Source organism: Rhynchophorus ferrugineus, unplaced genomic scaffold (genome assembly GCF_030347505.1).
Source record: "Rhynchophorus ferrugineus isolate W39M unplaced genomic scaffold, kcgeb_rfMv2 rfM7, whole genome shotgun sequence".
Classification (NCBI taxonomy): domain Eukaryota; kingdom Metazoa; phylum Arthropoda; class Insecta; order Coleoptera; family Curculionidae; genus Rhynchophorus; species Rhynchophorus ferrugineus.
This window is the reverse complement of record NW_027472586.1, coordinates 25,198,107-25,262,919: the sequence shown is the minus strand read 5'-3', so window position 1 is coordinate 25,262,919 and position 64,813 is coordinate 25,198,107. Positions and strand designations below refer to the sequence as shown.

General features: G+C 33.5%; 3 protein-coding genes across 3 annotated transcripts; 1 reads left to right on the top strand and 2 right to left on the bottom strand.

The window, feature by feature from the left end:
• Positions 1-4,386: 4,386 nt before the first annotated feature.
• Positions 4,387-23,967, bottom strand: LOC143199712 (uncharacterized). Its single transcript, XM_076409705.1, has 9 exons — positions 23,731-23,967; positions 23,305-23,512; positions 11,814-11,949; positions 11,606-11,751; positions 11,219-11,542; positions 5,110-5,332; positions 4,906-5,055; positions 4,683-4,853; positions 4,387-4,624 (listed from the first exon to the last, which is right to left on the bottom strand). The coding sequence occupies exons 1-9, from the start codon at positions 23,834-23,836 to the stop codon at positions 4,406-4,408; spliced, it is 1,683 nt and encodes a 560-aa protein (XP_076265820.1). The 5' UTR covers positions 23,837-23,967; the 3' UTR covers positions 4,387-4,405.
• Positions 23,968-36,683: 12,716 nt separating this feature from the next.
• On the bottom strand, positions 36,684-46,874 carry LOC143199724 (5-taurinomethyluridine-[tRNA] synthase subunit MTO1, mitochondrial). The gene is made up of 12 exons (XM_076409727.1): positions 46,559-46,874; positions 46,389-46,507; positions 46,079-46,280; positions 45,653-45,775; positions 45,341-45,507; positions 45,066-45,282; positions 44,748-44,998; positions 44,037-44,161; positions 43,769-43,978; positions 42,911-43,079; positions 42,557-42,667; positions 36,684-36,920 (listed from the first exon to the last, which is right to left on the bottom strand). Exons 1-12 carry the CDS (start codon positions 46,755-46,757, stop codon positions 36,801-36,803), a joined length of 2,013 nt encoding a protein of 670 aa, XP_076265842.1. The 5' UTR covers positions 46,758-46,874; the 3' UTR covers positions 36,684-36,800.
• A 570-nt stretch (positions 46,875-47,444) lies between these two features.
• On the top strand, positions 47,445-50,009 carry LOC143200208 (uncharacterized). Its single transcript, XM_076410607.1, has 3 exons — positions 47,445-47,456; positions 49,215-49,325; positions 49,389-50,009. Exons 1-3 carry the CDS (start codon positions 47,445-47,447, stop codon positions 50,007-50,009), a joined length of 744 nt encoding a protein of 247 aa, XP_076266722.1.
• The last annotated feature ends 14,804 nt before the right edge of the window (positions 50,010-64,813 follow it).

Genomic DNA, 64,813 nt, shown 5'->3' with positions numbered 1-64,813 from the left:
ATCCGTTGTAGGTAAACCGACGGTTTCATGTCATCCATGGGTAGCCCGCGTAGTAATTTCTTAATTCGCACGTCTTCGGAGTCCGAATGGAGGCTGATCAGTCTATCTTTCAGGGCCTCGTATTTCCCGGTCTTGGGTGGGTCATCCAGAATATCTCCCATGAGGTCCACCAAATCAGGTTCTAAATTTGATAGCACGTATCGGTATTTTGCAATATCGGAACTGATGTGATGTAACGCAAACATGTTCTCGGCCATATTGAAATACCTGACGGGGTTATACTTTCCGAATGGGTGCAACGTTATTTTCGTCAACGCTTGGATCTCCAAACGTTCTCGTTCTGCCATTCCGCTGGACAACGGTGCGGATGTTGCTACTTCTTTCTCCATGTTCTCTTCTTAGGCTGTTGTGGCTTTTCTTGTGTAATAATGTAGCCGGTTGGCGTCGTGTCGGTAATCACGTGGACTAGCACAGTGCTCAGAAAAACAGAAAATATTTTCTACCTAAATTTCTAAATATTTTCTAAATATTTTGCTACCTTGCTTTCCAATCACGTCGGGGTCACCAATTTGTGGGTTCTATGCGATGCAACCCACACAATAACTTAGTAAAAACAAGGACCACGTGGAATTCTTTGTTTACAGACAATGGTCCGGCACGACACAAGAGGCACTTGTTCTGACAGCGAAAAAATGAGAAAGAGGGTTTTTCGAGGGTTGCAATTTGGATTTATACCTGGCCGAATGCGATGGTGCCAATTACACCAGTTGGCAATCGGCCAGTGTAAAGTATAAGAAGAAGAAATACCCTTCACTGTTGTCGGTTTTATTTTTGGGCTTTGCGCGTTGTGCAGTATGTCTGGTTGTCTAAGCCGCCACATTTTGCTTTGCCCAACATCCAGAGATCGCATAATTGGCCATTCAAGTCATTTGGTTAATTTAAATCTCCATTATAGGCACCTGTACGAAAAATATTTTAATGTGAAGACATTTGACTGGCTCATTAGTAATGTTTGGCACTTGACATCCTTGAGGTTATGTTAAATTGACCAGTGAAATTAAAATAAAAAACAATTTTTTTCTGAAATTTATTAAATAATTTTATTAAATAAAATTCAATTAAATATAAATGTATTTAAAAGTAAATAAATATAAATAATAATTGATAACAATAAATATATAATGTAAATTTATATATGTGTAAATATATATGTATATATATATGTATATCCCTAGTGGCAGTATAATGAAACAATATTCTGGGGTATAAGATATTGCCTTAGCTCGTCTATTCATATATGAATATCTGCAATTTATAGAAGCAAAGAGCCCTCATGTTCTTCTTCTTCACAATTTCCTAAATGCCAATGATGTGAAAAAAATTAACTTATGTTAAACGATTCAAATGACTTCTAAAACATACTAGCCGAGGATGTGCATTCCTGAACCGATTGGCTGGATCCAAAAAAAACTATCTTGGTTAAATAGCCTTAACGAATATTTATACGAATAATTAAACTTTTTTTATTTAATGAAAAGAACTCCTCAAGGTGGTTATTAAATTGATGTCACTTTAACAAATTTATTCTTACTTGAGCAATACATTTTACAGCAATATTCCTCGTGTATTGAATATCGGTTTACCTACTCTTAATAGATTTGCATTGAGCTACTATTTATTTTATTAGAGCTGCAACTATTGATCCAAGAAGAAAGGTATATACCGGTTTGCATAGCTTCTTTCGGAAGGGGATTAATTTCTAAAATTAAAAAAATCAATATTTGATGTTTGAGTATATATGAATCAACTTACTCCAACAAAACATGATGTAACGATCGTAATTTTCTTTGATACTTAATTCATTCAGTTTGGGATTTTTAACATTATCAACCATTGTTTAATAACATCCAAATACTCCTTTGAATGAAAAGGATTCTGCATTTCTTTACCATCTGTTTATCCGGATTCACAACACTTCCTAGATCAATAATTCACTTTACTTTTTGTACTACCGACTTATATATACTAATGAACTAACAATTTAATCTCTAAACGTACTATTCCTTATGACAGCCATACTGAAAATGGCGCTCAAAATAAATAAATAACAAACGTACCATAGAAACTAAGTGAGCCAATCAGATTCCTTCGCGGCTTATAGCATAGCGATTAAAGCAAGTAATAAGTTAAAAGTAGCAACATCTACATGTTGGACGTTGCGAAATAATTCTCCAAAATTTCCTATTAGGTTAAATCTCTATTTCTCTATGGCTACATGGCTACAGCGCTTGCTTGATGCATTCTCTGTTGTGTCTTTAAACGAGTTGTGTGTACAGTATAAATACAGAGCGAATGAGTGAATCCATTACTTTAATTGCCTACCACTTTCACCAAATATACCCTTCAACATCGGTTCTAACAATAACTAACTTATGAAATAGAGCAGACTAACTATCTACTAACTGCACTCGTCGTTAGCGACATCTGAGTGATCAAATAGTGTTTATGTACAATGAAAGGTCGCAGTTAACTTATATATCTATGTAATTTTGGAACATATCTGTCTATCTTTTTCTTGCGTAGAAGATTAGAATTATCAAACCTGCCTGGGTGCAGCGGAAACAATTTAAAATAAGCTATATAAAATATCAAAATAGTACTTCTGTCGAAGCCACCGCGACTGAATTTCATCAAATACTTTGTAATAGTGAAATTGTAATTATAGTGTAGAAAATATCAGCTTTTATAAAATGGCATGCCACAAGCTTAGGTCCTATAGAATATGCATGAAACTTCTCAAAAGGAAATCCCTATCACAGTCGCCATATTCAGCAAATATTGCTTCTTCCTTCTTGCGGAAGTCTAGTTCTTCTTATGGTAAGATATCTTAGGATACCCAAAATTTAGATGAATATCGAATTGCATTAAAAGACAGGGAACAACAATTCTGAAGTCATATTTTCTGTAACAGTCCACTTAGAGCTGCGATAGTCGCGAGTTTGAATCCCACCCTGAATATAGTTTATTAATTTATAGTTATTATAGTGATTATTAAGACGCAAAAATTTAAAATCCGATAAGGAAAACCTTAAGGTAACCAGGCTAGGTAAGACTAAATGCATTATGGCATGGTTTCCAAGTTGCTTACTGGCGTTTCGGTAAACTGGTCCAGGTAAACTCTAATTGGTAAAAATGAGAGTCTAACATATGTTAGATTTGATATTGTTGAACTGATTTGGTGAAGGTGGTGGGCAATTAAAATACTAGATTCAACTGCGTCGTTTTGTATTTACACTTTACAAACAACTCGGTTAAAGTCACAACACCGAATGCATTAAGATGGTGGAATCTTCATCCGGTGGCTTTAGCACGTGCATGCGCCGTTGCGTTCATACAATTTTATATTTTAAGGCAACTCCTCTAACATTTTTTTATGCAACCATATATACATATGCCGTCACTATATAGGCGCTGCCACATACTTCTTTATATGTCTAACACACATTAGAAGATTTTTTAAATAATTTTGATGTTTGAACACTGCTTTTTTTTCTATTAAATGCACTTCACTACACTACTCTATACAAGATCAAGTTGTTTGCGTGTTTTGAGTCTGCGTCCTGTTTTGGTGTTAGAGCTATAATATTTCGATATAGACACTGATTCGAATGGAGCATCTCCTCATATCTCCTTGCAGTTCTCTTGATTTCCGGAATAACAGTCGGTATTTGAAGATCTCGGTGTATGTAATCAATCCTGCAGAATCTGGGCGCCCTTGCAGTACTTCTCAGGACTTTACTCTGGAAAACTTGTATTTTATATTACTTTTCGTGGGACATCCCCATAATTGAAATCCATTTGTGTCCATATAGGTTCCAAGGCTTGCTTGAATAATAATAATTTATTATATACTGGTAATTGTGATTTTCGTCGAATTAACGAAAACAATTTCCTATATTTTAACTCCCGTTATTTTCTTTTCTTTTTACACGTTCTTTTTCTTGCAGCGAAATTTTGCATCAAGATTCATTTCGAGATACTTAGCGTTGTTGCTATTTGTTATGTTGACCATCATGTTGTACCTTATCGATGGCTTATGCTGCATTTAAGAATATAGCTGAACGTTCATAGGTTTTTTCAATTATGCTTCATCTGTTATTCTATGCACCTGGCCAATTGTTGAATGTTTGTTAATAAACCCAATCTGGTGGGTAGGTAATATGTTTTTTCCCTCCATAATTGGTTTCATTCGTTTTAACATAAATTGCAAAGAAGAAAGAAATAAGTCTATAGGCTTTTAATATATCTGGTGATTTTCCATATTTTGCAAACCATGATAATTTCATAATATTAAAATAATCATAAACCAATAAATAAAATAGCCAGTTTGTTTCAGGTTGTTCGTTTATTTAAATATACCGTGTGGGAGAGATTGAGTCTTGTTCACTGTCTCCAAGCCATTCAAGCTCTTCAAAAAGTTTTTAAAAGCAATAGAACTACTAACTAAACGTTTCGGTTCTCTCTCGTCCGACTGGCTGCTCTCTTCGGCGCTGCTGTCTCCGCTTTGTTTGATTCCACTAAGGACTTTCGCTTTTTGTTGCATTTGGTTGGCTAAGACTTGAATCTAGAAAAGAATCTTTGTTATCTGAAACATCAAAGTACTATTTAGGTTTCTTCGAGACCTTCGCAAATTGATTTCGATTTTTTCCAATCAGCTCTGCAACTCTTTGCGTCCAAATATTCGGTCGTGGGCTATTGTTGCTGGAATATCCACTGAAAGTCGTCAACGAGCCATTAGCATGGCGTTGTTGGGAATCGGTGGTGATTTCAGCCACAGACAGGCTCAAATCAGACTGAAACCATTTGGAATTAATCAAACTCATTGAGAGCATGACGAGTGTTTACTTCAAACTGCTCCACTGGTTTGTAGCACTCGAGTCCATCGCCGCTTATGTTTAGATTCTCGAGATTTTTCTCTAATTGTTTGATTTTCTCTTGGATCATTTTCATGTCAACCTCCGTCTGCGACACCGACGCTAAAACACTCGCTGTCTTCTACGAAGGGCGAACCCAGCGATTTATTTCACTAAATATTTAACTGATACTAACCTGAAGTGCGGATTCGTTTGAGAAATGTAAGTTTTCTACCGCCAGATTTGGGAATTTCTGACTATTCTCGTCCCTTTCTGGCAAGTTATCGTCTTGGTTTCTAGCAATTGACATTTGTTGCGCAGCGATATATCGATCATGTAGCTTGTTATATTCGACCTCCAGGAGCTTCAACTTCTTCTCCAAGATCTCCTTGTCTCGTGTCACTTGCTCCAATTGCTGCCTGTAGCGATAGAGCGGTGAAATAGTGTAAATCTTAACACAGAAAAAAACTTGTTCTAATTAACAAATTTTTTTTAGATATTACTGCAACTAATATTGTTGTATGTAACAAAACGATTCAAAGTTTAAGTCATTAAACAGATATAGCTTTTCGCGTCCTCTCTTTAACGACATAGTTTTTATATATTTTTCAACGACAAATCAAGTTTCATATTTTTCAAGTTTTTGTTTAAATCTACAGTTATCCAGCTTTAAAATGAATATCTTCAATTTCAACATAAATTAAATAAATAAGTTTCCTTTTGGTTTTTCACGTTAAGGCACTACATACGTTGATATATAGGTTGTTGTTGTAATTTTGCAGTCATTATGAATAATACGTTTACGGTTTAGTTATGATTTGATTGGAAGAACTTTTATAGCCTTATACTAATATCAATATCGAAGTTTATGCCTTATAAACTACACGTTTCTGAAACAGGAAACAAATTATTGAACTACATGAGAACTGAAGCACTGAACGAAAATTTATGGTCACCCCAATTATTGGTAGTTAATCAATTAATATTAAGACGTGGTTATGTGTTATGCAACTATTTCTTGTTTTGATCATCCAAAATAACAGCGTTATAGATTTCATATTTCTAGAATTTGTCGAGTTTCCTACCTGAAAACGAACATTTGCGTCACGCATTACTTTTATTGCTCATCAAAAGAAAAAAGCCACCCAAAGCTATCGTTTGCTGACTGAGCGGTTTGTTGACTGAAATTAAGTTCAGAGGCGAAGAATATTCTGGTGGAACAAATACGTGCGAAAAGAAAACGAAAAAATGCGAAACTGCTGGAGTCATTGGATGAAGACCAAACACAAACTCAAACAAATTAGCAGAAGTGTTGAATTTGAGTTGATTGCAGTTGGTAAACGATTACAGGCACTGGGAAGTTTCCAAAGATATGACGATGGGCGACCTATGAACTGAATGACCTAATTGAAAATTCCAAGTGAAAAAATCATGATTTGATATGGCAAAGCCAAATTGGTTTTGTCGCAAGACCATGCTCTATATCTGCTGAGACTACGTTGGTGTTATACATTATGAAACGTTGAAATATGAAGAAGCAATTAATACTGATTGCTATCGACAAAAAATGATCAATTTGAACTGAAAATACGTCTCAAATATATAATAAGGTGATTTGTTGTAATGACAACGCGCTCATACAGAAAAATCAGTAATCGCCGTACTTTCTACCGAATCTGGCTCCACCCGGTTACTGCGCCGATTCCGAATAAATTAAAGAATAACTCGACTAATGATTTAGCTAGAAGAGAAACTGTTCTTTTGAAATTGCATCCGAAATTTTCATGAAATGTGAGCATCATGTATATGTAACCACCTTGAGGCATGTCGAATTTTACATCGTGGAATAATGGTCTACAAAATACCCAGAAATATAATCCCAGATGTTGAACACGGGCGGGGTGCCAGCAGCGCCAACTAGAACCCGATAACGAATAGCTGGCGGCAACCCCGAGACGTTTATCTGGGATGTTATTGAAGGGTAGTGCGATTCATTCAGTGCTCAATCCTCGTTTGGTTTAGACGTGCCACCATCGACTGCCCAAGCCTCGTCTCCACGTAACACCGCTGCCATCCGTTTTATTTAAATAACGGTCACATAATGTAAACACCACTGTTTCATTTCGTTTTACCTCCATTCACTGAGCCACATCATTTACCTTAAATTGGTGACCCCGACGTGATCTTTCGCAAAATTGGGCTTGGACTCATGAATGGAGGGTACGTGCAACATGGTGTATTTTACGTGGCCGTTATATTTTCTGTTTCAAAATTTTAAATATTTTTAATTCGATTCGTTTTCGATTTTACCTTCAACATTCCTTTTCATTTTATTCCTATTCATTTCATTATTTCCAATTAATTTTTAAAAAATTTTTTGTCAAAATTTTCTTTCACAATCTTTCGAATTCATAGATATTTTTACATCACTGTTTAATCATCAGCGACTCGGCTAAACATTTCTTTCGGTGCTGTTTAAATCATAATGTCTTCCTTCGCCCGCCGTCTCCGTCATAATGGCAGACATTTTGATTTGAAAGGCTTTGGGCAGCTTCGGTCGGATACCGTCGTTATTTGTCTTTTCTGAATTACTGTAACGTATGTGACTACGGATTAGTCACAGAGCAGCTCCAGAAGCTAGGTACCAATTGCAGTCACCGTAGACTCGTCATGTCTTCGCCGAGGTACCAGAATTGCTAACGTCTCGTCGTCGAAGAAAATAAGCTACCACGTCGTCGAACAGTCGATCCTCCCACAGCGTCGATTATGGGAGCCCTGTCCGAAAAATAGCTTGTTTTCAACGTCGTCGATGGACCACATTCAAGTGCCAAAGCAACGATGAAGCAACGGTATCTGTAGGGCCGGAAGATATTAACAGCCGTACCGGATCGCGACCGTACCAACTACAACCGTTTCGATTTACCATATTTTTCAAAGTCCTTTTCACACAGCACATTTTGTTTGGTATATATATTTTTTTTGTATTTGATATTTTTTCATACATTTTTGTATTTTTGTTGCTTGGAGTAATTTTATATAAAATTCTGGCAGGGGAGTATTGTAGCGACCTTGAGGCATGTCGAATTTTACATCGTGGAATAACGGTCTACAAAATACCCAGAAATATAATCCTAGATCTTAAACACGTGCGGGGTGCCAGCAGCGCCAACTAGAACCCGATAATGAATAGCTGGCGACAACCCTGAGACGTTTATCTGGGTTGTTATTGAAGGTTATTTCGATCATTCAGTAGCCGACCATCATTTGGTTTAGATGTGCCACCACCGACTGCTCAAGCCTCGTCCCCAGGTAACACCGCTGCCAATAAATAACGGTCACATAATGTAAACACCACTGTTTCATTTCGTTTTACCTCCATTCACCGAGCCACATCATTTACCCTAAATATCTAATTAAATGGTCTATGTAATACACTATCCATTATAAATAATGTTTTTTCGCGAGCGCAAAAATGCCGGACAGGGATTACCGAAATACCTGAATAGTGATAATCAAATAACTTGCATTTCTAATGTCCACATAACACCTTGATATAAGGCGTTCCAGTACTTTTTGGAGTATAAACACAAGATGTTAAACAATCTCAGCAGACCATTTTGTAACTAATTTTCCTCTAAAGATCATTGAATAAAATGCATTACACTCATTTCTCTCGACAAAACTTCAAAGTTACAAAATCCAAATTCTCCATTTTTTAAAATATTCATTTTTCGATTACAAACATGTCAACAATAGGTTTTGGCAACAAATCGAACTTTTGATAAAATTATTTATTTTAACATAGTATCTTCGTCCCGAAAACATATTTTATTAAGCAGTCCTCGATTACCGTAAATAAATGCACTTAAACATCAAACACGTTGATAATAAAATATATTTTCCAAATATATTTAAAATATATAGGCTAAAAATATGCTGTTAATCGATTCAATTGCCTAAATTAAATAAACAATTTACCTAGCCTACCTGAATCTCAACCATAAATTATTGGAAGGACAGCGGATTTTTTCTAGTTTACCACACGTACCATAGAATAAAATATTGAATATTGTCTTGTGTGCTTTTAAAAGTAAAGTAACGGGTAAATAATGAAATGGCTTCATAGCGAGTCAAACATTTGTTGCAAACATTCCGCGAAAGGGAGCAATGGTATCAACTGAGAGTGTTGGCCACCGAAAAAAGTACCAATATATCGATATATCGATATTTTTAAAAATAGACCAAACCTTTAAAATTGACTACCAATGTTCAAGGTTTATTATAATTGATATTTAAGTTATTCTGAAGAAATATCGAGAAATATCGACTAAAAAAATATCGATATATCGATATATGAGGCAAAAAAATATCGGCCAAAAATATTGATATTTTTTCCAGAAAATATCGATATTTTTTCTGCATCCCTAGTATCAACTATGCATCACCACGATGAGATTAATCCATAGACCGCCTATAAATGCAAACCTGTGATTATAACAGCATACAGTGACAACAAAGAAGCCCACAACTTTTGAAATTGTGTCTGCTGGATATGGTGGGGAGAGACCGAAATGAGGGACAGGCAAATGTCACAAGTGGTAGATGCTTCTATTGGGACTATAAAAAACATGGACACGTGGTTTTGTAAGTGTAGCATATTTGTGTTTGGAGCATATTACTGCAATATGTACAGCATGCAAGGAGAATATTTTCGAAAATGCATAGCTTTACCATTTTTGTTCAGAAATGTTCTTACAAGCGCCTTGAATACAAGAATATTATTTGCTATGTCAAAAGAAAGTCAACTATTTAAGAATCCCGTGTACCCAAAATATTTTTCTTTATCTTAATTAAATTTCATAGTCCCCGGCCTGACAAATAGATGGCGCTAATAGAATTAAATCCATATGTTTTTTAGTTAGCCCTAACTCTCAAAAGATATATAAATTTGTATAAATTTGACAGCTGTCATATTATTATTTTATGAATTATAGCATTTTGAGTGAAGCACCTTTTGTTATTGTGAAAAAAATGGATAAAAAAGAATTTCGCGTGTTGATAAAATATAGCTTTTTGAAGGGAAAAAATACAGTTGAAACAAAAACTTGACTTATTGCTGAGTTTCTGAACACTGCCCCAGGAAAATCAACCATCAAGAAATGGTATGCTAAGTTTAGACATGGTGAAATGAGCACTGAAGACGGTGAACGCAGTGGACGCCCAAAAGAGGTTGTTACCAATGAAAACATTTAAAAAGTCCACAAAATAATATTGAATAACCGTATATTGAAATTGAATTAAATAGCAGACACTCTAAAGATAATAACCGAAAGTCTGCATCATATCATTCACGAATATTTGGGTGTGAGAAAGCACTGTGCAAAGTGCGGGAGCTCACACCAAAAGCAATGACGAGTTGATGATTCGGAGCAGTGTTTGAAGATGTTCAAGCGTAATAAACCCGAGTTTTGCATCTATATGTGACTACGGATGAACATGGCTCTTTCATTTCACTCCGAAGTTCAATTCATCCGAGTGGAGTGCACACGATGAACCCGTTCCAAAGGGTGGGAAAACACAACAGTCGGTTGGCAAGATTATGGCGTATATATTTTAGGATGCGCATGGAATAATTTTCATTAACTACGTTGGAAAAGAAGGACCATCAACAGCGACAATTACATAGCGTTATTGGACCCTTTGAAGGACGAAATCACCGGGCCGCATTTGAACAAAAAGAATGTGCGGCTTCACCCAGACAATGCACCATGTCACAAGTCAGTGAAAACGATGGAAAAAATCCATGAATTGGGCTTCGAATTGCTTCCTCATCTACCGTATTTTTCTGATGTGGCCCCCAGCGACTATTTCCTGTTCTCAGATCTCAAAAGAAAGCTCGCTGGTAAGAGATTTTCGTCGAATGCAGAGGTGATCGCCGAAACTGAGGCCTATTTTGAAGCAAAGGACAAATCGTACTACAAAATAGTATCGAAAAGTCGGGGGGTCGCTATAATCAGTGTATCACCCTTGAAGGGAATTATGTTGAATAAAAAACTAATTTTGCCAAAAAATGCGTTTTACTATGATAGACCGGGGACTTTTCAATTGACCTGTTATATTGGTTAAAGCAAATTTCGTTTATAGATGTTTTAGAATCTCGTAATAAAAAAGTCAGAAATTTAAAGCTTTTCCACATGGTCTCAGAGACTGGGGCGACCAAACTTGTCTGAAATATTTGCTCGACAAATGCAAGGTTTTGATGAAAATTATTACGAAACTATTGCGTTATTACTACTAAGTTTTACCTTAATTCTTCTACATTGGTAGTAACCTCTTCAAGCTTAGCAAGAGCAAATTTCTTCGACCGTGTGTTTGATTTGAATTCTTTCGTAGCGTTTTCGAGCTTCTTTAAAAGCGCGGCCTTTTCCTGAACCATTTCCTCCAATTGTTGTTTGGCTGCGCGATTCTCCTTCTGCATCACTGTCAATTGCTTCTCTATCTCTCTCTTGGCTTTGGTTACGTTTTCAACTTTCCTGGATAAAGCTGCATGGTCTTTCAAAGATGTAGTCTGGTGTCGATGAAGTTCATCCTTCAACTGTTGATATCTAATCTCCAATTGGTCAATAGAGCTAGACGTAATAGTATTAAATATTATTGAAATCATTTAAATTTAGTAACATTGCCCCGTTAACCTTATGCCAGGATGTTTAATCAGATCTTGTCTAAATAGTGTCCTGCAAGCTCTTCCATTAAACTCGGTTAAGCAAGACAAATTGCTTCCGCTTCTTTTCATGAGAAGATTTGGACAACTTTTTTCAATAGTTTTCTTTCCTAATGTCTAATAAAAACAAATAAAATAAATTTAAACCACTATAAAATAGCTCTCAAATTTTAACTTACCTCAAAATTTGTCAGGATGGTATCTGATGCTCTCATTAATGGATTTTTCACTATGACAGGGATACGACTGGATGCATTGACCGTTTTGGTATATATTGAGTGGGCTTGTTGATGTTGCAATAAAGAATACTTGTTCCTAATATATATAAAATATTAATTTGATTGTAAAGAAAACTAAAAAAGTAATCCGGGATATTTCTGGAAGAATCGCCTACCATCGGGTAAAATTTGTTTAATGTGGAGTAAAATATTATATAATATGAGGCCTGTAAATTAATTTTAAAGTATTTACAATAGATACTGTGATGTTAATCGGATCGGGTAGGTTTTTAACCAACTCCATGTTGAAACTTCACGCGCAGGCTTCACTTTTCAGTATGTGTCAATTCGTCGAATTTGTGCCAAGTATATTGCATGCGCGGGAAGTATTTCTTTTTACTTCAATTTGGAGAAAAAGCTCACCTAATTCCGTGTGAAGCTTACAAAAACCATTCTCCATCGATTTTAACATGTGAACAATGGTTTCGACGTTTTGAAAGTGTTAATTTTGACACGGAAGTCAAAGTGTGTTCTGAGCAGCCAAAAATGTAAGACGAAGATTTGAGGGTATTACTTGATGAAACCTTCAATATATATAGCTAACGACTAAAATTAATGCGTTTAAGCTGAGCGCTCTTCGTGTTCTCCAGACCTTTCCCCTTCTGATTACTACTTGAGCAAAAATATGAGACATGACTTGTCTGAGCGGCGCTTCATTTTTTATGATGATACCAAAAGAACTGGTCGATATTGCCTAAAAGACGGAAAAATATAGTGGCTATGGATTACATAGTTTAATAAAATCATTATCCGATTTTTCACAAAAATTAATAAAAAATCCTTTGAATCTAATATATAGGGCTAATAAATAAACAAAATATATACATAATTTAAAGGTAATCATTAATAAGTTCCTTCTTAAAAAACTTAGTTTAACATTGTTATTACATAAAACTTTTGATTACATCAAAGGTAATATTTAACATATAATTACTGTGATGAGAGTAGTTTTTACACTTTTAACAGTTTATTTACTCTTAGATTTTCGCTCTATTTATCACTTTATTTATGGCTGAGTTCTTGAGAGAAGTCTTAAATTATTCATCTAACTAAACAAATATTTTGTCTCGTCATCAAGATTGATATCATAATCCTACCGAGAAAATACAGTACTTTATGGTTATTATTACCTTCTATATCATAAACAGACACAAACAGAATGGATTACAGTCATTAATAAAAAAGGATTGAAAAGCCCAGAAGAAGAAATCGCGAGGAAACAAAGAAGAATCAGTGACTATTGGTTACAGAAACCAATAGAGACAAAAAACAGCTTTAGCAACCTGTAGAAAGAAACTGAATGGAATATACAACCAAGCCCTGAAAAGTTGTTCCTAAACCACCACCAATAACAGTCTATAAGGTAGGAGTAATAAAACACATCCAGGACCTACTAAAAACCCATTACTAAGAACTATATAATTAAAACAGTGAGCTATGAAACAATAAAAATACAATTGTTCAAAGCGGAACGCTTTAAATTTCTAGTAAAAGAATTAGATGAAAGAAACGCCCAATACCATATATTCAGGCCATCACGGGACGGACTTTAACATTATCAAGGTAGCACTAGCTGAAAAAGGCCACGAGGTCGTAAATGTTCACAATATACGATATCGCAGGACAAAAAAACCTCTGTCTATGTTTTATGTTGATTTAAAACCTAATGGAAATAATAAGGCGGTGTATGAAATCACCAAATTGGAAAATAATATTATTAAATGCGAACCATCACATACAAAAACCATCATACCGCAATGCACGAGGTGTTAAGCCCACGGGCACCCAAAGACTTACTGTCGCAAATCACATAGATGCAATATGCGTAAAATGTGCAGGAGAACACAAAACAGGAGACTTTACTCGTAAAGTTCGCGGTGAAAAAGTGAAATGTGCTAACTGTAACGGAAACCATCCTGCGAACTAAAGGGGTTGCGCAGTTCACAAGCAGCTACAGCAGAAACTCTATCCTGCCTTAAAAGAAAAAAGGCATCAACAGCAACAAAAACAATCCACACCTACCAGTGTACCCACCAGAATAACTCAACCAGACATAACTTCTGCCCAAATGGTTGAAAATGGTTCAGCACAAAATCGAGAAACCACATCACAACCTACTGAAACTAGCAGCAATATTTCTAGATTAGAAAACATGATGGCAAAACTAATGGATCAAATGAGTACGACGCTTGGTCTACTCACAACCGTCGTCAGCAAACTTGCCTAATGCCTGAAACCATTAGCTACAAAATCGTCGTCTGGAATGCCGATGGGCTCCAACAAAAAGCCAGGAAACTAAAAATATTCGTAACTGAAAAAATATTGACGTTATGATGGTTTCCGAAACACATTTTGCGGACAAATATTATTTGAAAATTCCCAACTATAAACTTTATCATACAAATCACCCTGATGATAAAGTACATGTAGGTACAGCCATAATCATTCGAGATGATATAAAGCATTTCGAAAAAGGCAAATTCCACAAAGACTATCTATAAGTCGCCAGTATAACCATAGAGGAAGTCCATGAACCATTAACAATGTCTGCGATTTATTGCCCACCCAAACATAACAACAAGGCAGAACACTTTCAAGAATTCTTCAGTACGCTAGGTAATAGATTTATAGCTGGAGAAGATTACAATGCAAAACATTTAATATGGGGTTCAAGAATAATAACCTCAAAAGGTAGAGAACTACCAAAAGCAATAAAGACAGATAATTTACAACATATCTCTACTGGTGAACCAACATATTGGCCTTCAGAGAGATATAAAAAACCAGATACTATAGATAACTGTATTACAAAAAATATTGATACAAACAAGTGTCCTGCAGAATCATGTTTCAACATGTCTTCTGATGATTCGTCAATAATAGTAACAATTTCTTCAAAAATTACCATCAAAGAAAAACTCCCTTCTCTGTGTAATAGTAGAACTAACTGGCCGTCATTTAGAGAAAACTTAGAACAAAACATATCTCTAAACTTACCATTACAAACTTAAATGGATATAGAAATAGTAGCAATAAACCTTATAAAAAATATACAGGAGGCAGCATATTCTGCGACTCCTAACAGTGAAACATTTCTAAGAAAAAATACAGATATATCATGTGTAATAGAGAAAAAGATAGCAGAAAAAGTTACGACGGAATTGGCAACAGTAAAGGACTGCAATAAAGAGTAGGCCGACATTTTCTCAAAACAATTAAAATTTTTTTTTAAACCTTTCTAGTCTCAGCTACATAAAGATGAAGAAAAAAAATTACTAGCTTTCTAGATTCGAATGGACTTACCACACGGGAAATTAACGGTCAAAAAAGTTAAACAAACAATAATGAAGGAGACAAATATTGAAAAAGCTCCTGGTTATAACATAATTACTGGTAAAATTTTAAAAGAACTATCAGAAAAGGATATGAAACCATTAACACTTATATTTAATGCTATGCTACTATTTAATGCTATACTTCCGTAGTATATGGAAAGTAGCTAAAATATTAATGAATCTTAAACCAGGAAAAATACCAGAAGATGTGACCTCCTACCGACCTATAAGTTTATTACCGATAATTTGGAAAGTTTTCGAGAAATTATGCATAAAGAAGCTAAATTATATAATAGAAAAAAGAAAAATTATTCCAGAACATCAGTTTGGATTTCGCAATAAGCATGGGGCTAACAAGTGTTAGAACAAGTGTATAGACTTGTAAACAAAATTAACACTGACCTAAATGCCAAAAGATATTGTTCGGCTGCTTTCCTAGACATATCTAAGGCTCTTGACAAAGTATGGCATACGGGCTTGCAGCTTAAACTAAATAAACTTCTCCCTCATCCGGACTATCAGTTACTAAAATCGTATCCCACTGATAGAAATTTTATTGTAAATCAAGGCGATGAACATATCGAATTAAATTCCATATATTCAGGAGTTCCGCAAGGTAGTGTACTGGGTCCAGTACTGTATCCTCTGTATACGGCCTATCTGCCCACCACAAAAATAACTACTGTGGCAACATACGCAGACGACACAGTAATCTTAGCATCCCATGGAGATCCAGTCACAGTATCAATAAACCTACAAAGACACCTGGAGCAAATACAATTATGGTTGAAGACATGGCGCATTAAAGCCAATGAAACAAAATCCACGCATGTAACGTTTACCTTGCGTAGAAGAACATGTCCACCAGTAAATTTCAATCATCGTCAACTCCCCCAAGCAGAACATGTTAAATATCTTGGTATGCATTTAGATCGACGCCTAACCTGGAAGAAGCATATACTCTCTAAACGGAAACAACTTAATTTATATCAAGTGTATTGGCTCATTGGGCGTAAATCCAAGTTATTATTAGATAACAAGGTATTGCTGTATGAATCTATACTTAAGCCTATTTGATCATATGGAATCCAACTATGGGGTATCGCTAGCAAATATAATATATCCATCATTCAACGGTTTCAAAATAAGGTGTTGCGTGCCATTCTTGATGATCTGTGCTATATTTCAAATAAACTGATAGAAGGCGATATTCCTATAGAACCTATAACGAGTGTAATTCAATGTGTCGAATGTGTGAAATACTTCGAAAGAGTGTCAGTGCATCCCAATGTAGTCGCTAATCAGCTCAATATGCGACGTAATAGTGAAGTGCGTATTTTAAAACGTTTGACACCACCTGATCTGATCACTGGACATATGTAGACTTTAGAATTAGCTGTAGAATAAGATTAATTAATTAAGAGAATATGTTATTCAGAAGATTGCTTAATGAAGTGATTTTCTACATGATATGCATACATAATATAGACATAAGATATACTTATTGCCAATAGGGCAGATTGTAGAATCAGGAAGAATAATAAACAAAATTATTACTTTGATTGAAAATACCGAAACCCCAGAGAAGAGATTACGTCTCTAGTCGGTTACTTCGAACAGGAACGACATAATGGTGGCCTTATTTTGCCTGTAATATTCGTTAGAGAAGTAATCATTTTTACTGTTAAATATTAATTTACTGCGGTTATTATTGAAAATGTATTTTAGCGTATTGCAGCTGCACTGAATATTATTGACAGAGTACAGATAATATTTATTACAGTTACAATTAATTATAGTTTTAAGTCATTCGAAAATATATGCATTAATTGTAGTGTAATGTAAAAATAAATTATATTTGATAACAGTATTTTTGTTTAATTATTTAATTTAGATTAGATTTCTGTTATATGTCAAAGCCAAAACGAACTACAACTCACAGTTGATGCGGCAACATTGCGACGTTATAACGTCATCAATTCAGATCACGTGAGTTCACTCTTTTATTGAGCGCACTATATATATTAACTACTTACACTACTATGCTAGCCAGCTGACGGAAATTTATTATTTACTCTTTTGCAATTTGGGTAGCATTTGAACTTCGTGTCGAGAAATGTCTTTCAAGGGTATACGTGAATGGGTTAGTTTTCGGATATTTTCATGAATTGTTGCTGAGTAACTCTACGTAGGATCAATTGCAACAAGTAACTTTGCCAAATAAAATTAAGGATTACCCGTACGTAAAATAAGTTTGGCACATTTTTGCTTTTATAATACCATTTTTTGTTAAATTCAGCTCAAATGCGTCAATTCCAATTGATAGTGATACGATATCATCAAGCTTAACATATCTTGCCCGGTTACGGTTTTCTCTTTCAATTTTATCGAAATCACCGCTTCTTCGAAGTCTTTGTAAGTTTTCAGCTACACTTATGCCTATTTGAGAATATCAATAGGACATTTCACGACTTCAAACAAACAAGGACTAATGCATGGAATTTTATTGCCTCATATAAAAGTCCTATCGTTGAGAGATAACAAGCTATTTTAACTTCAACATTGTCTTAAGAGAATGGATTGGATTACAGGATCAATATATTTATGTTAGATAAATTAAAGATCCTTTGTTTTGCTACGGTTAAAACAAGCGATCGGTGAAATATGTGATCCCTGAGACTTCGAAAAAGAATAAATGGTTGGTGCTTGCTTAGAAGTAGCCTCTGTGACAAAAACATCTGAATTGGTTAACATTTAACGAGCGATAATATCTGATATGATATAGGAATACTAGGCAAAGCCCAAAGTTAGCTGACAAATACATTGTGAGATTGTGGCCAGACAACATAATACTACCGCGGTAAAAGTATCCACAGAACACAATACTCACTTGAGTAATACTGTTTCGACAAAAAGAGTGTGGCGGGAGCTCCAGAAACTTATCATTCATGGAAAGGCTGCGATTGCGAGCCCCTCATAACGGAAGCAATCGTTAAATTACGAAAGAAATGCTGTAATGATCATAAAATCTGACTACATCAGTGGCTAGATTACTGTGAATTAATATCTCGACCTCTCAATGATGAAGTTCTTACTATGACTAGCATATAGCTGCTAAAAATTGCCATATTCCAAGATGACAATGCGCCCATACGCACAATCAAAAAAGTTTGCTTTTAGTCGCGGTTTAACGAGCATCAGAATATCATCAAATATCTTCCCTGGCCGGCGCAATCGCTAGACCTTAACATAATTAAACCATTATGGGAGGTTTTAGAGGAAGGACTAAAGAGTAGAATTCCATTTCTAATTAGCTTATGTTTTTTTACTTTACTCCGTTTGAAACTATTCAGGTACTCTACAAATATATTTCTATTTTAATAACTAAATATTGTGTACATGTAAGGTATTCAAATTATTTTGTCCACCCCCTGTATGTAAATAGAGTAAGAAATACAGTTCAACATCCTGTAGAATCCATACATAGAATCTAATATTCTTTATCTAAAGATCGGTACGCCAATAATGTTGTATAATAATTATATGTTTTTTTACTTTACTCCGTTTGAAACTATTCAGGTACTCTACAAATATATTTCTATTTTAATAACTAAATATTGTGTACATGTATGGTATTCAAATTATTTTGTCCATCCCCTCTATGTAAATAGAGTAAGAAATACAGTTCAACATCCTGTAGAATCCAGACATAGAATCTAATATTCTTTATCTAAAGATCGGTGCGCCAGTAGTATTGTATAATATAATTATTATTCCTTCCGCTCCATTTCTTGAAAAAAAAACGCTAAATGAATGAATTCAAAAGAGAACCCCCTTATTATATTACCGAAATTACTGAGCCAATTGTATGCTGTTAACACAAATCTTCTAATTCACTGTAATACTATTTTTATTTTAATGGAAATAATAGTTGGTTGTTATATCAACGAAATCCATAAATCGAACAGTTAGATGTACACAGACCATGTATGCTAACTCACTCTGGTTTAAACAAAACCTACAACAGAATAAGACATTCTTCCCTAAAAATTTTGATCAGTCAGTTCATAAATATAGAGCACCATATCATCGGTTCTGGGAAATTAACAGGTCAATTGAAAAGTCCCCGGCCTACCATAGTAAAACATATTTTTTTGGCCAAATTATTTTTTTTTATTCAACAGAATTCCTTTCAAGGATGATAAACTGTTATAACAACCCTCCAACTTTGTGATACCATTTTTGTAGTACGATTGGCCTTCGCTTTAAAATAGGCCTCAGTTTTGGCGATCACCTCGTCATTCTACGAAAATTTCTTTCCAGCTAGTATTCTTTTGAGGTATGAGAACAGGAAATAGTCACCGGTGGTCAGATCTGGAGAATACGGTGAATGAGCTATTGCTATTGTTGAGTTTTGCTATTGTTTGCACTGATTTGTGATACGGTGCATTGTCTTGGTGAAGCAGCACTTCCTTTTTCTTCAAATGCGGCCGTTTTTTGGCGATTTCGTCTTTCAAACGGGCCAATAACGCTATGTGATAGTCCCTGTTGATTGTTGAGCTTCTTTCAAGGTAGTCAATGAAAATTATTCCATGCGTAACCCAAAATACAGACGTCATAACTTTACTAGTCGATTGTTGCGTTTTCCCACGATTTGGAGCGGGTTCATCGTGTGCAGTCCACTCTGATGACTGTCGATTGGACTTCGGAGTGAAATGATGGGGCCATGTTTCATCTATTTTCACATATCGACGCAAAAACTCGGGTATATTACGCTTGATCATCTTCAAACACTGCTCCGAATCATCAACTCGTCGTTGTGTTTGGTCAAAAGCGAGCTCGCGCGGCACCCACTTTGCACAGAGCTTTCTCATACCCAAATAATCATGAATGATATGATTTACACGGTCAGTTGATATTTTTAGAGTGTCTGCTATTTCATTTAATTTCAATTTACAATCATTCAAAATCATTTTGTGGATTTTTGATATGATCTCGTCGATAACAACCTCTTTTGGGCGTCCATTTTCTCACGTTTAAACTTAGCATAGCATTCTTTGATGGTTGATTTTCTTGTGGCAGTATCCGAAAACTTGGCATCAAGCCAAGTTTTTGCTTCAATTGTATTTTTTCCCTTTAAAAACATTATTTTATTAACAAGCGAAATTCATTTTAAGCATTTATTTCACAATAACAGAAGTTGCTTCGCTCAAAATGCTATAATTCACAAACTAATGATCCGACAGCTGCCAAATTTATACAAATTTATATATATTTTTTGAGGGTTAGGCCTTTTGCATTGACCTGTTAGAAATAGAGTAAAACTGACCTATGCCTTCATCCCGAATAATGAAATAACTTTATGGACTCGACCAAAGATTGAAATTAATCTATCTATGAAAAGATTCCCCATGAGTGAGATCAATTCGCATAGCATAGGATCAACACTTGATAGTTCAAAGACAGATGATTACGTTGGATCGGAACTTAAAAATATGGTGAAGGAGCCACACTTTAGCCTACCCATAGCCTACCCATAGCCTGCCACTATTTGACATTATTAAGGCGTTCGAATTCATCCGAAAAGAAACTATAAAGACCTAAATGCTCATATGTTGCATAAAAGGCTAGACCAGTTACGTTAGGATTTGTTGGATAAAAATAAACTATGGGAAATCAACAGAAGTTGTTGCGAATGATTATATATAGAGGACATACCAAACAAAAGTTTATCTGTATACTCTCGACAAAAAATAGGTCATAGTATGATAACCCATGAGTTTCTTCTGAATGGTGAACCTCCTCTGTTTTGTAAGATTGGAACACAGCATTTACTGTAAGATATATTCTAACTGAAAGCAGGAAATATACAAATCAAAGACTAAGGTTCGGAATAGAGAACAACTTAGAGGCATGTCTTAAACTGCGCAATTTAGACACATTGATGTCATTCCTACGGGCTACTGGTCTCTATAGGGGAATACAACCCTTTCTACTATGTCGTTATTTAATTATAAACTGTTCATATGCTTTTATGATTGTGCTTGTGTGTGTATTTAACATATGGACTGAAAAATTCCGGCCCTACGAAATAGATGGCACTTGCTTTATTGCATTCACTGATTTTTCAGTAAGTACTGACATTCAGAAGAAAGCGGTTAAAATTTCATGATATTCTAGTCATAAGTTTGAGAGTTATTGTGCAAAGAGTAATCCAGCTTTTGTTATTTTCAAAAAATATTTCAAACAGCTGCTTATTATTACTGTGATGGAAAATTCCGAAGCTAGACAGAGCAGATTGCGTCTCTAATCAGTTACTTTGAACACGAACGAGATAATAGAGAACCCCTTTTGCTAGTAATATTCGTTGGAGAGGTAAGCATGTAAAATAAAAATTGTTATATAATAATTGTTAAATATTAATTTGCTGTGATTTTTTTTTGTATATATTTTAGCATGTTGGAGTTGCACTAAATATTAGTATGGATTCACGGTCACTGGAATATCTAGACAAGCTAAAAATATGTTCTTGAACTCACCGAAAAAAAAAAACTTTCTTCATACGAAGCGAATGGCAAATCAAGCAAAAGATCAGCTTGATGTTAAAGCTCCATCAGAGATTAGATATATGAATTAAATAAAATCAGTGAGTAGTTTTTCAAAACAAACTGTTAGTTTAAAAAGTATCAAAGAGGTCAAATGGAACTTCCGTATATTGCTTTTATAGGAACAAACATTTTTAGAAGCATATAATGAATTGAATGAAGACTTATTATTTAATTTATATACCTAGATGAGACGTGAATATTTCAGAATGGGATCAATATACCTAACGGTTACTCATGACAGATGATAATAAAAATAGTGACAACTTATTCAATGACAACAAAAGTTGATGCAAAAAGGTAAATGTTGGAATAACAATTGATTAGGTTTCATTTGTTATAACATTTATTAATAAATCATAGTAAATATATTGTACGTCATGCTACTTGACAAATGATGGAATTGTGAACAAATACTTGATAGATCGGAAATTAACAGTTTACTTATTCACTTGAATGAAGTTATTCTTCTGAATATGATACGATTCAATCCTGCCAATTTCTAAGACAAAGTGATTAGAATGGAATCAAGTAATGTTGATTATATAATTAACATATGATGACTGTAGGAAATCTTATTGTAGAGTGTAAAAGATTTATGTGAACAGATATGTGTGTAATTGTGCAGAATATACTTAGCATTTGGTTAAAATGTGTCAGAAGAGAAATAATAGTAATAGTTTTGCACATATAGCAAATGGATTAAGGAGAATGCAATGATTAAATCTACTTTTATCAAGAAAGACGTATACAGGTATTAACAGAACAAACGGAAGAGAAATACAGTGATATCAAAATGTCATTACAAGGCAACACTGTACAGAAATACACAACAACTAGGCGTAAAATGTAAATATACTCTCTAATGAAAGTAAGATATATTACTTGAGTATACAATTGTCAATTATGTGGATTGGGCGAGGATACACATACAAACGTGCTTAACCTTAAATCATAGGTGGTATGGAAAATAATTGGATGCAAATATAAACAAACACAAACCTAAGCTACAAACTATTATAATTGTTTACTTAATTGTAGTTTCAAGTCCTTTGATAATATATGAATTAGATTTACTAAAATGTTAAAATAAATTATATTTGATAACACTATTTTTGTTTAGTTATTTTATTTAGACTAAAATTTTGTAGTAAAAGCAGAACTGAACTAGAACTCACAGTTATGCGTCAACAGTGCCGCGTTTTAACGTCACAAATTTAGATGACGTATGTACAAAATATCTTTGGATAGACTATACATTGATTTGTTATAACATATATATATTGTATATTACATCTAACATAACATAGTATATTATTAAGATCTAGCCTATAAGTATATTGTTAACTTTAGCAAACTATATGTAATTGCAAGGTTTTGGCATAAAGACAAAAAAGAATAAAAATTACGATTTATACTTAATAATAGATAAGTATTTTTAGTGTTACCAACCTGTACTTCTTGTATGTTCCTACAAGTGTTTGTCCTACCGATTGCATCAACCCACATACGAGCAATGAGAAGCAAAAGGTAAGCAGGTTCCATATTAACAAGGACCATCCGAACTTCACCACCGGATATTCCGTTTTATTGGTGCCACTTTCGTCTCTCGATTCCAGACTTTTAACCGCTGTGGGCTTTTCGTACAAATCGTCGAGGTCTGCAAATTTAATTAGAAACCCCCGATTTAGTCAACTACGATATGACAATTTCTCACCCTTAACTAATTTTACAAAGTAATCCGGATGTTTCATCAAAAACTGTTTAGTAATAAGAGAAAACTGAATAATATTTTTGACATTGTCATTGAAATTGACGTTTGAATCAATATTTTTCTAATGCAAGTTTTATGATTTAATTAAATAATATATTACAAACCGTATCTGGTAGTGTGTACTGTGGTAATGCCCAGGAAATCAGTAATGCACAACAGCAGCCAGAAAATAAAGCCATATCTTATCAATGCTCTCCAACACACTTTCATATTTGAGCCCAATTTCTTCAATGATACCGTAAATAATGTTAATTAAAAAACTCGAAAAATCGCAACAAAAAAAAATGATAAAACAAAAACTATGTTAAAAATTATCTGACATTAAAACTAATTTCGACTGACAGCTGCATACTATTATGACAAGTTAATAATTGTCAACCGTAACGTTGATTGCTTACAGAATAACTGAATTTTGCAATATTTCATGGATTTTGAATTAAATTTCTTAATGTAACCTAATTAAATGTTTTATTATATTACTTCGGCCAATGAACTAACGTCTGTTATGAATTTTATGGCACGTATGTGGTTTTAAAACTTTAAAACTTTAAACAATTTCAAACTATAATTATTATTTTATTTGAAAAGAAATAGCTGGAAAAATTACACAAACTAGCGATCGATCCGTGGTCAAAATTCGAACACAATTTTTTAAGTAAATCATTTTTCTTCATAAAAGGGAATAATTTATGAATTACATGTTTCTAAAGTTGTTTTTACATTTTTTTCAATACAAGTTTATTTTCGGAACTGTAACAACAAAGCATTATATGTTAGTATACATCTTTTCTTGCATTTATATTATAAATATAAATATGGAATAATGAATAAGGTAGTACATGTTTGTATATTAAGACATGGGTATATGTGACTTTCGCACTTATATTATTAAGGCAATAACGGACATAGTTATGTAATTTATTTTTAATAATTTGGAAATATTAAAAGTATTCAAAATAATTGATACAAATTTCAAACAATAAAATGATATATAGTCACATATTATATAAAGTTAATCGTTAAAAATATTAATATTTGTCAATTATGTAAAATTTTTACTAATTTACTGTAAATATTTGATAATTTTTTCAACTAGTTCTATGCGTTCCATTTATATAAATTATATAGTTAGTTTAAGTTTAACTCCTTTTATTACTTTATTTATGTATTCATATATTCTTTATCTTTTATCCATATTTCTCGCCTAAAAATATATTGCAAAAATAATAAATACATCAGTATGATTAAAAGAATAATTTCTTTTCATAAATTTTTAAATAAAATTGTATCGTTTTACGCTTAGTTATTCCACTGCTCGATATCACCCTCGCAAATAGTTCACCTTTTAATTTGGCTTCTATGGCCTTCGTTTATCTACTGCTTTCTACTTGTTCTTACGCTCTACGTGAGGATTAACAACTCACCAACCTATGAGAAATTAAAATTCTATGAAGCTATTTTATAAATGTTAATATTCTTCGCAACATTTATTTTAATTAGTGTTGGGAACAATCGACTGACATCGACTATCGACTGTTCAGTAATTGACTAGTTTTTACTATTGACTGTTTCAGAACTAAAAATAGGTTCGACTGTTTTTACTAGTGACTGTTTCCAGTAGCTATTTTCGGTCCAACTGATTTTATTACTATTTACTATCGACTGTTTCAGCCGTTTACTTTTAGTTACTATTTTCGATTCTACTAGTTCATTCGACTGATTTTTGACAATGTGACTGTGTCGCGTGTTGTCATATATATGGTTTTATATTTTTTCGTTGTTTGCTTGTGAAATACTATATATTGTAAATTAATATAGCAGCATTTTGGAAAGCTAGTTTTCGAGGGCAGAAAAATAAAATTGTAAAAAATTAATAGTAAGATACTTTTGACTGGCATAATAGGTAATATTTTGGGCTGATATAATAGGTAATACTTTTTTAATAAACTTTCACGATTTTTGTCCAAGCCTTTTGTTTATCAAAACTTTTTTTTAAAATATCGAGAACTAAAATTAGGTTCCAAAGGTTTCAGAAATTGCATCGATTCCAAAAGATTTGAAGAAGTTTTTGCAGTAAGATTTGTTAAATTTATTTTAAAAATAATAACGGTGAAGAGGTGAATAAAGTATATTAAATATTTGTAATAAATACATTTTCTGATAAGAAAACTCTCCGTTAATATTCAAGAACTGTTTATTTTGATGGCTATTAAGAAGACCACCACAGTTATTATTTGTTGACGAATGGACTATCTTAACAGAATGTGTTCAACATTTTTTAGCCCCTTGAAATAATGACCACCGAGTTATGTGGTGATATCCTACGATGTCTTTAATTATACCGTTAATAAGAGGACCTCAGCATTCCACCAAATCCAGGATTTTAACAAGTGAATGAGGAAACCTTTTTTTTAAATTGTCTATTAGATGTCATGAATAAAAGACTGGCAATTTTAGAAATGAACATGATGTGCGAGAAACCCACATTTTTAGATCCTAAACCTCACAAAAAAAATATAGTTCCACAACTCGAAATTCAAAACACAACTACTGACCAAGAATGTATTGACATCTGAAGATATTTTGAAAAAAAATGGCTGGAATGAAAGAAGTAATTAGTCCAAGTACTGCAGCAACTTTACAGATTAAGTAGTATTTGGAAATGCCATTTATTGGGCGTTTAGAAAACCCATTCGTTTTTTGTCAAGCCCCTAAAATGACTCTACGTGAATTATATCAGTTACATGTAAAATATTCCTCTATACCCGCAACATCAGTCCCCTCGGAACGAGTTTTTTCAAAATCCGGGCAAATAATTAACGATCGAAGAAATCGGCTCACGGGAGAAATGTTGAACATGATAATATTCCTGAACAGTAATTTAAACATATTTCCGTTCAAAAATAAAAACTTTTATTTAAAAAGGGTCTGGTAGTTATTGTACGATTATTTTTGGTTCATCATGGATTAGATTTTTTCAATTAGGTATACGTTTACATTTTATTTAGTATTTATGGTTATTGAACATCTTTTGTTTTAGGTTTTCTTTAAGTTGTATTGTACTATTTATATTCATTATACTATGTTATTTAAAAATAGCAATTTTTTCAGAAATCCACAGAACATTCAGTATGAAAATAATTTTTTTTTCCTTTTCTTTTTTAAAGTTATCACATGAAAGAATATATATATACATCTCTGTCTCGGTTATACTACCATTGGAAAATAAAAACACATTAAAAATTAACTGCTCCAAGCATTTATCACAAGAATTCGTACACCTTCGTCTGACATCACGAAAAAAAACAATAGAACCGCGCATATGACTATCGCTATTTTCTTGACTATCGACCGTTTTGCGACTATCGACTGTTTCGACTGTTTTCAGTCGATAGTTCCCAACGCTAATTTTAATGCTTGATGCACAAATGTTTACTACCTGCGATATTTGGTTAGTATGTTATTAAGAAATACACTTGTTAAAGAAATCTGATATGAATCAGAAATTAGTGCCACAAAATTTACAGAAAAATCTTAATAACCCCCAGAATTACCTCTACTCAATTCAATCATATAATGTTTCCAGAGCCATATCAATTATAAGAGTGTTCAGGATATTCGGTTAGGTTAAGATTATGGAAATGAAGGAAAGGAAGAAAGGCTTCGTCGTGCTGGTCTTTTATTGTTAAATATATGACTTGTCTCGATACAAGAGCCAGTATAGAAAGGAGGAAGAAAAGTTAGTAGAGGGCGCTGTGACTTGTATCGAGTGGGTATAAATTACCGGGGATTAAAATAAAGTTTCTCTTTTGTTCCAAGGCCATAAGTGGTGTTTTAATTCCGTCCCGTCCCGAATCGTCAGTGATTCGTAATAGGTTATGGGCCCAGAATTCTCGGTGTAAATGAGAAGTAGTAGGGTGACGACGGAGAGTGCAGTGGAATGGAGATTAGGAAAAAAGTGTTTGGTTCGGTATAGTATATATATAGTGATATATACACGAAGGAAAGTGGAAGTAACAAGATGGCTGTATGCAACAGACGGAAGTTAATTTCGGAGCACTAGAGCACTCAAAGATCAATGACCATCAGAAGCAACACCAGAAAACTAGAAAAACGTGATCTTGAGTTATAAGTATGATGGAAGAAAACATTGTAGTCAATGTAGTAAATAGTGGTGCAGTGGTTAAGAGTTTGGAAGGTCAACCACGTGTATATTATACAAGGATCAGTGAAGCACTAGTAAACTAGTAATATGAGATCCAACAGAATTATAAGTAGGATAGAAGAAAACATTGTAGTCAATGTAGTAAATAGTGGTGCAGTGGTTAAGAGTTTGGAAGGTCAACCACGTGTATAATATACAAGGATCAGTGAAGCACTAGTAAACAAGTAACATGGGGTCCAACCTAATTATCGGTAGGATAAAGAAACATTGTAATCAATGTAGCAATTAGGAATGTAGATGAGTTTAGAAAGTCAACTGTGTGTAAGTTACAAGGACCAGAGAAGTATAGAAAACTAGGAACATAGGGTCCAACATAATTATCGGTGGGATAAAGAAACATTGTAATCAATGTAGCAATTAGTAATGTAGACGAGTTTAGAAAGTCAACTGTGTGTAAGTTGCAAGGACCAGAGAAGTATTAGAAACTAGAGAAAGCGGTTGAACAGAATTACAGGTAGAATGAAAAGCTATCGAACCCAATGAAGAAGAATTTTTAATTTGTGAGGATGGAAAATAGTTATTTTGAGCTTAGTTACAAAATATTAGAATTTTGATATAAATATCAATTCTATTGGTGAAGAAGATAGATAAACCTTGTTCTATGTGCGTAGAAGCTAGAGACAAGAATAAGTGCAATTGAAGAATTAATTTATTCAGATATTTGTAGGCTAATAAACCCAATATCTGAAGATGGAGGAAGATATTTATAAATGAAAAAAAATAGATCTAGATATTTATATCAGGAAATCGGAGGATTTAATTTTGAAACGAGAAACTATAAATTAAATTGAGCATTGTATGGATTGAGAAATTCACCTAAAGGTTGGAACACGAAATGAGATAATGTTCATCTCGTTATATTCATTGATGGCTCATCATTAAAAGGACAGTAAGAATATATAGTGAATTTAATGGAAAGTCTTTATGAAGAAGAATATTTTATTGGAATGGAAAGAGAGGATACTATATAGAAGATTAAAAGGCATATAAGTTTCGTTAGTTACCAAATCACATCTAAACAAACCAATTTGGTAAGCCAATGGAAGTAAACTTCAATATGGATAATAGTGAAGAAATAATTAAAGATATACAGTTTAGAAAATATATAGAATGACCAATATAAGGTAGTTAAATAAGCAGATAAAATTCCAAAGAAGAATCTGTGAGTAAACCGATGCAGATAATTTTGCAAGAGAAAGGGAATTAGACGACCATGAGATATATGTCACCTATTGTCTCCTTATTTCAACAGAAAAGACACCAATAGCTGAAGCTTTATCCGAAGATGAAGAAGAAAGCCCTAAGCAAAAATATTCAAGATATGATAAAGACGAACAGCACTTAGATAGTACTGAGTTATATTAAAAAGATTCTGATTTCGAGTTGGAAATGGAGTGATAATGATTTTGATAGTAATGGAAATAACAAACATATTAGGATTTGATAATGATGAATCTGGTCTAGATAACAAGAAGAACAAAACAAAGGGAACTGTGAAGAATGTTAAAAGAAAAGAAAAAACAAAAGTGAACACCCATTAATAATTGATTTGGAATATAGAGATAAAGAACAGAAGAAAGCTCATAAAGCAGAATAATGTTAGTGAATGATTTGAGTTGAAGGTAATAAGTGAAGGTGATAAAGTTAGAAAACTGGAGAAAACAAAAATTGAGTACAATATTAAAAGCAGAAAATGGAAATAGTAGTGACCAATTAGTTATGATACCTCAGTGATACCAGAAGACCATGGGCTAATGTAAGGCCAAAAAGTAGACTTGAAGGAACAAGTTAAGAAGACTGCGGCGGTGACCAATTAGTTAAGATACCTCAGTGATGCCAGAAGACCATGGACTAATGTAAAGCGGAAGTGGAAGGAGCAAGTTATGAAGACTGGTATGGTAATTAACTAGGAAGTTTTAATGGATTCATACTATTTGATAAAAGCAAACCCAGAGGCATGGAAGAAACTTATTCGAAGAGAAATACATGTGTATGTTGGGCATTCCAAGAACAAACTATAAAATCGATATTAAACTGGACAGTGTTGTGGCGACTATTTCTACGATTGTTCAAAGAGAGAATTGTGTTTAAGTAGAAAACTGACTGTTACGTTTGTTTATCACATAATTGTAAAATAGTTCTAAGTTTGAACAAATTTGTATGTAAAATGTAATAGTTTTGTTCTGGCAATTTAAATGTACTTTTGTAATCTTTGTTTACGATCTTAGTTAGGTTAAGTTATATAGTACATTTAAATTGAAGGGGAATGTTAAATATATGATTTGTCTCGATACAAGAGCCAGTATAGAAAGGAGGAAGAAAAATTAGTAGGGGGCGCTGTGACTTCTATCGAGTGGGTATAAATTACCAGGGATCAAAATAAAGTTTCTCTTTTGTTCCAAGGCCATAAGTGGTGTATTAATTCCGTCCCGTCCCGAATCATAAGTGATTCGTAATAGGTTATGGGTCCAGAGTTCTCGGTGTAAATGAGAAGTAGTAGGGTGACGGCGGAGAGTGCAGGGGAATGGAGATTAGGAAAAGTTTTTAGTTCGGTATAGTATATATATATATATTTATATATACACGAAGGAAAAGTATAGTGAAGCACGAAGAAAGAATTATCACAAACTAATCATAACTAGCGTGGTATCGTATATATAATTATATACTATCAAATACAAGATTAAGAAAATGGCGGCAGGTTATGTTACAGTACCTATTCTAGAAGCCTGGGAATTTAAAATACAAACAATATTAAGAAGGGAAAACTGCATTGATGCCATACTAAAAAGCAAACCGAGTGCAAAAGCTACCACATCGGAGATGGAGAAGTGGATCAAAGAGGATTGTAAGGCAACATCCATAATAGTGCAAGGAGTTTCAGACAAACATTTAAATATAATAAAAGATTGCACAAATGCAAAGGACCAAATGGAAGCGCTGAGAGGAGTATTCGTTCGAACAAGTTCACTCACTAAACTTTCTCTATGGAGAAAACGTATTAATCTAAAAACAAATATAAATGAGAAACTGCAGGACCACTATTTTACATTCGATACAACCATTAGAGACCTGAAAGAGAGTGGATCCGAGTTAAATGAAAGCGACAAAGTGTGCCACTTATTGCTGTCGCTATCAAGTATGTTCGATACTGTAGTTACAGCTTTAGAAACTGTAGAGAATGTAAAACAAGACTTCGTGAAGGCACGCTTATTAGATGAAGAACTCAAATTGAAAGCACCGAGAGAAACACTGAAGAAACAGGATCAAAAGCAGTTACCAGGAAGTGCTATTTATGTGCTAGTGAAGATCACATATGACCGAATTGTCCGAAAAGATATCAAAGGGAATACAACTTTCGTGGAAGAGGATACTCAAGAAGAGGCAGAGGCCAACACTATCAAAAACCTACAATAGGCAGAGCAAAAACTGCAGAAGAAGTACAGCTGTATGCAGCAAATCTGAGCAACGAGGTGACTAACAAAATATCATTTGTATTGATTCACGAGCGAGTAATCATTTTGTGGAAGGTTCATTAGAAAAACACATGATTAAGGAACGCCATTGCCAAACGACGTGTTAATACACTTGGCCAATGGGCAAATACTAAGAACCAAGAAATCTGTAGTACTGAAGGTGAAATGTCAAGGCAACCCGTATCAATGAAGCGTTAATAGTGCCCAATTTAAAATACAACTTACTATCAGCATCTAAAATGACGTCAAAAGGATGTAAAATTATAGTTGAAAAGGAGAAAACAACCATAACTAGAAGAAAGTTCTTTCTTAAATGTGAAAAGGAAAATGGATTATATACACTGAAAACAGATCTTGTGGAAAATGGAAATGGAGTATGCAACATCATAGAAGATTTGTGGCACAGACGATTAGGACATGCAGGCAACGACTCGCTTTATCAACTGGGACTTAAGAAGATGGATAAACCTTGTTATATATGCATAGAAGCTAAAGCAACCAGGAGTCCTTTCTACAGCAAGGAGAGGAGAACAAATGCAATCGGAGAGTTAATTCATTTGGATATTTGTGGATCAATAAACCCAATATCTGAAGATGGAGGAAGATATTTCCAGACAATACTAGATGATTTCTCGGATTTTACCACAGTAAAAACCCTTAAGACAAAAAATGAAGCTGAAGAGAATTTCAAACAATACATTAGTGAATTAGAAAGACAGTATGGGGTAAAAGTAAAAGCATTCAGATTAGATAATGGCTGTGAATTTAGCCCAAAATTATTTCAGGAATTTTGTAAGAAAAAGGGTATTCGCTTAAAAGATACAATAGCCTATTCACCGCAAAGTAATGGAAAGGCGGAGAGATTAAATGGGACCTTATTAAATATGATTAAAACAAAAATACTTGAGTCAAGGATTCCAAAATATTTCTGGGGAGAAGCACATAAATGTTCTGCATACGAACTAAATAGGAGACCAACAGCAGCATTGCCAAGAAGAAAAACACCACCAGGAATATGGAACCGGCGAAATGATCTAAATAAACTTAGAATCTTTGGATGCCGAGCATGGTACACTATCTTACCAAAAGGCAACAAGCTAGACCCAAAAGCAGGAAAAGCCGTGATGGTGGGCTATACAGGAGGAGGATACAGATTGTGGCTACCTGATAAACAAATAGTCATAAAGTCGCGAGATGTAAGGTTTGATGAAAGTACATTATATAAGACGTGCATAGAAAATTCCAAAGAAGAATCTGTGAGTAAACCGACGCAGGCAGTTTTGCAAGAGGAAGAAAACAAGAATGTGAGTGATGATGAAGAAAGCATTCAAGAGCAGATAACAGACAGTGATGACGAACCTGATGAAAATGAACCTATCTTGCCTAAATTGGAGGAAACTAATTCAGGAAGAAAAACCTCGAGACCAAGGAAACTAGACGACAATGAGCTATATGTTGCCTATTGTCTGCTTACTTCAACAGAAGGAACACCAACTACATTTAATGAGGCTTATGAAAAAGAAGAATTGAGAGAAACAATAAATAATGAAATAAAATCGCATGAAACATTAAGAACATGGAGCCGACAGAGTTGCCAGAAGGAAGTAAAGCCATTGAAACAAAGTGGCTATTCAAGCTAAAAGACGATGATACAAAGAAGGCAAGATTAGTAGCTAAAGGATTCCAAGTACCATTTAGTGGTGAAGAATTCAATTATGCTTCAGTGTACAGGCTACCACAATAAGAACTTTAATATCAGTGTCTATTCAAAAGGACTGGAAGATACAGCAAATCGACGTTCCAACAGCATTCTCAAATGGTACAATAGATAAGGACATACATATAAAGAAACCAGAGGGCCTAGATACAGAAACAAAATACTTCAAGTTAAATCGATTATTGTATGGTTTGAGAAATGCGCCTAAATGTTGGAACACTAAATTTAATAGAACTTTAAAAGATCTGAGTATGACTATTGTCTGTACTCTAAAGATAATGTTCATCTTGTTGTATTTGTTGACGATGCCCTAATAACAGGACCTGAAGATCAAACAGGAAACTTGATGAAACATCTCTATGAAATATTTAAAATTAGAAAGATAACGAAGTTAAATGATTTCTCCGAGTGGAAATGGAGAAGACAACCGATGGACTGAAGATACACCAAAAAGGCATCATTCAAAGATTGTTAAATGAATTCAACATGCAAGACAGTAAACCAATAACTACACCAATGGAAGTCAACTGTCATGTTAATGAAAGTGAAAAAGTTATTAAAGATGTACCGTTTAGAAGATTTGTATGCAGCCTCATGTATATATCTTTGGTTACAAGACCGGATATTGCATACAGTGTTTCGTATTTAAGTAGATTTTTAGATAGACAAACAAAAGGAGCATGGAAAGGTGCAGAAAGGGTACTACGATACCTCAGTGGTACAAAGGGCCATGGATTGTTATATAGTAAGGGCAACAGTGGATTACAAGGTATGAGCGACGCAGATTGGGGAGGTGATCACACAACAAGGAAGAGTGTTAGTGATTTTATAGCATTTCATAACAGTAACCCAGTGGCGTGGCATTCTCGGAAACAGAACTGTGTAGCGTTGAGTTCAATGGAAGCGTAATACATATCTGCAGGTTTAGGAGCACAAGAATTATTGACTCTCAAAGGACTTCTAAGAGACTTAAATGAAAGTAAAGAGGTGATGTTATTTTTTGATAACCAGAGTGCTATTTCCATGATCAAAAATTTTGAAAACTCCAAAAGAAGCAAACACATTGATATAAAATATCATTTTATATAGGAACTTTGTTTAAAGAAGGAACTAGTAATTAAATATTTTTGTTCATCTGAGAATTGTGCTGATTTATTCACTAAGTCATTAAGTAAAATTACATTCACACAATTCAAAGAAAAAATATTTCAAAGAGAATTGTCTAAAGTAGGAAATTGATTGTTACCTTTGTTTATTATATAATTGTGCAAAGTTCAATTTTCACAATGTAGAAATAGAAATAGAATAGTTATAACTTCTGTAATTTTTGTTTACATCTTAATTAGATTAAGTTATTTAGTACATTTAAATTGAAGGGGAGTGTTAAATATATGACTTGTCTCGATACAAGAGCCAATATAGAAAAGAGGAAGAAGAGGGCGCGGAAACTTGTATCAAGTCGGTAGAAAATACCAGGGTTAAAATAAATCTTTACCTTTTGTTCCAAGGCCATAAGTGGTGTATTAATCCCCTCCCGTCCCGAATCATAAGTGATTCGTAAAAAAACTTGGAACATTTTTTTTTTCGTGGCACGTATTTGGTTCACTTTAGGTTGACCGTATTGCAGTAATGCGTACCGGGGAACTCTTTGAGATTGTTAACTAAAAGCTAATAAATACAGATGTATTTTTTAAAAAGTTTTTTTCGAGAAGCGAAAAACATAAGACATCTCTGTCTAGATTGAGATCGAACTGGGAAGGTGTTTATGAAAATCATACAAATGAAGCTTCAAGGAGCTCGCGAGGAGACTAACTGAGAAGAGCAGGCCGTATTTAAAACCAATCGGGAATGTGAAAAGATATTCGGGTTACGCCTGCTGATAGAGGACGAGAGGTACTAGAGGCGGAAAGCATGCTATAGCCATTTTTATATAGTTATTACTATAATTGCTTACGGACTACGCAACCATTATAATTCGCTGGATAATCGCCTTTTCAATTGGCATATTTAACTTTATTGTTACGAACTTTATGGGTGAAGTCCATAGTACCATGTTTTCGTGGACATTTTACGTATTTAACACATTGCGATATTATTTTTTTGTATGTTATGGTTCATATTTAATGATCTTATATTTCAATTTTATGTTTTCAACTGTATATACTGGCTATCACTTTGGTGAGCTTGAAAGCTGAACAGGAAGAAAAGATCAATGTATTGACAACTGATGGATCGCATGCTATTGTAAATCTCAATGGAATCCAATTAAAGGAAGTGCAGTTTACGTTTTTGGGATCCGTAATACAGAAGAAAGAGGCATCTACCGCCGAAGTAAAAAAGCCGAATCAACCAAGCGATATGTGCTTCTGCTTTTCTAAGATGATGGGTGGAAGAGAGGAAATATTACAATCAATACTAAAATCCATCTCTTTCAAACCCTTATCTATCAATTGTTCTATATGGCTCCGAGACTTGGACACTGGTACACTCTGATGTCTGTAAGCTGGAGGCAAATTCATAGACGTAGATTGCAATAGTTTGCCGAATGAAAAAAACAACACCGAAAAAGACATGGACCAAAATCACAAAAAGTGATCTGAAAAATAGGAGGTCATTGTCAACTGTGGTAGAATTTAGTGAATAATATTCGTAAGTCCTGCGGCACTAACAGTAATGTATTGGTTGAGAAGTATCGGTTATGTATTGATGATGATGGTGCAGCATTGTGCAGGTGACTGGATCGATACAGGGGCTGGGTTAGCATTTTAACTTGTTTTTTAATACAGAAGACTCTTATTAAAGTGAAGTAATTAAAATCAACTATAGTTCCATTATTTTCACTCACAGACTATTGCACTAGTTTTAACCGAAACATACTATTCTTAGGAGGTACACAAAAAGTAATGAAAACTGTAATGGTGTTTGTATCGAGTCACATAAGCATGTATTAACTTTACTTTAGGTCCACTGTAATAAGGTGAAGAATCCGTCGTACATGTTATGCATTTTTAAACCATAAGCAACGTTTAATTATCATAATAAAAAACAGTTTTTTAAAAAGGATTTCGTTCTAGAGCTTGGAGCGCATTTTTCTTTTTTGAGTTTGGAAAACAAACGTCTCCATCCTAGTAAGGTTGGAAATGAACTTTCAATAAATATAACATAGTCAATAACATCAGGCATATAACTTCATTTTAAAGAATTGATGTTACTGTGTTTAAAATCGCAACTGATACATTTGTAGTCAACTTCATAATGAAGTATCACTAACAGGATTCATTTTTCCATATGCCATTTCGTCAAAGTGTAAGCAAAAATATTTTTCAGTGCATTAAAAAGATCTGAATTTGTACTCAGTAAATCGGGTGTGCAGGAAGTTATTCACTCTGTTTACTAAGTTTAATTTGAAGAAAAGGACGGCTGAAGCTCTCTATGCGTATTGTCCACACCTTACTACTTCTGATTATTACCGACATGCCGTGATCTGTCTGAACAAAGCTTCACTTCTTATGAAGATACAAAAAAAGTGTTGATTCCTGGATAATTCCATTAACTCCAATTCTTTCGAGATGGAATCCTTAAAATGCCTGAAAGATGGGAAAAAATAGCGGCTGTCGATAGATATATTGAATAAAATACTTTTTAAAGGGTAGTATTATTTTAGGTTCTAATTAGAGTAACTTTACAATATATTTCCAAATAGTTTGTATTCATAACAACGAATTAACAAAAATTTACACAAATAATGTTACAAAGTTAAAACCTCCTCTGACTATTGATTAACTCAGATTCTACATTACTTTTCTGCTTAACATATCTTAACAGTCGAAAAACCGACGATGGTGCGACTCCTGGAATCCTGCTAGCAGCTGCTATCTAAAATACAGAGAAAATCGTAAAAATTTTATTAATTCCTTTATAATATATATATATATATATATATATATATATATATATATATATATATATATATATATTGTAATATTAAAATTATAATATTAAAAGTAAAATGGGCTCTTTGATAGATCAAGCTAAATTGAACTTAATTCGCGTAACATCAATGAGACTAGAGAAAAATGAACCAGATGCCCTATACGATTGGCTCGTTCTGTTAATGCAGGTTTCAATAATCTACATCAGATTGTATTTATTATTTAATAAATTTTTGGTTTTTGATAATTTGGTGAATTTGATGAAATTCATAACAAATTCAAAACACTAAATTTTTGTTGCACAGAGAAAGCAAAAATCATAGATAAATGAAAGCCATAGAGGACAAAATAAAGATGAGCAAGGGCGAGATCGAAGACTTAGAAGAATAATAAATTTTATTTAAAAGTTCAGATAAAGAAATTATTCTTTTAATCAGCCTGATGTACTTGTTTTTGTAATATATATTTTAGGTGAGAAATGTGGATAAAAAATAAGGACTACATAAATGAATACATATATGAAGTAATGAAAATATGCAGGAGTTAAAATTAAACTAACTACATAATTTGTAGATAGAACAATAGAGGAAATTATAAATTATAAGTAGATTTGTAACATTTCAAAGCATTGATAAATATTAAGGTGTTTAATGATTAATGCAATAAGATATGTAACTATATTATTTTAATTATTTATTTTATAGACCTAAGTTTTGGAAGATTAATAGCTTATATATCAATATCAAGAATTTTTTAAAAATACATTTCCAAATTGTAAAAAATAAATTACTTAATTGTGTTCGTTATCCTAAAGTCAAATATCAATTTTAAAATTGTTTTATTAATATATTTTCTGTTTTAACATACAAAGATGTATTACTTCATTTATTATTCCATACTTATGTTCACAACATGAAAGTAAAGAAAGATCATGTATACTTATATTTGATGCTCTAAAGTTCTAGTATAAGTCTTCTATAATGTTGAGGGGCGTAGTAATTTACATTTATTAATACTTTGTTAATTATTTAAAGTTAATGGAAATTATATTCAATTAAATGCTATTTAAAAATTATAGTGAGTTTTAGTTCTTTAGATAGCTTGCATATATTTTAATAAACAGACATTTATTATTTTAATTAATGTTATGTATCAAATACATTTCTGATCTTATATTGAAAATAATGTGAAAACAAGTTTTAGTAACATATCATTTTCAAATTAGTCCTTTTACTGTACTATGAGAAAAACATTATTTAATACATTGTTGTCGAATTTCCACAGGGCAATCACTAGTTCCATCAATTGTCGTAAAATATGGATAATTGTAATCGCATTGCGATTAATTGTTCTTCAAAGAGAAATAATATTCTTAGCGAAATTTCCTTCTTAGCGAAGTACGAACATGTAAACAATAAAAATGTTAACATAACCAAACTAAAAGATATTTTATTTAAGACACAACTTGTTCACTTCCCTGTAGTCTACACTAATGTATCCATCCTGAAAAAAAATATAAACATTATGAAAAACCTTTTGATTATTCATAATAAACCTTTTAAACTGGCACTTCATTTTAAAGGTTTAGTGTGTTTTGGAACTTAATTTTAAAAGTTTATTAAAAGTATCGCTACTTTTTAAAATATACAGAGAATACCGTTATTTTTTGTGTCTCCAAAAAAAAATATCGATATTTTTTTGCCCGATATATAGATATATCAATGTTTTTTTCATAATATCGAAATCGATATATCGATATTGTTCTCGGCGGCCGTTACCCCTAATCCATCCGGCCTCACAGATATTTGCGGATTTAGCCCTTTTATGAGATACAGTATGGGTATCATTATACGGTATGAGTTAATTTACAGTGAAGTATTGGTATGGTAATAATTGGAAATATTGTTATTGTCTGTTTTATTTTCAATGTGTTAGTGATATTAGTGTAATTTCGTTGACATTCCGGTTAATTTTAACTTATAAAGTTACTTATATATGTTTGGTAATTGATTGGCGACCCCCATATGCATATATTGTACGCTAGTTTAGTTGTCTATAGATATATAGATATTCTAAATGCTTGCCTGATCGGGATGAGTATCTCGCCAATCTGGTTTTGATTATTGTATTGATAGATTGATATTGGCTATTCGTTAATATTAAAAAAAATCTAATGCTTCGTGGAAGGTTCTTGCGGAAAGAATAATTAACAAAATTGCGCAGAAGATTGGAAAACAACATAGAAATGTTGGACTTAATCCTCATCTAACAGTATTCAATTATAACGTAGCCAACGATTACAGTTGCGGTTTGGAGATGTATGATGCTATTAACAGGTGATTTTAAATAAACATTGTCGGTTCAATATTTCAAAATTTTCAGATTCAAAATAAGATAGCTGGCGAATTGATGACATACAAATCAGGTGATTCCATTACTAACCGAGATGGTATTGTTACATATCAAATGGAATTTTTAAATCCACTAGAATTGTCCGGATTACCACCGCATAATCTGCATTTAAAAGTAGGATCGGTAATCATTATGTTGTGGAACATAACCCAGCTACTTCTTTGCAATAGCACCCGGCTTATGGCGAAAAAATCAATGAAGAACGCCATGGAAACCACAATATCCAAAGAGAAATACAAAGGCGAAATCGTTTTGATCCCAAGTATCCTTATGATTCTGAATTACATGCAATTCATTTTAAACGGTTACAATTTCCAGCGTGGCTTGCAGCTGCCATTTCGATAAATAAATCTCAAGGAGAATCGTTAAGTGCTTTTGACGCCACATTTCAGAATTCATATTTCTCACGTGGCTTGTTCCTATGTCGGAAAACTATCAACATTTATTTTTTTACGGACAAGAAAATAAAACAACAATAGTAGTATACAACAAAGTGTATCAATAAGCACTACAATAAACACAACATTTTTGAAATATTTTTTAATTCCCTATTCCAGTTCAAAAAGAACACTCATAGCTCAGATAGGATAACGTCTATCGGATGAACCAGTAAAATAGAATTGAACGAAAAATTCAAGAATGGCTGGATAAATTCGGCTAGTTTGTAGATATCCAAAATCTATTGAAGAATATACTTATGAAAAGTTAAATTATAAAAATTGCATGGAAAAACGTAAAAACCATTCTTTTGCTTATTAAAAGTGTTATAATCTCAACGTTAAAACTAATATAAACTACTTAAATGACTTTCCCCAATCAAGGTAAGCAATACTGGCAATTTAAATCTATTCCGAACACAAATAAAGGGAGTAGCCACTACCCAAGTACAGTTCAAAGCTATATCAAATAATTGTATTAACGATACTGTTACAAACGAAATAGATTATTGAAATATAAACAAACAGCATTCAGGTGAAACAAAATAAGGAGATGACGGATAACAAGTAAAAAACAGCAAATTTAAATTATGAAAAATATATCAATACCATTTCACTGTTTTATGTATATGTACCACAAAATGAAAACATCAAAAACATTATTGCAGGAACAATTTAGTAGGCTGTAAGTGTTGCGATGCAATTATACAATAGTTATATATATTTATGGAAATCGATTAAATTTAAGTTTGAGAAAATGTCGCATATGCCTCGTTATCGAGTGTTTCGGACAATGGGGTTTCAAGTACCGAGGTTAGACGAAGCGAGTCAGAAGTTGGATCTGATAGAGGACTTCTTATGGCGCCTATAACCACATCAAGAAGGTCCGAGATTGTGGAAATTTTAGAGTCCGAAATGCACGTGTTCTATCGGCGTGAGAAGTTCCTAGCTGGAAGAATCTTTCCCACCCCGATATTTAGAACGAATCGAGGTATAGAAAAGGGATTCTTGAACCAGCCTTCTCAACCACCACCAAGAACCCGAGGGAGGCGCCTCAGCGATAAACCACGGTGCATCGACAACAAGAATGAGAATTTGTAAGAAAATGTAATGAATACAAGAGTTGACAAAAAAGAACTGGTGAAAGAATTGAACCAAAACCAGAAGCAGTAAAATCTGAAGAGACAAAAATATTATCAGAATCAGAATGAAGCAACAATAGTAGAAAACAATAGTAGAATTCGTATCGTATTTATAATAATCAGTTGTATCCGATGATTCAGTATTATCCAAAACCAGTATTGATTTAACATCTTTAAATTTATATATTTTTTATATTGTTAAATTAAATCAACAACTCATCTTTGCGCATTAGTTTACGCAAAGAAGAGAGAGAATAATCTGCATTTTATTTACAATATTGTTTTCTCTCCAAAAAACTCAACAAAGATAATAATAATATAAGAAAAATAATAATATCCCCCCACTACAAACAGCTTGAGCATATTAACATTTCTGCAGTAAGGAACCTAGATGTGTGAAGTGTGATGTAATTATAAAACAAAACAAACATCATTCCCAACAAGACGAGATTATAAAAGCAGAAATAGAAGTTACGATAATTAACATTGAAAAGAATGGCGGTGAAATAAATACTGGCGCTATAAACTGTCCACCAAGACAAAATTAAACAAATCAACTGTGAGACTTATTTTTAAAAACTAGATCCAATGTTTATTGTTAAATGAGATTTTGGTAAAGGAAATGAATTACTCACAGCATTAACGTTACAAATTGTAATTACGATTCAATGCCCAAAATCACTTACTGGCCCAGTGACAATAACAAACTGTCAGACCTACTTGATTGTTGCTCCTCGAAAGGCAATCTCAACAAATCAAATTAAAATCGAGAACTTGTGAGAACTAACATCTAATCACACTCCAGTATTACTAAGATGGGGCGCAAAAATAGCCTCATCTTATTAACAAATTTACTGCTAGGTTCAGACTAATAATATAGGAACAAATGAGTTTAAATGAAAGACTAAAAATATATCAAAATATTTAAATCTTGAGTAATAAACCGGAAATATAAATGAAGAAATTCGGTCAGCTGTAAAATAAGTTACCTCCTCGAAATTAGAGAATTGATTGAAGAAAAGAATTGAAAAGAAAGACGACAAGCTAGAAGAGTATGGTACAGAACCAGAAATGGTAATTAGTAATCATTAATTAATATTCAGTAGATCAGTAGAGTAAACTCTACCAATTGAACCAAGAAATAGCGTGTAAAGTTAAATGCAATCCAATTTACTCATGTCAATTTCACTAGCAACGACAGGTCAAATGGAAACAGCATGTTAAAATAGGGCAGACATTTGTATACAGCCCACAAAGAAGCTAAAAACACCTACAGTCACTCAGGAAATTAAACGGTTTGGGAACAAACATAAAATGGTTGAATTGCACTGATGATTAGCGTTTCCATTTCTATCCATAAAATAAAAAGTTTTTAAAAGTGTTTTAAAATAAAATAAAAGTTTTTTAACCCTTACACGTTCATATCTCATGTCTGTATAGTATTAACTATATAAGTTTGTATTTGAGGTTACAGGCTTATACTTAATAACAAGACTTATATAATGGAAACTATTCGTAATATGTGTAACCTGTGCGTTTAAAATATAGAAATACAATTGATTAGTAATAAAACATTATTGACTACTTACTGTTTGGGGCTGCACAGCTAACAATTTCTCCCTTTCTTCGTGGCTTAAGCTCAAATAGTCAGAATTGTAATTTAAATCCTTGGGAATTACTAAAGCTTCATTCTGCCGCAACTGTAAAAGGGTCAAAAAGAAAATTTAGCAAAATAAATCTAATATAAAGAAATAATTCTTAATATCACTAATATTAATGTTACTTATATATGAACTAAATCATCAGAATATGAGTGATGGTAAGTCAATAGTTTTGATAATTATAGCAATTAGAATAAAACAGATGTAGTTGTTAAAAATAAATTGATAAATTGGAGTTACTTAGATTATCAGTAGTTGTAAAATTTTAACACCCCTACCTACCTCTTTAATTTCTTCATATTGTTCAGAAGCAGCCAACTCGTAAAGCGATTCTATATGCAATCTATTTATAATAACTTTATCACTAGCAAGATGCGATAATGCTGGTTCAACTTGAGCTAGTTTATTGATCGTTATGGTATCATCACATAAATTCATCATCTCCCAGGCGCTAAAAAGTAATCCTATAATATATCATTTTTTCGTTTTAAAAAGCTTTTATTGAGAAAAATTAATATAATTTTACAAATAAATAATTTTCTATGACTTCTTTCCATCCCATCTTCTTCCCATCTTTCTGTCAGCGTGGCGATATTAGGTCATATGAACGATGTTGGTTTGACAGCGAACTAATCATCGATTTGAACGAGTGGTAATCACAAGGCGCGACAGAGTTTTCTATTGGGACTGCAACAGGATGACAGATGCATTGCTGGTCTTTTTTATAACAATGTTTCGTTAAATTTGTTTAATTGAAGTGGGTTACATCGGCAGTAACAGTTTCATTCTGTCTTAACCGTTCGTAATACACGACACACTATACACACAGCAAGACTTTAAGGCCATGAATATTGTGCTTTGTCATAAATAACAATTTCAGTCAATTCGTTCGGTAATCATTTTCCTTCTTTTTGGATCTTTCCCATCGCACGCACGATTTCGTCAAGTGTGAAAATTGACTCATTCGCTACTAAGCTGTCTAAGCTTTCCATGATTACCCTCTGTATACACTGAATAACTCAGTTGTTCATTTCATGAGTTTAAAATACATGCAAGCTCCGAATCACTAGTGTTGGGTTTACAAACGTGAACGTATAGTAAATAAAATTTAAACATTTTTATCCTTATTAAGAACCTTACCTTTTCTCTGTAGGACATTTCGACAAATTCAAGTCAAGAGCCTTCCTCCACGTGTTAACAGGCTTTCTAATACTCTTTAAAACCTCCTTAGCACTCATCATTCTCTCTCTTACATTAGTCATGACATTATATCTTTCGTTTGATACACAACCTACTGAGTAACCTTTTGCAGTCAGTCTTTGATCTGCGTTATCGGGCCTTAAAGTTAATCTACAAATATTTGTGATTAAGCAACAATCATGCTGATAAAGTGAAACTTTTATTTAACCTAAATTCGGCTCGGCTAGTAAACATTCTATATGGTTCTGTAGTACCTAAGGTGGTCAAGTCATCTATCATGACACCGATGTAGGCCTCAGTTCTGCTTAAATTTAAAGGTGGTTTATTGAGGACCTGAATAAAAATAAGTTTTAATAAGTTAACGAACAATTATGTGCATGATAAGTAAGTGTTTCTCGCGTTGAAATATTTGAAATATTGAACCGAAGAATTCGTGGCGTTTTTCCGGATAGCTGACGCTAGTTACAGAGAATTTCTAGCAAATATAAAGTATTATTCTTAATGATCGATCGCTCATTGTTAATGTTTAAGCTAAGATAGGAAAATAGGAAAAGAAACATATCTTAAACATAACATAAAGCTTCAAAAGAGAAATACGGGAAGTTAAAAACAAATCTATAAAAAAACATCGACATTTGGAAGTCCACCAAAAGCAGTAAAAAAAGGAGAGACATTCGCTGGCTATTTAGAAACAACCTTCAAACTCAATGAAAGTGAATTTGAATCGACCTATGGGGATATGATTTAATAGCCAAACAAAAGCGGTAAAATCTATGCAATTAGCAATTATAAAATTTGCCAATATGATTGATACAACAGCCGGACTAAAATATGGTTCACAGACGTTTGGAATTTGGCAGAAGTTATGATGATGAAATTATTAAAGGTCATAAAGCCTATTTACTATTATATCTCTTACCTTAGCTGCAGCATTAATTCCTGCAATAATTCCCTGACCGGCAGCTTCCTCATACCCAGTAGTACCATTAATTTGGCCTGCCAAAAAAAGGCCATTAACTTTCTTCACTTCTAAAGTTGGATATAATTCCCGAGGATCGATAAAATCGTATTCAACTCCATAACCAGGTCTCAATATAGTAGCATTTTCCAGTGCAGGTATAGAATGAATTAATTGTTCTTGTAAATCTTCTGGTAAAGTACAAGACAAACCTGAAGAACAAATAATAAAGAATTTTCCACTAATAAAGAAGAAATAAATACTTTAATTTCTACCAACCATTAGGATATATAACATCACTATTTAATCCTTCAGGTTCTAACCAAACTTGGTGCTGTCTCCCACTAAAACGAAGTACTTTTGATTCAATACTTGGACAATACCTTGGACCAGTTACTTCTTCAAATACATGGCGATTTAAATGTAAATTTTTCTTAACAATGTCTTCAATTTTTAAGCTCGTTCTTGTAATGTAACACGGTAGCTGATCTTTAGGCTGCGGATTAAGGAATTTATTATAACGACAGTTTAGTGTACCAAATATACCTACATACGTTAATCCAAACGGAGTCATTCATAAATGAAAAAGGCAAAGGACAACGATCACCTCTCTGTATCTCACAACGATCAAAATCTATTGTGTTGGCTTTCAGTCTAGGAGGTGTTCCAGTTTTCAATCGACCCAATTTTAAATTTAAAGATTCCAGAGTATTAGCAAGTCCTGAAATAATATTTTAATTATAAACATTAAGGAAGACGTGAATTTTCCTACAATTTTTAACACTTTAATTAACATTTTAACAAGGCAACATTTACAAATATTGATAAAATAAAATAAATTAAGAATTTTAATCAAAGCTATTCACCAATGGCAGGCGCATCTCCAATTCTACCAGCTGGGTACACTTTCAGACCTATGTTAATCCTCCCTCTAAGAAAGGTACCTGTTGTAATTATAACACAATCAGCATTTATTTTTGTACCATCACCTAAAATATTCAGTCATAATTAATATAAAAATATATTTACAACAAAAAATGTATGGAACAAAACAGAATCTCTATCATGTAATAAATTTTGCTTAAACTAAACATAATCAAATACAAATTTAGTTTATAATCTGTTTATTTTTGGTTTTTTTTTTATAGAACAGTTCTATAAGACATCTCAAAGAGGTACAACAAAACAGACTATATATTTTATATGTATGTGTATCAAAATGTAATGTAGAAATTTGTTAGTTTATTCTTACAATATATTTAATTCAAAATTAACCTAAATTGTTAACTTACTTAAAATAACTCCTTTACAATCAACACCTGCAGCAATTTCATTGGGATTGTTTTCTATAATCAAATCTTCAACTGGACTAAAAAGCATACTTAAGTTATTAGTGTTTTCAAGTAGTTCTTGTTGCATGTTCTTCTTGTATAATTTTCTGTCAATTTGAGCCCGATAACCCCAAACAGCAGGCCCTTTACTCCTATTTAAAACCTAAAAATATATATAAAAAATGAGTGTTTTGTTTTTGGAAGATGGTAGTATATATTTCAAATATTATTGGGGTTGCTAAAGGAACTGTGCCATGAAAATATAACTAACCTTGTACTGTATACCTGATAAGTCGCAAATTCTACCGCATACACCATCTAAAGCATCAATTTCCCTCATTAAATGACCTTTGCCAATACCTCCAAACGATGGATTACAAGACATTTCTCCTAAAATTGATTCAATAATATTTTATTAAACATAGTGTAAAATTATGTTACCAATAGTTTCTTTCTTATGTGTTATTAGTAATGTGTTGACACCCATTCTAGCTGCAGCAGCACAAGCCTCGCTACCCGCATGTCCACCACCGATTACTATTACCTTATAATTTACATCTTTAGTATAATAACTTAATTTTCTTAATAAATATCTACGTGGGTTATATTTAATCATTGATATTTTATTTAAAACTATCATGGCTGATTTAAACACCAAATTTTAATTTCAATAAATTAAATGCCTTCGGAACGATGTAACCTAACCTATAAAACAAAACACAAATAGTTAGTATAGCGTTGGAAACTATCGAATAAAAACTGTTGATAGTCCTAAACCATTCGAAATAGTCGATACTCGATAGTTAAAAGAGCAGACCAGCGAAAATATAATAGTAATTACTATTTTGGTTCCGTGCTCGCTTCCAACGTTTTTCCCAGCGTTGGGAACTATCGATTGAAAATAGCCGAAAGAGTCGATGTCGCAAAATATTCGAACATGCATTATCTGTGACATTGTGAAAAAAATAATATTATATGATCATAATGATTCCAAATATATTTAATTTAATTTTAAAATTTGGAAAATAACAATAACAACATAATAAAAGTAATAGGTTTATTTCTATTTAATTCCAACATTTGCATACTTTTTTTTTTTCAAGCGTGACATAAGTGATACAGAGATGTGTAGTCTATTCAAAACTGCAGGGACCCAACGTGATCTAAATTGATGACAATGGAGCATCAACTTTGAGTTAGTCAACTAGCGGATAAAAACGACGAAAGTATGGAAGCACCATTGAACCTCTGTCATTCGAGTGCAAAATGACGTCAGGCCGACTGCAACGCTGCCGATATGTTAAATTAGTATTTACATATAGGGAAAATGTATATGAGCGTTGGTATAGTGGAGAATTCACACATTTTCCGCCAGCTGCATATTGAGATTTTGCCGTTCATCTGAAGCCTGCAATCTGCAACCTAATTCACAATCATATTAAATACTTTTTTTTGTTAATTAGATTTCGCAAATATTAAAATATCCCAATATTAAATAAAATATAGTTTTGCATAGTAGTAAGATTTGTATGAAATGTTTGAGTCTCGTTTTATCCATATTTCCGCATTCCAAGATTTACATTTTCTTCAGTTTTATTGGGCGCTTCAGTTTTATTTGGATTATTTATTATATTTGACTATCAAAAAATTCGGTTTTGTTCAACCAACCACAAAAAAGAACATAAATGAATAAATTGAACTAAAATGTATCAAGGAAAATAATTTAAATTTGCATACAATAGATTCTCTGATAACAACTACTGTGTGATTGTAACTAAAATAATAATGCTAAAAATAGTTTATTAACATGTTTCTTTGTATTTCAAGATTTTGATCATTTCTGGTCTGTGATCGGTGGCAAATTAAAATTTTACTCCAAAAAGATAAGGTCTAAAATGATTTACTGTTATAAACAATTCACGATGATCCTATTTCGGTTATTGAGTAATTTATTTCCGCGTTTGTTAATATTTGAGAAGCTTTCGGTCATTCTATTTTATCATTATCCCTCAAGTCGCAAAAAACTACACAAGTTACAAAATTTGAAACATCTGTTGTTAATATGAATTATTTATCAAAGTTAGCATACATTAAAATACTATCAGAGGTTTCACAATTTCATGGATTTTTAATAAAATCTATAATACTCAAAAAGAACTATAAATAATTTTATTTTAATTCATTTTCATTTCTTGGCTTACGAAATCTACCGTGGATTTCATTTTTTTAGTTGGTCAAGTATTTTTGGTACTACCCAAATTGAAGAATTCCATGACGATTACTATGATTATTTAATCGAATATCATTTGAAAGTGATTTCTATCTGTTTGTTTTTGGTCATAATAGTACCCTTATTTTTTGTAATTATGGGATTTTCTGAATTTGTGACATTTTATTTTACAACCTAAGGTTAAAGGTTCATCTTTATCTAAAATAATGCCAAAACTTTCTATACGTACATTTTAAATTTTATTTTGTAAATCAAAATTTACATATTTTGTTAAAAAGTTGTTTCACATAATTTGTTTCTTAGACCCTCTTTAACAATGAATGGATGAATATTTGGATGAGGATTGTCTTTGATTGAAAATAGTTGATAGCTTTCTTCTTTAATAAGTGTTGAGAATACAAAATCTAAAATACATTCATTATTCTAAGAAGATCTAAATCCAAAATACAATCAAAAGAGGATTTGTGAAAACATATTAAGATTTATGCTATGAGAGAGTGTAATATAAGTTGCGTTAATTCCAAATATATTAAAATTTTCTTTACTTAGTTTACAATAAAAAAGAAGAATTTAAAATACAGAGGCTCCCTAATTCACAAATAATTTTACATTTAAGGAATATAGCGATTGACTACTTATATGAAAGATTGTAATGCCGCCTGGGAATATTCATTTACCATAAAGTTTTTAGGGTAAAAATTTGATCTAGCTCTATTGCTATTTCCTCGAATTTATTTATTCAATTTCTTCATTTAAAAAATCGTTGATCCCCCAGGGGGCTGTGACTGCGAAGTGAAAATTAATGTTGACGCGTCGCGGCTATAGTACGGGTATGACGATCCCGGGGCCCTAGTTATGTGTCGGTAGGGAGTCGGAACCCCAGTACCGTTCGAGGTCGTGGGAGGTCGCGCAGGCCGCGCTCGACCGTTAGCCGTTGATTGCGCAGCACTCCCGGGAGGGGACCAGGCCGGGATGCAGGTAACAGCTACTAGCACCCAAGATAATGGTCTAACGAGGCCCAGGAAAGAGAATGATTTATAGAATAGGCATACGCAAGATGAATATGACAAATATATTATGATATTATCCGAGGGTGATCTACTGACAAGTTTATCGCCATTTATTATACATAGAGAATTACTGTCAGCGGTGGGAGAAGTACAGTTAGTTAAGAAGCTTAGAAATGGAACAATACTAGCTGCAGTGTCAAATTTTAGACAGTCAGACGGAGTGCTGAAACATAAGAAATTTGACAGTATACAGGTAACAGTTGCCCCACATAATACATTACATTTCTGCAAAGGAGTTATATTGAGTAGGGAGCTATCTGTGTGTACAGACGAAGAGATACTGGAGAATCTAGCATCACAGAGAGTAACATCGGTAAAGTGCATCGTCTCGAAGAGAAATGGAAAGATCGTTGCAACCAATAGCTACATCCTTACATTTAGAAAGGATCACATCCCTGAAAAAATTAAGGCAGGTTACCTAAGTCTGAAAGTTAGACAATGGATCCCAAACTCCATGAGGTCTTATCAATGCCAGAGATTCGGTCACATGTTCATGAATTGTACATATGATCCTATCTTTCTCTCTTGTGGGAAAGACACATATGGAAAAGTAGAATGTTCCCTACCGCCTCACTGTGTTAACTGTGGATAGGAGCACTCCCCAAAATACAGGGGATGTCTTGTATTCAAGGAGAAACTGTTAATATAGAGAATAAAAACTCATGAGAAGGTGTCATAATTCGTGGCTAGGAATTCAGCTAGACAGCAGTTGGGGAATACTCAAATGAATTTTGTCCATGCTGTAAAAAAACTTAAGTCACCACCGCGACTCAATGCAACATGGATAAACAAGAAAAGAAGGAAACATCCAGATCGACAACATCCACTTCCACACGGGAGGCTTCTTCAATTACCAAGAAAACCTCCAGTAAAAACATCTCGGTTTCTACAAGAGCTTACAGGCTGGGGTTGCTTCGGGTGGGGGGATCGATCCCTTTCCCGCTATCCTCCCACTCTCCATCCCCATTCATCCCGATCTCAGTCCCAGAGAAGGAGAGAAGCTCCTTCAAGTCTGCCCGATACGAGTAAAGAGAGGCAGACTGTTTCCGAACATTATTGGAATTCAACGCCTGGCTCCTCGTGCAGGTCATCACCACCAAGCAAGAGGAACAACAGTGGTCACTCTAAAGACCGTACCAAATTAAGCTCAAAGCATAGATCAGGCACTGATATGAAAATAGAAACATCTACATAATAATTAAAATGACCACAATAATGCAATAGAATATTAATGGCCTTAAAAGAAAACAGGAAAAGCTTCGTCTGGTCATGGGACTTTATAAGCCATCGATTATGCTCCTACAGGAAACTAACTTGTCACCTACAGACTCTTTTTAAGTGCGAGGCTATAAGAAAATAAGAAAAGACAGGATAAATAGTGCACGTTCATCTGGAGGCGTAGCTATTTTAATCTGCACAGAAATACACGAAGAAAAGATTAACATAATAACAGAACTTGAAGCAGTAGCTGTTAGAGCATATTTGTCTGGTAGAAATGTTTCACTGTGTAGTTTGTATCTGTCTTCCTTCGCGAGCACTGAAAAAACAAGTATAGAAGCTCTCGTCTAACAATTGCCAAATCCCAAACTCATCATGGGCTATCTCAATGCTTATGCGCCTGAGTAGGGCTCATCTAAATATAATCAAAGGGGTCTATGGATTGTTGAGGTCATTAATGACAATAATCTGTGCATTATGAATGACGAATCACCTACATTTGTATCTGCTTTATCGGGCACATTGTCACACTTGGACTTAAGCCTGTGCTCTTCCTCGCTGGCTGGACAGGCGAGATGGAAAACTGTGGCTGATATGCACGACAGCGACCACTTTCCTACCTTGGTTGAACTCACTGACACACCTGGCATATTACCTACAGCGACTGGACTTAATATTAGAGGTATTGATTGGGACCAATATAGATCGTTGATTGAAACCACCCCAATCACAAAAATATAGACACAATGGTAAAAGAATTCACCGATTCCATTATCAATGCAGTTAGAATATCTACTACTATTAACACCACAAAAATAAACAAATTACCGGTACCATGGTAGAATAGAGACCGTGCTAGGGTGATAAAGGATAGGAAAAGAGCCCTTAACAGATTGAAATTAAACCCAACATCCGAACTCTTTCAAAATTATAAAAGATTTAGAGGCAATTACCAGAAGAACTATTCGGCAAGCCATTTTAAGCTCTTGGAGAAAATTTACAAGTAGCCTTACCCCGCAAACCTCATCACATAATATATGGATGAAAGTAAAGGATACTAACTACTACTAACTATACTAAAAGACACCCCACAATCTAAAATACCAGTAATGGTTGATGGAAGTCGACGTATTGAAGACCCCTGTGAGATGATTGAAATATTTGCAGCACACTATCATTCCATATTGAACAAACATAAGGAGAAAAAGATGAACAGCTATGATGGGGTAAGCAAATATACATATGATTTTTTGAATTTTCCATTCACAATTGAAGAGCTTAATAAGGTCATGAGTAAGGACAGAAACACATCTTCCGGACTACATAAAGTTTGCTTCCCATTAATCAAAAACCTAACTTAATCGCAAAACTTCAATTTGCTTAATATCTACAATGAAGTTTGGATGAGGGGACATTTGCCTTTGTCGTTATTAGTCCCTATATATAAGCCAGGTAAACCACGGCATTCAGTACCCAGCTACAGGCCTATCGCGTTAACCAGTCACCTATGTAAAGTACTTGAACGCATGGTCTGTCATAGGTTGATATATGTGATTGAAAAGCAGATACTACTAAATAATCGTCAGAAAGGCTATAGATTATCATTATATATAGGCTATCATTAGAGGATACTCTACACTCATCACTTACACTTGATCGGGCTTCAGGAGGACCTTTGTGAGGCCTTTAATATGGGACATCATGCGACTGCAGTCTTTCTTGACTTAGAAAAGGCCTTTGACTCCATCAATATTGATAGCATCCTGGAACAACTATCTAACTGGGAAATAGAGGACAGAATGTCCGACTTCATTGCATCCTTCTTGACTAACAGAAGCTTCCGGGTCAGGGTTAATGGAGTAATATCTACAATATATCACCAAACGAACGGTGTACTTCAGGGCTCCTGTATTAGCACATTACTATTCATAATTGCTATGAACTCCATTAACGAAGTCATTCCCACTTATGTTGATATAATATATGCAGATGATGGAATCTATGCTGATGATGTGGTTATCTACCACAAACATACTAACCATAAGCGCAGCCAATCCCTATTACAGATTTCCTCGATAAACTGCCTACGTAGGCCGGACGGAATGGGTTGAAGTTCTCAGCAGAGAAGACCGTGAGTGTTCACTTTTGTAGACGGAGAAACTGTTCGCGAGCTCAAGCTCAAATGGCTCCCACACATAAATTATCTCAAGAATAAATGTTTAGCAGACATAGGTCTACTGAATACCCTTTCCAAGATCAATTGGGGAGCACACAGAACATCGTTGAGCAATATATATCAAGCGCTGATAAGAAGCAAATGGGATTATGGAAACCAGTGTTATATTACCGCGCCACCTTCATACGTGAAGAAATTGGATCCCATACAAAACCCCGCTATGAGAATCATACTGGGAACATTATGCACTAGTCCGGTCGAAAGTTTGCAGTGCGAGGCAGAAATATCATCACTCGAGTCACGGCGAGAGCTCCTGATACTAAACTATGCAACCTCCCTCAAATTCCGTCCAGAGTTGGACCAATTCAATACCTTTTTCCGACCTAAGACAAACTGGACCAATATAAGGAAGAGACCAAGCCCCTCATTAATCTTCCAGAGGATATGTAAACGATTAATGATTGTGATACCAGATGCAAAATATAGAATCACTAATATACCAACATAGCATTTCTCAAGAATACACAGAGATCTCTCTATGAAGGTTTTGAATAAGGAAACAAATAGTCCTCCTACAATAAAAAGCTTCTTTAGACAGATAATTGAAGGGAACAATTCAATACCTTTTTCCGACATAAGAAAAACTGGACCAATATAAGGAAGAGGTACTTAAGCCCCTCATTAAGCTTCCAGAGGATATGTAAACGATTATTGATTGTGATCCCAGATGCAAAATGTAGAATCACTAATATACCACCATAGCAGTTCTCAAGAATACACATAGACCTCTCTATGAAGGTTCTGAATAAGGAAACAAATAGTCCTCCTACAATAAAAAGGTTCTTTAGACAAATAATTGAAGGGAACAATTCAAATCATTTTATAATTTACACGGATGGCTCAAAACGTGAGAACTTTGTGGGTGTTGCTTGTTCGTCTAGTCTACTCGAGAGACACTTTTGGCTTCCATCATTGACTAGCATTTCCACCGTGGAGCTGCTGGCTATATATACGGCCCTATCTGCCTTGGAAGAATCACTTATCAGTGAATCCATACTAGTAGTATCGACTTCTATGAGTTCCCTAGAGAGTTTAAGATCGGCAAGGACAGTCCACCCTCTGGTTACATACATCAGGGAGATAATGACAAAGTTACAATTTATGGGTGTAAGAATAACATACTTCTGGGTCCCCTCCCATAAAGGAATATCGGGAAATGAAAGAGCCGACCATCTGGCAAGTAGGGAAGATGAGTCGATCAAGTTAAACGAACTGTTTAACAGAAAAAATGCCAAAGTCTAAATGTAGGGCCTAAATAGGCAATTGACCGAATTAGAATGAGACCTTCTCATAAACAACAATAAAATATGGGAAGTCAAGAAGATCTTATATCAATCTATAGAGGATAGGAGAGATCAGTAGACACAAGTCAAGCGTCCTCGCGCGACTGCGAATGGGGCACTGTAGATTGACACATGGATATATTTTGAAGGGAACAATAAGAGGTATTTTAAATTCAAAACCTTTCATTTCAAACTTTCAATCTTTCATTTCAAATCAGTATAAGAAAGTCGCAACAGACGATCGAAATATTTATACAGTCGACGGCTTATAGCTTGGAAACAATAAGAGGTAATTTAAATTCAAAACCTTTCATTTCAAACTTTCAATCTTTCATTTCAAATCAGTATAAGAAAGTCGCAACAGACGATCGAAATATTTATACAGTCGACGGCTTATAGCTTGGAAACAATAAGAGGTAATTTAAATTCAAAAACCTTTTCGTAATAAGCATGCCGAAAGGTACATATTGTGAGAAATTGAATTAAATCTTCAGTTCAAAACGACAATTTCAGTTTTGATCAGTGTAAGAAAGTCGAAACGGACGATCGAAATATTTATACATTCGACGGCTTAGAGCTTGGAAAAAATAAGAGGAAATTTAAATTCAAAAACCTTCTCGTAATAAGCATGCCGAAAGGTACATATTGTGAGAAATTGAATTAAATCTTCAGTTCAAAGCGACAATTTCAGTTTTGATCAATATAAGAAAGCCGCAACGGGCGACCGAAATATTCATACATTCGAAGGCTTATAGCTTGGAAACAATAAGAGGTAATTAAAATTCAAAAACCTTTTCGTAATCATCATGCCGAAAGGTACATATTGTGAGAAATTGAATTAAATCTTAAGTTCAAAACGACAATTCCAGTTTTGATCAATATAAGAAAGCCGCAACGGGCGACCGAAATATTTATACATTCGACGGCTTAGAGCTTGGAAAAAATAAGAGGAAATTTAAATTCAAAAACCTTCTCGTAATAAGCATGCCGAAAGGTACATATTGTGAGAAATTGAATTAAATCTTCAGTTCAAAACGACAGTTTCAGTTTTGATCAGTATAAGAAAGTTGCAACGGACGATCGAAATATTTATACATTCGACTTATTATAGCTTGGAAACAATAAGAGGTAATTTAAATTCAAAAACATTTTCGTAATAAGCATGCCGAAAGGTACATATTGTGAGAAATTGAATTAAATCCTCAGTTTAAAGCGACAATTTCAGTTTTTATCAGTATAAGAAAGTCGCGACGGACGATCGAAATATTTATACATTCGACTTCTTATAGCTTGGAAACAATAAGAGGTAATTTAAATTCAAAAACCTTTTCGTAATAATCATGCCGAAAGGTACATATTATGAGAAATTGAATTAAATCTTCAGTTCAAAACGGCAATTTTAGTTTTGATCAGTATAAAAAAGTCGCAACGGACCATCGAAATATTTATACAGTCGACGGCTTATTGTTTGGAAACAATAAGAGGTAATTTCAATTTAAAAACCTTTTCGTAATAGACATGCCGAAAGGTACATATTGTGAGAAATTGAATTAAATCTTCTGTTCAAAAGGACAATTTCAGTTTTGATCAGTATAAGGAAGTTGCAACGGACGGTCAAAATATTTATACATTCGACTTCTTATAGCTTGGAAACGATAAGAGGTAATTTAAATTCAAAAGCCTTTTGGTAATAAGCATGCCGAAAGGTACATATTGTGAGAAATTGAATTAAATCCTCAGTTCAAAGCGACACTTTCAGTTTTGATCAGTATAAGAATGTCGCAACGAACGATCGAAATATTTATACATTCGACGGCTTATAGCTTGGAAACAAAAACAGGTAATTTAAATTCAAAAACCTTTTCGTAGTAAGCGTACCGAAAATTACATATTGTGAGAAATAGAATTAATACTTCGGTTCAAAACGACAATTTCAGTTTTGATCAGTATAAGAAAGTCGCAATGGACAATCGAAATATTTATAAATCGGACGTCTTATAGCTTCGAAACAATAAGAGGTAATTTAAATTCAAAAACCATTTCGCAATCATCATGCCGAAAGTTATATATTGTGAGGAATTTAATTGAATCTTCAGATCAAAACGACAATTTCAGTTTTGATCAGTATAAGAAATTCGCAACGGACGAGCGAAATATTTATACATTCGACGGCTTATAGCTTGGAAACATTAATAGGTAATTTAAATTCAAAAACCTTTTCGTAATAAGCGTGCCGAAAGGTACATATTGTGAGAAATAGAATTAATACTTCAGTTCAAAACGACAATTTCAGTTTTGATCAGTATAAGTATGTCGCAACGGACGATTAAAATATTTATAAATTCGACGGCTTATAGCTTGGAAACAATAAGAGATAATTAAAATACAAAAGCAATTTCGTAATATGCATGCCGAAAGATACATATTGTGAGAAATTGAACTAAATCTTCAGTTCAAAACGGCAATTTTAGTTTTGATCAGTATAAAACGTCGCAACGGACGATCGAAATATTTATACATTCGACATCTTATAGCTTCGAAACAATAAGAGGTAATTTAAATTCAAAAAACTTTTCGTAATAAGCATGCCGAAAGGTACATATTATGAGAAATTGAATTAAATCTTCAGTTCAAAACGGCAATTTTAGCTTTGATCAGTATAAAAAGTCGCAACGGACGATCGAAATATTTATACAGTCGACGGCTTATTGTTTGAAAGCAATAAGAGGTAATTTAAATTCAAAAAACTTTTCGTAATAGACATGCCAAAAGGTACATATTGTGAGAAATTGAACTAAATCTTCAGTTCAAAACGACAATTTCAGTTGTGATCAGTATAAGAAAGTCGCAACGGACGATCGATATATTTATACATTCGACGGCTTATAGCTTGGAAACATTAAGAGGTAATTTAAATTCAAAAAAAATTTTCGTAATATGCATGCCGAAAGGTACATATTGTGAGAAATATAATTAATACTTCAGTTCAAAACGACAATTTCAGTTTTGATCAGTATAAGGATGTCGCAACGGACGATCGAAATATTTATACACTCGACGGCTTATAGCTCGGAAACCATAAGAGGTAATTTAAATTCAAAAACCTTTTCGTAATCATCATACCGAAATGTATATATTGTGAGGAATTGAATTGAATCTTCAGTTCAAAACGACAATTTCACTTTTGATCAGTATAAGAAAGTCGCAACGGACGATCGAAATATTTATACATTCGACGGCTTATAGCTTGGAAACATTAAGAGGTAATTTAAATTCAAAAACATTTTCGTAATAAGCGTGCCGAAAGGTACATATTGTGAGAAATATAATTAATACGTCAGTTCAAAACGACAATTTCAGTTTTGATCAGAATAAGAATGTCGCAACGGACGATCAAAATATTTATAAATTCGACGGCTTATAGCTTGGAAACAATAAGAGATAATTAATATTCAAAAACATTTTCATAATATGCATGCCGAAAGATACATATTGTGAGAAATTGAACTAAATCTTCAGTTCAAAACGACAATTTCAATTGTGATCAGTATAAGAAAGTCGCAAGGGACGATCGAATTACTTATACATTCGACGGCTTATTGCTTGGAAACAATAAGATTTAATTAAAATTCAAAAAACTTTTTGTAATAAGCATGCTGAAATGTACATATTGTGAGAAATTGAATTATATCTTCTGTTCAAAAGGACAATTTCAGTTTTGATCAGTATAAGGAAGTCGCAACGGACGGTCAAAATATTTATACATTCGACTTCTTATAGCTTCGAATCAATAAGAGGTAATTTAAATTCAAAAACCTTTTCGTAATAAGCATGCCGAAAGGTACATATTATGAGAAATTGAATTAAATCTTCAGTTCAAAACGGCAATTTTAGTTTTGATCAGTATAAAAAAGTCGCAACGGACGATCGAAATATTTATACAGTCGACGGCTTATTGTTTGAAAACAATAAGAGGTAATTTCAATTCAAAAACCTTTTCGTAATAGACATGCCGAAAGGTACATATTGTGAGAAATTGAATTAAATCTTCTGTTCAAAAGGACAATTTTAGTTTTGATCAGTATAAGGAAGTTGCAACGGACGGCCAAAATATTTATACATTCGACTTCTTATAGCTTGGAAACGATAAGAGGTAATTTAAATTCAAAAGCCTTTTTGTAATAAGCATGCCGAAAGGTACATATTATGAGAAATTGAATTAAATCCTCAGTTCAAAGCGACACTTTCAGTTTTGATCAGTATAAGAAAGTCGCAACGAACGATTGAAATATTTATACATTCGACGGCTTATAGCTTGGAAACAAAAACAGGTAATTTAAATTCAAAAACCTTTTCGTAGTAAGCGTACCGAAAGGTACATATTGTGAGAAATAGAATTAATACTTCGGTTCAAAACGACAATTTCAGTTTTGATCAGTATAACAAAGTCGCAATGGACAATCGAAATATTTATACACTCGACGGCTTATAGCTTGGAAACAATAAGAGGTAATTTAAATTCAAAAACCATTTCGCAATAAGCATGCCGAAAGGTACATATTGTGAGAAATTGAATTAAATCTTCAGATCAAAACGACAATTTCAGTTTTGATCAGTATAATAAAGTCGCAACGGACGATCGAAATATTTATATGTTCGATGGCTTATAGTTTGGAAACAATAAGAGGTAATTTAAATTCAAAAAACTTTTTGTAATAAGCATGCCAAAAGGTACATATTGTGAGAAATTGAACTAAATCTTCGGTTCAAAACGACAATTTCAGTTTTGATCAGTATAAGAAAGTCGCAACGGACGATCGAAATATTTATACATTCGACGGCTTATAGCTTAAAAAAATAAGAGGTAATATAAATTCAAAAACCTTTTCGTAATAACCGTACCGAAAGTTACATATTGTGAGAATTAGAATTAATACTTCAGTTCAAAACGACAATTTCAGTTTTGATAAGTATAAGAAAGTCGCAACGGACGATCGAAATATTTATATATTCGACGGCTTATAGCTTGGAAACCATAAGAGGTAATTTAAATTCAAAAACCCTTTCGTAATCATCATGCCGAAAGGTATATATTGTGAGGAATTGAATTGAATCTTCAGTTCAAAACGACAATTTCAGTTTTGATCAGTATAAGAAAGTCGCAACGGACGATCGAAATATTTATACATTCGACGGCTTATAGCTTGGAAACATTAATAGGTAATTTAAATTCAAAAACCTTTTCGTAATAGACATGCCGAAAGGTACATATTGTGAGAAATTGAATTAAATCTTCAGTTTAAAACGACAATTTCAGTTGTGATCAGTATAAGGAAGTCGCAACGGACGATCGAAATATTTATACACTCGACGGCTTATAGCTTGGAAACCATAAGAGGTAATTTAAATTCAAAAACCGTTTCGTAATCATCATGCCGAAAGGTATATATTGTGAGGAATTGAACTAAATCTTCGGTTCAAAACGACAATTTCAGTTTTGATCAGTATAAGAAAGTCGCAACGGACGATCGAAATATTTATACACTCGACGGCTTATAGCTTGGAAACCATAAGAGGTAATTTAAATTCAAAAACCTTTTCGTAATCATCATGCCGAAAGGTATATATTGTGAGGAATTGAATTGAATCTTCAGTTCAAAACGACAATTTCAGTTTTGATAAGTATAAGAAAGTCGCAACGGACGATCGAATTATTTATATATTCGACGGCTTATAGTTTGGAAACGATAAGAGGTAATTTAAATTCAAAAACCTTTTTGTAATAAGCATGCCGAAAGGCACATATTGTGAGAAATTGAACTAAATCTTCGGTTCAAAACGGCAATTTTAGTTTTGATCAGTATAAGGAAGTCGCAACGGACGGTCAAAATATTTATACATTCGACTTCTTATAGCTTGGAAACGATAAGAGGTAATTTAGATTCAAAAACCTTTTTGTAATAAGGATGCCGAAAGGTACATATTGTGAGAAATTGAATTAAATCCTCAGTTCAAAGCGACACTTTCAGTTTTGATCAGTATAAGAAAGTCGCAACTGACGATCGAAATATTTATACATTCGACGGCTTATAGCTTGGAAACAATAAGAGGTAACTTAAATTCAAAAACATTTCGTTATAAGCATGCCGGAAGGTGCATATTGTGAGAAATTGAATTAAATCTTCAGTTCAAAACGAGATTTTCAGTTGTGATCAGTATAAGAAAGTCCCAACGGACGATCGAAATATTTATACATTCGACGGCTTATAGTTTGGAAACAATAAAGGTAATTTAAATTCAAAAACCTTTTCGTAATAAGCGTGCTGAAAGGCACATATTGTGAGTAATATAATTAATACTTCAGTTCAAAGCGACAATTTCAGTTTTGATCAGTATAAGAAAGTCGCAACGGACGATCGAAATAATTATACATTCGACGGCTTATAGTTTGGAAACTATAAGAGGTAATTTAAATTCAAAAACCTTTTCGTAATAAGCGTGCTGAAAGGCACATATTGTGAGTAATATAATTAATACTTCAGTTCAAAGCGACAATTTCAGTTTTGATCAGTATAAGAAAGTCGCAACGGACGATCGAGATATTTATACATTCGACGGCTTATAGTTTGGAAACAATAAAGGTAATTTAAATTCAAAAACCTTTTCGTAATAAGCGTGCTGAAAGGCACATATTGTGAGTAATATAATTAATACTTCAGTTCAAAGCGACAATTTCAGTTTTGATCAGTATAAGAAAGTCGCAACGGACGATCGAAATATTTATACATTCGACGGCTTATAGTTTGGAAACTATAAGAGGTAATTTAAATTCAAAAACAGCTTCGTAATAAGCGGGCCGATAGGTACATTTTGTGAGAAATTGAATCAAAATCTTCAGTTCAAAATGACAATTCCAATTTTGATCAGTATAAGAAAGTCCCAACGGACGATCGAATTATACATTCGACGGCTTACAGTTCGGAAACAATAAAAGTAATTTAAATTCAAAAATCTTTTCGTAATAAGCGTGCTGAAAGGCACATATTGTGAGAAATAGAATTAATACTTCAGTTCTAAACGACAATTTCAGTTTTGATCAGTTTAAGAAAGTCGCTGTGGACGATCGAAAGATTTATACATTTTACGGCTTATAGCTTGGAAACGATAAGATGTAATTTAAATTCAAAAACCTTTTCGTAATAAGCATGCCGAAAGGTATATTTTGTGAGAAATTGAATTAAATCCTCAGTTCAAAGCGACACTTTCAGTTTTGATCAGTATAATAAAGTCGCAACTGACGATCGAAATATTTATACATTCGACGGCTTATAGCTTGGAAACAATAAGAGGTAACTTAAATTCAAAAACATTTCGTTATAAGCATGCCGGAAGGTACATATTGTGAGAAATTGAATTAAATCTTCAGTTCAAAACGAGATTTTCAGTTGTGATCAGTATAAGAAAGTCCCAACGGACGTTCGAAATATTTATACATTCGACGGCTTATAGTTTGGAAACAATAAAGGTAATTTAAATTCAAAAACCTCTTCGTAATAAGCGTGCCGAAAGGCACATCTTGTGAGAAATAGAATTAATACTTCAGTTCAAAGCGACAATTTCAGTTTTGATCAGTATAAGAAAGTCGCAACGGACGATCGAAATATTTATACATTCGACTTCTTATAGTTTGGAAAAAATAAAGGTAATTTAAATTCAAAAACCTTTTCGTAATAAGCGTGCTAAAAGGCACATATTGTGAGTAATATAATTAATACTTCAGTTCAAAGCGACAATTTCAGTTTTGATCAGTATAAGAAAGTCGCAAGGGACGATCGAAATATTTATACATTCGCCGGCTTATAGCTTGGAAACAATAAGAGGTAATATAAATTCAAAAACCTTTTCGTAATAAGCGTGCCGAAAGGCACATATTGTGAGAAATAGAATTAATACTTCAGTTCAAAGCGACAATTTCAGTTTTGATCAGTATAAGAAAGTCGCAACGGACGATCGAAATATTTATACATTCGACGGCTTATAGCTTGGAAACAAAAACAGGTAATTTAAATTCAAAAACCTTTTCGTAGTAAGCGTACCGAAAGGTACATATTGTGAGAAATATAATTAATTCTTCGGTTCAAAACGACAATTTAAGTTTTGATCAGTATAAGAAAGTCGCAACGGACGATCGAAATATTTTTAAATCGGACATCTTATAGCTTCGAAACAATAAGAGGTAATTTAAATTCAAAAACCATTTCGCAATAAGCATGCCGAAAGGTACATATTGTGAGAAATTGAATTAAATCCTCAGTTCAAAGCGACACTTTCAGTTTTGATCAGTATAAGAAAGACGCAACGGACGATCGAAATATTTATACATTCGACGGCTTATAGCTTGGAAACAATAAGAGGTAACTTAAATTCAAAAACATTTCGTTATAAGCATGCCGGTAGGTACATATTGTGAGAAATTGAATTAAATCTTCAGTTCAAAACGACATTTTCAGTTTTGTTCAGTATAAGAAAGTCGCAACGGACGATCGAAATATTTATACATTCGACGGCTTATAGCTTGGAAACAATAAGAGGTAACTTAAATTCAAAAAAATTTCGTTATAAGCATGCCGGTAGGTACATATTGTGAGAAATTGAATTAAATCTTCAGTTCAAAACGACATTTTCAGTTTTGATCAGTATAAGAAAGTCGCAACGGACGATCGAATTATTTATACATTCGACGGCTTATAGCTTGGAAACAATAAGAGGTAACTAAAATTCAAAAACATTTCGTTATAAGCATGCCGGTAGGTACATATTGTGAGAAATTGAATTAAATCTTCAGTTCAAAACGACATTTTCAGTTTTGATCAGTATAAGAAAGTCGCAACGGACGATCGAAATATTTATACATTCGACGGCTTATAGCTTGGAAACAATAAGAGGTAACTTAAATTCAAAAACATTTCGTTATAAGCATGCCGGTAGGTACATATTGTGAGAAATTGAATTAAATCTTCAGTTCAAAACGACATTTTCAGTTTTGATCAGTATAAGAAAGTCGCAACGGACGATCGAAATATTTATACATTCGCCGGCTTATAGCTTGGAAACAATAAGAGGTAATATAAATTCAAAAACCTTTTCGTAATAAGCGTGCCGAAAGGCACATATTGTGAGAAATAGAATTAATACTTCAGTTCAAAGCGACAATTTCAGTTTTGATCAGTATAAGAAAGTCGCAACGGACGATCGAAATATTTATACATTCGACGGCTTATAGATTGGTAACAAAAACAGGTAATTTAAATTCAAAAACCTTTTCGTAGTAAGCGTACCGAAAGGTACATATTGTGAGAAATATAATTAATTCTTCGGTTCAAAACGACAATTTCAGTTTTGATCAGTATAAGAAAGTCGCAACGGACGATCGAAATATTTTTAAATCGGACATCTTATAGCTTCGAAACAATAAGAGGTAATTTAAATTCAAAAACCATTTCGCAATAAGCATGCCGAAAGGTACATATTGTGAGAAATTGAATTAAATCCTCAGTTCAAAGCGACACTTTCAGTTTTGATCAGTATAAGAAAGTCGCAACGGACGATCGAAATATTTATACATTCGCCGGCTTATAGCTTGGAAACAATAAGAGGTAACTTAAATTCAAAAACATTTCGTTATAAGCATGCCGGAAGGTACATATTGTGAGAAATTGAATTAAATCTTCAGTTCAAAACGACATTTTCAGTTTTGATCAGTATAAGAAAGTCGCAACGGACGATCGAAATATTTATACATTCGACGGCTTATAGCTTGGAAACAATAAGAGGTAACTTAAATTCAAAAACATTTCGTTATAAGCATGCCGGTAGGTACATATTGTGAGAAATTGAATTAAATCTTCAGTTCAAAACGACATTTTCAGTTTTGATCAGTATAAGAAAGTCGCAACGGACGATCGAATTATTTATACATTCGACGGCTTATAGTTTTGAAACTATAAGAGGTAATTTAAATTCAAAAACAGCTTCGTAATAAGCGGGCCGATAGGTTCATTTTGTGAGAAATTGAATCGAAATCTTCAGTTCAAAATGACAATTCCAATTTTGATCAGTATAAGAAAGTCCCAACGGACGATCGAATTATACATTCGACGGCTTACAGTTCGGAAACAATAAAGGTAATTTAAATTCAAAAACCTTTTCGCAATAAGCGTGCCGAAAGGCACATATTGTGAGAAATAGAATTAATGCTTCAGTTCAAAACGGCAATTTTAGTTTTGATCAGTTTAAGAAAGTCGCTGTGGACGATCGAAAGATTTATACATTTTACGGCTTATAGCTTGGAAACGATAAGATGTAATTTAAATTCAAAAACCTTTTCGTAATAAGCATGCCGAAAGTTACATATTGTGAGAATTAGAATTAATACTTCAGTTCAAAACGACAATTTCAGTTTTGATCAGTATAAGAAAGTCGCAACGGACGATCGAAATAATTATACATTCGACGGCTTATAGCTTGGAAACAATAAGAGGTAATATAAATTCAAAAACCTTTTCGTAATAACCGTACCGAAAGTTACATATTGTGAGAATTAGAATTAATACTTCAGTTCAAAACGACAATTTCAGTTTTGATAAGTATAAGAAAGTC

What these genes read in the sequence shown, in the direction of transcription:
- LOC143199712 (XM_076409705.1), bottom strand. Translation starts at nt 23,836, where the DNA reads ATGAAAGTGTGTTGGAGAGCATTGATAAGATATGGCTTTATTTTCTGG. An exon ending in ACCAATGTAGAAGAATTAAG is followed by an intron (nt 5,333 to 11,218) that starts GTAAAACTTAGT and finishes CTATCGCTACAG; the next exon opens with GCAGCAATTGGAGCAAGTGA. An exon ending in AACCAGTGGAGCAGTTTGAA is followed by an intron (nt 4,854 to 4,905) that starts GTAAACACTCGT and finishes AAATGGTTTCAG; the next exon opens with TCTGATTTGAGCCTGTCTGT.
- LOC143199724 (XM_076409727.1), bottom strand. Translation starts at nt 46,757, where the DNA reads ATGATAGTTTTAAATAAAATATCAATGATTAAATATAACCCACGTAGA. An exon ending in TTGTAAAGGAGTTATTTTAA is followed by an intron (nt 45,776 to 46,078) that starts GTAAGTTAACAA and finishes TGAATATTTTAG; the next exon opens with GTGATGGTACAAAAATAAAT. An exon ending in TAGCTGTGCAGCCCCAAACA is followed by an intron (nt 36,921 to 42,556) that starts GTAAGTAGTCAA and finishes TCTGTATTTTAG; the next exon opens with ATAGCAGCTGCTAGCAGGAT.
- LOC143200208 (XM_076410607.1), top strand. An exon ending in GGGACCAGGCCGGGATGCAG is followed by an intron (nt 49,326 to 49,388) that starts GTAACAGCTACT and finishes AATGATTTATAG; the next exon opens with AATAGGCATACGCAAGATGA.